Below are 72,089 nucleotides of genomic sequence, written 5' to 3'. Positions count from 1 at the left end.
CCTCCTGTGGATCTTTGCGCAGGTATGTTTCATATTTTCCCGAAATATTCTCTTAAAATTTTCAGGACGTTCCGAGAACTTTCATTTCTGCACAAAAACAACACCAAGGCAATTCTGGTGAAAACAGCGTCACTCCAGGTTAGCTCCATTCAAATCATGCAAATTAGAGTCCAAAACAAGGGCAAAAGAGTTTGGAAAAGTAGATACGATGGAGACGTATCAATCATCACCATGGTAGCTCTTCGTGTGCGTAGGAATTTTTTGTTTCCCATGCAACGTTCCCCAACAGTGGCATCATGAGCTAGGTTCATGCGTAAATGATATATCGAGTAGAACACAAAAGATTTTGTGGGCGTTGATGTTCAATTTGCTGCCCTCCTTAGTCTTTTCTTGATTTGGCGGTATTGTTGGATTGAAGCGGCCCGGACAAATCTTACTCGTACGCTTACGAGAGACCGGTTTCATCGACACACATGCAACTTGTTGCATAAAGATGACTGACGGCTATCTGTTTCTTCAACTTTAGTTGAATTGGATTTGACCGAGGCAGTCCTTGGAGAATGTTAAATAGCAATTTGCATATCACCGTTGTGGCTTTGCGTAAGTAAGATGCGATCATACTAGATACCCATAGCAGCCACGTAAAACTTGCAACAACAAATTAGAGGGTGTCTAACTTGTTTTCGCAGGGTATGCATGTGATGTGATATGGCCAATGACATGATATCATATATTGGATGTTGGTGACGAGTTGATGGATATACTTCTCGCCCCTCGTTGGTTACCCCAAGTGGAAGGTGGAGATGTAGTCAGTAGCAGATTTCCCTTACACGAGGACTGTAAGGTTTATCGAACCAGGAGGACTCCGAGGATCAACAAGTAGGTGCCCGCTGCTCTAGCGCTAGCAAAAGACGTGGACTTGCACACACAACAAATAACTTTGCTTCCAACGAGTACACAGAGGTTTTCAATCTCTTTGGCCTTGTAGTTGGCAAAGGATCAAAACACAAGCGGGGATAGTGATATTGATTGCAACGAAAAAGTAAATAAAAGCAGTAAATGATGGATTTGCAAGCAATGGTGGTAATATGGACCAGAGTCCCATGTTGTTCACTAGTGATGTCTCTCTCCCAAAAGATGATAAATAACTATGCATGGGTAAACAAATTACAGCTGGGCAATTGACAGAATTATAAGCGCACCGCAATGCTAATCATGCTACTAGAAAGTTAGAGGCTCAAAAGTAATGGGCAGCACGCCAAGACAAGTAGACCGTTTATTCATCAGCATCTACTTACTAATCATCCACCTTGAGATTCTATCCAGAACATCTCGCTGATATTAAGTTGCAAGCCCCACCCAAAGTGTAAACTCAAAGCAACGGACAACTACATTAACGAACTTTGTGTAAGGTAAACAGTACTTGCAACCGTGGTCACAAGCACCGTTGTTTTCTCCTTGCTGGCAACAACACATCCCTTAGTCTCATGTTTTTGTCACTCAAGCTAGACGTCAGGGGGCATGAACCCACAATCATGCATAACGCTCCCTCTTGGAATTACAATCTACTACTTGGCCAAAGCAATAAAAAGCAACTAAAAACATGCATGAATCACTAAAGAACATAATGTAAAAGAATAACCAAATATATAACTCATCACAATCTGAACATAATCTCATAATCCATCAGATCCCAGCAAACCAAGCATAGCAATAGCAGGAAAATTACATAGATGCTTTGATCATGTAGGGCAGCTCACAAGGGCTAAACATTGAATCACAAGATTGGAGAGAAGACATCACATAGCTACTGGTCATGGAACCATGGTCCAGGGAGGACTACTCACGCCACGTCCGGGAAGCGTCCATGATGGTGGAGAAGCTCCCGGAGGTCAATCCTCCCTCCGGCAGGGTGCCGGGAAGTGGTCTTCTGATGTTCCCGATCTCGGAAGCGCTGCAGCGGTGGAACGATGGAGAAATTCGCAATTCTGGATCTCGTGGAAGGGTTTCCTATTGGAGAGGTAAGTATAGGTCGAAGGAGGGCACCAGAGGAGGTGGGCCCCACCCAGGTGACCTGGTGGCGCGACTAGGGGGTAGGCCGCACAGGGAGGCCGCCTGGGCAGGCCCTGGTTCCCTCTGGTCCACCTTTGGTGCTCGGGAAGCTTCCGTCACGCTGATTTTTATATAGTTTTTCGGGATTTTTGGGAATGTGTAAATAGGGGTAAAAGTCTGTGCAAAAAGACATCAGCAGACAGAAACTAGCACTGGGTTTACTGAGTTAGTAGGTCAGCCCGTATGTGTAAAAAGATATGGAAGTGTAGCAAAACATATAACAATGTCACCCAAAAGATCATGGAACAAACAAAAATTATAGATACGTTTGGGACGTATCAGATGTATGAGATGATCATGTTGTAATAGTTAAATATCTACTTGCACGTCAATGCTACGGCAACCGGGAGGAGCCATAGGGTTGTCTTTAAACTAATGTTTGTGCTTGCAGATGCGTTTATTATATCGCTAGGTAGTAGCTTTAGTAGTAATAGCATAGATAGCACAACAACCTCGATGGCGGCACGATGATGGAGATCATGGTGTGACGCCGGTGACGATGGAGATCATGCCAGTGCTTTGGTGATGGAGATCAAGAAGCATAAGATCATGGCCATATCATGTCACTTTATGATTTGCATGTGATGTTAATCCTTTTATGCACCTTATTTTGCTTAGAACGACGGTAGCATTATAAAGTGATCCCTCACTAAAATTTCAAGATAAAATTGTGTTCTCCCCGACTGTGCACCATTGCGACATTTCGTCGTTTTGAGACACCACGTGATGATCAGGTGTGATAGACTCAACGTTCACATACAACGGGTGCAAAACAGTTGCACACACGGAACACTCGGGTTAAACTTGACGAGCCCAGCATGTACAGACATGGCCTCGTAACACAAGAGACCGAAAGGTTGAGCATGAATCATATAGTTGATATGATCACACTACACCACGACACTACATTTCCAAGAACCAGGTTGGTTGGAAATACAGCTTCCGCTGAGAAATAGTTGGTCGGGAAAGATTATTGCCAACTGATAGTGTCTGTTGGGAAAAGTCCAGACGGGAAAGCCCTTTCCCGACCAACATATCTTTCCTGACCGACTGTTCGATGGCTATGCAGTATCTTTCCCGACCAACAGTCTGTTGGGCCTGTCATGGGCTTTTCCCGACCAACAATCCGTTGGGGGTGCCATGGGCCTTTCCCGACCAACAATCTGTTGGGGTAGCCATGGATCTTTCCCGACCAACATTCAGTTGGGCTTTGCGTAAGCCTTTCCCGACCGACATTCATACGGCATTTGTATTGCCGACCAACAATCTGATGGGGTTTTCTTTGGCCGACCAACAAATCATCAACATTTTTAGCCAACCACAGTTGTAATTAATCACTGGTACTGATTGTTACATATATACAGTTCATGTGTTCTAATGATAATCATGAAGACATCATCCATCAGGTGCACCAAACATTTTTTATTCCATTAATTAATTGTCACATACACAGGCTTCAGTCTGTTCTAAGCATAACCACCAGGACACCATACATCAGGTTCACAAAAGGATAGCTAAAGATGCTAGTATGAGACATGAGTTGTACAAAATGAAAGCTAAATATCCAGGTGACACGGTTCGCTCGCTTCATGGTTCCTTGTGAGTGTTGTCCTTTTATTTGCTTCCTACAAAAGTTAAACAAGTCTCAATTATAATAATACAATGTCATAAACTGCAATCTCTTTGCTTGTTTTTATTTTACAAACATTTCATATGTGAGTAGTCTTTTTTTTGTCAAGTGAATCACATGATGATAGAAATGATACCATATCTCAAAACTATTTACATGTCAATCATATTTATTGCTTACACACTAGTCTTTAGAAATAATAGAAGCGCATACCTAGTTCATACCAAAGAGTGAAAAAAGATCACCTAAGGCATGCAATCAAAACATGTAACAATTAAATAACAATGTGAAAGCATGATATGTCGTTTTTTATTTACTTCCTACAGTTAAATAACATATAACAATTAAACAAGTAATTATTTACTCTTTTGTCCATATATATATGCTAGTAGGATATAGTACACAGGAGCAAAAAATCTATATTTGTTATAGTACTACATGCATATATAAAAGTCTCATGTTACACACAGGGCTAAAGATTCACAGGCATTGCCAAGGAGTAAAAATAAAAGGTATCCAGTAATTAGAAGCAAAAAAGTTTAAGAGATGACACATGCATATTTAAAAGTAATTAGGAGCAACAAGTTTAAGAAGTTAACTGGCTCAAGTGGGTTTTAGCAAGGCACAATAGAAGAATCTAGCTATGTTCTCTAAATAGACCAAAATAGAAGAACATTAAGAATTTACCATCGCTCTGAATACTATGCACCAAATATTTCTTACTGAGATGCAATTACATCAATCATTCATGCCATCGCTTCATCCTGCAATACAGTAGTTGTCAAGAAGTATTAAGTAGAAGTATTAAGTAAAAGTAAATAGAATGGCGCCTTTAGGTGTATTTGCAACACATAACAAGAAGTATTAAGTAGAAGTACTTGGTAACAAGTCTAAGCAGTTAAGAAATAATCCTAGAACATCTAGCGTGACATCCAACCTAACTCTGCTAATATAATTGTACTGCTACAGTGATTGCAGTAGTACCTAGCCGAACACAACCAGCACACACGCCTACACTTGTCTAACTAAAACCAGCATAAGTTTCAATTGCATAAGTTTTGATTACCTAACAGGTAAACTGTATCATTTAAAGTTCCACTGGTAGATCGTAAACCATCATATTGGTAACACTTACCTATCTGCATTTGTCCAACTTTTATCCAATACTAGTTGAAATCTTCTGAAAAATAAAGTCAAAATCAAAGCATTTATATGCCTCGCAATGGATCACAGGAAAAATGTAGTTTTTACATTTAAAATATGAACCAAACATATCTGAGAAATACTGGAAAATTCAATATCAAGGCCTGGATGATCTCTAGAAGATAAGCGCCTACTTTGTAGTCTTCTAAACAAAAATTCGTGTAAGAACCAAGGGCTAAACAAAATATTCAATTACTATTCACACACTACATTGGCTGGGAGATGCTAGGAATGCACTAGGATAACAAATTAGAAAAGCTTCAAGAAGCACTATTAAAAAAAAGATACATACTGTTATTTAGCTCTAATATATAAGCATCAAGATGAGGTCCATTAACTTCTATTCTACACTAACAACATACTTCAATTCTACTCAAATCATGAGGTTAGATCATTATGTCCACACTTGGAGGTTTTTAAGTTAGTAGCACTATGTTTGACTCTGTATTTCATTCCAATGTCTTCTGTTTCTAGAACATATTTCATGACATTGTCATGCCCCAATAAATTAGCATGTGATGTTTAATATATTTTTTCTTTACCCAAACCAACACTTAACTTATTCTTTTATTTTGACAAGTCCAATGTCGTGGATTTTGGAAAAAGAAAGTTCATTTCTATAGAAGGACTTACGACATTGAACACAGGTCGAATATGGAGGATAATTACTAGACCAAAATTAATTACTTTTCAACATAATCAATAGATTGTTTTTACTTCCACTTGATGTATGTGCATGTAAATTTCTAGAACCGTATTCATCTGACCAAAGGATCTTCGGTGCGGCTTGACGGGTCGGGGCCGCCTGGATCGAGTCGAACCGACAGTGGGGGACGTGGTACCGGTGGCGGAGGAGGGAAGCGCCGGCGGGGGAAGGGGGCGGCGGTGACGAGTGGAGGAGGAGAGGTAGAAGGGGGTCGGGGTCGAGCGGGCGAGCGGGAGAGCGAGTGAGGGTGCGCCGTCGGCGGAGGGAGGGAGTGAGAGGATAAGGTTTGGGGAATTTGGATCTGGGCGGGAGAAGATGCGTGGGAGGCAGAGGGATTAGGTTTTGGAGCAGCGAATGAAAAGGAAATGAGGGTGGCTTCGCGGGTTGGGGAGAAATGAGCGCCACTACGAAAATTTCACGCGCGTGCGTCGTTCGCAGGTCGGGACATTTACCTACTGCTGGTCGGTCGGTATTTTTTGCCGACCGACTATTCATTGTTGATAGAAGTATTCCCGACCCACAGTTGGATGGTACATATTCTAGCATTCCCGACCGATTATCAGTCGATTTGCATGAGTTTTCCCAACCAATAATTAGTTAGCAGTTTTACTAACCAACAATCGGTCGGCAATAGTTATTTTTCCCAACACACGTCCGTAGGGAATACGGTGTCGTGGTGTAGTGTCAGCATGGAGATGTTCACGACTGAAACTATACTCAACTCACGTGATGATCGGACTTAAGTTGGTGAATTTGGATCATGCAACACTCGAATGACTAGAGGGTGTCTATTTGAGTGGGAGTTTATTAGTAATATGATTAGCTAAACTCAATTGTCTTGAACATAGTCTAAGTAATCTTTACAAAATTTTATGTTGTAGATCAATAGCTCGCGCAGTAGCAACCCTGTATTTTAATACTTTCCTAGAGAAAGCTAAGCCGAAAGATGATGGAAGCAACTTTGTTGACTGCGCTCGCAATCTGAGGCTTATCCTCCAAGCTGGCCAAAAGCAATATGTGCTTGATGCAGCACTAGGCAATGCACTAGCCGCTACGGAAGACCAAGGTGTTTTGCACGCTTGGCAAGCACGTAAGGATGACTACTCACTAGTTCAATGTGAAGTTTTGTATGGCTTAGAACCGGGACTTCAAAGACGTTTTGAACGTCATGGAGCATATGAGATGTTCCAGGAGTTGAAGCTTATCTTTGAGAAGAATGCCCGGATCAAGAGGTATGAGACCTCCGATAATTTCTATGCTTGCAAAATGGAGGAGAATTCGTCTATCAGTGAACATGTGCTCAGAATGTCTGGGTACTCTTACCGTCTAGCTAAGCTAGGGATTGAACTCCCGCAAGAATCTATCACTGACACAATTCTCCAGTCACTGTCACCTAGCCATAAGAGCTTCGTGTTGAACTATAACATGCAAGGGATGAATAAGTCAGCCGACGAGTTATTTGCGATGCTGAAAGTCGCCGAGTCAGAAATCCAGAAAGAATATCAAGTGTTGATTGTCAATAAGACCACTAGTTTCAAGAACAACGGCAAAGGCAAGAAGGGTAACTCCAAGAAGAGTGGCAAGGTTGTTCCCCCTCCGACGAAGAAACCCAAGGATGGACCTAAGCCAGAAACTGAGTGCTATTATTGCAAGGGGACTGGTCATTGGAAGCGCAACTGCCCCAAGTATCTGGCCGATAAGAAGGCGGCCAACGCCAAACAAGGTATATATGAGATACATGTTATTGATGTCTACCTCACCAGCTCTCGTAGTAGTGCATGGGTATTTGATACCGGTTCTGTTTCTCACATTTGCAACTCAAAACAGGAACTGCGAAATAAACGAAGGCTGGCAAAGGATGAAGTGACGATGCGCGTGGGAAATGGTTCCAAGGTTGATGCGATCGCCGTCGGCACGGTATCACTTCAGTTACCATCAGCATTGGTGATGGACTTAAATAATTGTTATTTAGTGCCTACGTTGAGCATGAACATTATATCTAGATCTTGTTTATTGCAAGATGGTTACTCATTTAAGTCAAAGAATAATGGTTGTTATATTTATATCAGTACTATCTTTTATGGTCATGCACCCAATGTGAGGGGTTTGTTCATACTGAATATCGATTGTGATGACACTCATATCCATAACATTGAGACCAAAAGATGTAGAGTTAACAATGATCGCGCCACTTTCTTGTGGCACTGCTGCTTATGTCATATTGGTGTTAAGCGCATGAAGAAACTCCATGCTGGTGGACTTTTGGAGTCACTTGATTTTGAATCACTTGACACATGCGAACCATGTCTCATGGGTAAGATGAATAAGACTCCGTTCCCTGGAACAATGGAGTGTGCAAGTGACTTTTTGGAGATCATACATATTGATGTGTGCGGACCAATGAGCATAGAGGCGCGTAGTGGATATCGTTATTTTCTCACCTTCACTAACGATTTGAGTAGGTATGGCTATATCTACTTGATGAAGCACACGTGTGAAACGTTTGAAAAGTTCAAACAATTTCAGAGCGAAGTTGAAAATCATCATAGCAAGAAGATCAAGTTCCTACTATCTGATCGAGGAGGTGAATATCTGAGTTACGAGTTTGGTGCTCACTTAAGAAAATGTGGAATTGTTTCACAGTTAACACCGCCTGGAACACCACATCGTAATGGTGTGTCTGAATGTCTTAATCGTACTTTATTAGATATGGTGCGTTCTATGATGTCTCTTACCGATTTGCCATTATCATTTTGGGGCTATGCATTGGAGACAACTGCATTCACTTTAAATTGGGCACCATCGAAATCCGTTGAGACGGCACCATATGAGCTATGGTATGCCAAGAAGCCAAAGTTGTCATTTCTTAAAGTTTGGGGATGTGATGCTTATGTCAAAAAGCTTCAGCCAGAAAAGCTGGAACCCAAAGCGGAAAAGTGCATCTTCATAGGTTACCCAAAAGATACAATTGGGTATACCTTCTATCACAGACCTAAGGGCAAAGTGTTTGTCACTAAGAACGGAGCTTTTCTTGAGAAAGAATTTCTCTCGAAAGAATTGAGTGGGAGGACGATAGAACTTTATGAGGTTGTGGAACCTCTGCTTCAACAAGATGGTGGCGCAGGGCAGAAAGAAATTTCTGTCGAGGCAACACTAGTTGAAGAGGAAGCAAATAATGATGATCATGAAGCTTCAGATCAAGTTACTGTCGGACCTCGCAGGTCGACAAGAGCACGTACTGCTCCTGAGTGGTACGAGAATCCTGTCTTGTCAATCATGTTGTTGGACAACAATGAGCCTATGATTTATGGAGAAGCAATGGTGGGCCCAGATTCCAATAGATGGTTAGAAGCCATGAAATCCAAGATAGGATCTATGTATGAAAACAGAGTATGGACTTTGGAAGTATTACCTGAAGGTCGCAAGGCTATTTAGAACAAATGGATCTTTAAGAAGAAGACGGACGCAGACGGTAATGTGACCATTTATAAAGCTCGACTTGTGGCAAAGGGTTTTTCACAAGTTCAAGGAGTTGACTAAGATGATACATTCTCACCCGTAGCGATGCTTAAGTCCGTCCGAATGATGTTCGCAATAGCTGCATTTTTCGATTATGAAATCTGACACATGGATGTCATAATGGCGTTCCTTAACAGGTTTCTTAAGGAAGAGTTGTATATGATGCAACCCGAAGGTTTTGTCGATCCAGAGAATGCTGACAAGGTGTGCAAGCTCCAACGATCTATTTATGGTCTGGTGCAAGCATCTCGGAGTTGGAATAAGCGCTTTGATGAGGTGATCAAAGCATTTGGGTTTATACAAGTTTTTGGAGAAGCTTGTATTTACAAGAAAGTGAGTGGGAGCTCTATAGCGTTTCTAATATTATATGTGGATGACATATTGTTGATTGGAAACAATGTGGAGTTTTTGGAAAGCATAAAGGATTATTTGAATAAAAGTTTTTCAATGAAGGACCTAGGAGAAGCTGCTTACATATTGGGCATAAAGATCTATAGAGATAGGTCAAGGCGCCTAATAGCTCTTTCACAAAACACATACCTTGATAAAGTTTTGAAGAAGTTCAAAATGGAACAATCCAAGAAGGTGTTCTTGCTTGTCTTACAAGGTATAAAGTTGAGTAAGACTCAATGTCTAGTAACTGCAGAAGATAGAGAAAAGATGAGTGTCGCCCCCTATGCTTCACCCATAGGGTCTATCATGTATGCAATGTTGTGCACAAGACCGGATGTCAGCCTGGCCATAAGTATGGCAGGCAGGTTTCAAAGTGATCCAGGAGTGGAACACTGGCCGACCGTCAAGAATATTCTGAAGTACCTGAAAACGACTAAGGAAATGTTTCTCATTTATGGAGGTGATGAAGAGCTCGTCGTAAAGGGTTACGTCGATGCAAGCTTTGATACTGATCCGGATGACTCTAAGTCTCAAAACAGATACGTATTTATTCTTAACGGGGGTGCGGTAAGCTGGTGCAGTTCCAAGCAAAGTGTCCTAGCTGATTCTACATGCGAAGCAGAGTACACAACTGCCTCAAAGGTGGCTAAGGAGGGTGTCTGGATGAAGCAGTTCATGTCAGATCTTGGAGTACTGCCAAGTGCACTCGATCCAATCAATCTGTTCTATGACAACACTGGTGCCATTGCTCTAGCCAAAGAACCAAGGTTTCACAAGAGGACAAGACACATAAAGCGACACTTCCACGCCATCCGCGATTACATCAAAGAGGAGGACATAAATATTTGCAAAGTGCACAGGGATCTGAATGTTGCATATCCGCTCACTAAACCTCTTCCACGAGCAAAGCATGATCAACACCAGAACTGTATGGGTGTTAGATTCATTACATTGTAAATCACATAGAGATGTGAAGCTAGATTATTGACTCTAGTGCAAGTGGGAGACTATTAGAAATATGCCTTAGAGGCAATAATAAAATAGTTAGTATTATATTTCCTGTTTCAAGATAATCATTTATTATCCAAGCTATAATTGTATTGAATGGAAACATAAATGCATGTGTGGATATATAGACAAAACAATGTCCCTAGTGAGCCTCTAGTTGAGTAGCCTGTTGGTTAAGGATGGTTAAGGTTTCCTAGACATACACAAGTGTTGTGAGTTGATGACGGGATCACATAATTAGGAGGATGATGTGATGGACAAGACCCAAACTATAATGTAGCAAGTGATCGTGTCATTTTGTTGCTATTGTTTTCTGCATGTCAAGTATACATTCCTATGACCATGAGATCATGTAACTCACAAACACCAGAGGAATGCCTTGTGTGTATCAAACGTCGCAACGTTACTGGGTGACTATAAAGGTGCTCTACAGGTATCTCTGAAGGTCTCCGTTGAGTTAACATGGATCGAGACTGGGATTTGTCACTCCGTGTGACAGAGAGGTATCTTGGGGCCCACTAGGTAATACAACATCACAAACAAGCCTTGCAAGCAATGTGACTATAGAGTTAGCCACGGGATCTTGTATTACAGAATGAGTAAAGAGACTTGCCGGTAACGAGATTGAAATAGGTATGGCGATACCGACGATCGAATCTCGGGCAAGTAACATACCGAAGGACAAAGGGAATGATATACCAGATTGTGTGAATCCTTGACATAGAGGTTAAACCGATAAGATCTTCGTAGAATATGTAGGATCAAATATGGACGTCCAGGTCCCGTTATTGGATATTGGCCTGAGAGTGTCTCGGTCATGTCTACATAGTTCTCGAACTCGCAGGGTCTACACACTTAAGGTTCGGTGACGTTTTTGGTATAGTTGAATTATTGATTTTGGTAACCGAATGTTGTTTGGAGTCCTGGATGAGATCCCCGACATCATGAGTGTCTCCGGGATGGTCCGGAAACGAAGATTGGTATATAGGATTGTTGCATTTGGCTTCCGGAAACATTTCGGTGGTTACGGTAAAAAACCGGGAGTGACGAATGGGTTCCGGGGTTTTACCGGGAGGGGCCACCCACCCGGGAGAAGACCTAATAGGCCCATGGGTGGCGCACCAGCCCAATAAGCCTATTTCGGCCAAAGCAAAAATAAAGGAAAAAAGAAAATGAAAAAACAGAAGGAGGTGGACAAGAACGAAAGGACTCCTCCACCAAACCGAATTGGAGGAGGAGACCTTCCTCCTTGGCTCGGTCGAGCCCTCTTACTTGGAGTAGGAGGCAAGGCAGCCTCCCTCTTGTTCCTCCTATATATAGTGGAGGTTTGGGAGGGTTTTTGCACCTCAAGCCTTTGTGCAAACCTCTCTCCCTCCACTACTTCGTGACACATTGTAGCTAGATCGGTACGACACGATGAAGCCCTGCCGGAGTAGGTCCACCATCATCACCGCCACGCCGTCGTGCTGCCGGAGAACTCAGCTACCTCTTCGTCTCTCTTGCTGGATCAAGAAGGCGGAGATCGTCATCGAGCTATACGTGTGCTGAACATGGAGGTGCTATCCGTTCGGTGCTAGATCGGGACGGATCATGGGACGGTGGCGATTTGGATCACGATTCCACTACATCAACCGCGTTTCTTAATGCTTCCCGCTTAGGGATCTACAAGGGTATGTAGATCCAATCCCCCTCTCGTAGATGATCATCACCATGATAGGTCTTCGTGTGCGTTGGGAAATTATGGTTTCCCATGCAACGTTCCCCAACACAAATAACTCTCCGTAGTCCATGGATTAGCACACAAAGTGTAATAGAAAAATACTTACCATACCATGGATCACTTGACCCTTCTCGGTACATCTTGTATGCTTTGTGTGTTGATCAACTTGATCCATTCTTTCACTTAGTCTTGATCAACCTTGTATCTTATCGTCTTTCTTCATAAAGTTGATGCCTTGAAGGTAAACATGAATGCTCACACAATCTTCTTCTTCAAGACATGCTTGCAATAAGATCAACTCTCACATGACCAATTTTGGATAAAACCTTGAATACCACCTTGGTCACCGTATAAACTCCCTAAAACTAACAATGGACTTCAAGAAGTGGTCTATGAAAAAATTCTTCGAATATAACTCAAGGCAACCATTATTCCATAAGGACTGTCATCATTTAATGAAACCACGCATGAAGAAATATGCTCTAACATCCACCATGGATGCATGCACAGCACCGTCGCGTGCCGACATGGCACCACGACCGTTGCCTGTGTCACCGTGCGGCTCTGTAGCGTGCTTTCCAGCGATGAGATGTGGGAGGAGCTGACATTTTGTGTGACCCCATAGATCGATCAGGGTTGCATGCGATTATCCCCACGTCCACTATTAAAATTCAACTTGGGTGGGTTGAGGCCGAATACATGAAGGATAATCAGGTCATTAGGCCATGTTGGAGCGGGAAGGGAGAGAAATAGGAGCAGGTGGGCTGGCTCATCCATGGGGTAAGAGCGTATACAACCTGTATACATCTCTCTTTTCATATAGTACACGATACAAACTCTACCTATACATAATATTTTGCAAAAAATAATGGGTATTTAACTGAATACCCATGAACTGAACTGGGCCCACCCCTGGCCCTTCCCGATAAACACCATGGACTTGGAAGGGAAGAAAATGTTAATTCAGCTTAATATAGCCGAATCTGCTAATAAAGATAATGATGTTATTGGTGAACCTAGGAAAGGCGTGGAGGCAACCCGGTGAGAAAGAGGTATTGAATATCACCATAAAAAATCATGCATTTGGGGGCAACCGGAAGTACAAGGGGATACTCATGTTAAATTTATCAAGCCCTAGAATTCAGAAGTTGGCAAGCAGAAAAAGAGTGAAGCTAAGCACAAACGAATCAGGCCAACTTTTGATATGTTGTTATCGAAATATGACAATCAAGCGACTGGTACTAGCTCTAATCGGCCATCACATTTGAGGCATTCAAGATCACCTCCGAAGCAAGAATTTCAATGCTAGTAAGGCCATATGGGTCATGGCACCAACACTGTGGATGTCGCCACCCCCTATGCGCCATATTACATAGGAGACCTCAATGGAGTATGGGGGGCAGCCCCCAATGGCTCCTTATGCTTTTCATATGGAGTGGGCAGCACCTAGACGACCTACTTGCGAGAGGTTCTATTATCCCACACACGGCCGTTTGAGCTATGGTGCTAATCGGCCAACAAAAATTTCTCCAAGGAAGGTCAATAAAAAAGTGTGACGTGTTAAGTCATCTAATGCGGAAATTTTATAATACAACAAGCAAAAGGAGATCAGAGAGCCGATTGTTGGTAATCTAGCTAATTCTAATGGTGATATTGTTATTATTCAGTAGGGTCCCATGGCCAATAACTATGAGGCTAGCACAAGCAATGCCAAACCCAGGGATCCCAAATGTACTCAACCTAAGTGGTGGTGTCCTACCGGTTTAACTAATACCATGAGAAGGAGATTACAATGCATGAGGAATCAAGAGAAGGCAGAGCACAAAGAAGAGAAGCAAAGGGACGAATTGTTCAATAAAATTAGGCCCGTGTCATTCACAAAACAAGTATGGAGGCCTAAACAAAAACAAAATGTAGATGCTTCTACATTAGCTACAACCATACCTACACCACCAAAACGGGAGGATGTGACCTCTATTACATTGCCCACACCACCTAAGACATCCCCTTCAATTGAGGAGACTTCAAGTCCAATATACACATTGGTAGATGAAGATGAGATGGTGGATTACGAGTCTATGCCAGTTCGGGGAGGTGTGGATATTAATATGATGTATTACTTACGTGTCTAGTTTCGTGCTACAGGTGAAGAAGGGGAGGTGACCCGACTAGACTTTGGTCCCAAGAACGCTATCTTCGAGAAGCCGAAAGAACCTATGAAACACCCGAAGCCATTGTACCTCAAGGGTCATATTAATGGATCACTGGTTGCTAGGATGCTCGTTGATGGTGGTGTTGTGGTAAATCTTATGCCCTAATCGATCTTCAGGAAGCTAGGGTTACATGATGATGCATTGATCAAGACCAATATGGTACTTAACAGATTTGAGGGGAAAGAAAAGATAGAGGCCAAAGGTGTGATGTGCATGGAACTCACCATGGGAAGCAAAACTTTGGCCACGACATTCTTCATCACCGAGATGCAAGGTAACTATAATGTTATACTAGGCCGCACTTGGGTTCATGCTAACCACTGTGTGCCATATACCATGCAACAATTCTTAATACAATGGGTCGATGATGAAGTAAAATTCATTCCCGCGGATAATTCGGCTTGGGTTGCCTTGGCCGATGCATCTGTGGATTGGAATCATCCCGATGTTACTTTCTTAACAAGTCATGACCTCCCGGAGTTTGATTTCCTTAGTGCTACAAGGAACGGATTCATTCCCATCTCTTTAAAGCCGATTGGTGGTAGTCGATTTTGAGGTATGATTTAAAACAAAAATGTAGTGGGCGATATAGTATTATCGTCCTAAGATTAATCATGGTCGATATATGATTATTGTCCTTAGAAAATATAAATGGCCGATGGAGTGTTGACAGTGTCCTTAGAACAAGCTCCGTGCAAATTATTTTTCGGCACACAAGTTTTGCCAAAAAATAGAGGGACATGTGTTGACACCAGATTTTAGTATGGTCAAAAACTTAATTAATATGAACTCGGATGGAAACATACCCAACATGAGAAAGTTTTGTAGTGTAGACATGAAGATCTATGATGTTTGGGGCATCGCCGTCCGATCTCATCTCGAAGGCCAAAACTATGCTCAAAGTACTAAGATTTCATATTCAAAGTATTGTTCGGTCGATTAAGCCCCCAATACGACCTTATATGAGAAAATGTTCTACACGGATCTTCTTTATCTCGTCGAAACGACACATTTTGATATAAAAATCATCCCAATCCGAGATCATATGCAAAAGTTAGAGCCATCGAAGTGCGGTACTACCACCAACCAAAAAGTGACGCGCGCAATCACACACATGTCTGACAGGTAGCGCCCCGTTTGCTTGTTTTACACGAGCGTTTCGGGCCACAATACGGCCCAAATCGAAAAATGTTCAATACGAAAGTTGTTCATCATGTCAAAACAGTTAAATTTGTTCTTGGGCTCATCTTCATCCGAGGTCGTTTGAGGCGTGTGAGACCCAAAAACCTAACTGTTGTCTTGAACTTACCTTTATCCGAGTTCGATTAATTTTGGAAAGATTTGGATGGGATTTGAAGTCATTTTCTTTTATGGAAAGTCCAAACGCCTCATAAAAAGATGAGAGGTGACGTCCGATTGAACAACACACAATCGAACAAATTAATATACTACTTTTTATCCTAGTTTTTACATCTCTTCCATGTTCTTTCTCTCTCGTTGTTCGTTCATTCTTCGTGTTGGAGAGAAGAGATCCTCGAGGCTCACCTAGGGCAGACCATAGCCGTTGTGCGTCCAGACGGGGTCCCTTCTGGGCGCATGGGGTTTCGGGTGCCTTGCGCATGGCACTCTCTGCCCGGTCTCCTTCGACGTGAGCTACACTGCATCACCCCCGAGGTTGAGGATACACGTGACGTGTTCGTGTGTCAAAAGCATGCACGCATCAAATAGCATCCGTCCCAAATAGGCGCGGCGTAGTGACGTGCATTATCTCCTCCCGGGCTCAAATGCTTCGAGATGAACACTAAAATCGAGAAAACATGTAAAAGGATTAAAAGGATGAATTTTTTTGGTAAACTTTGACAAATATTTTGCATGCGGGTAAAACTTAAGCATAAAATGACACTCGTGTAAGTCATGGCAAAAGCAAAAAACAAAATTGATGCTATAACAATGCTATTTTGAAAATTTTGGAATGCTGATTTTTATTTCACGACTGCCATGAATGTCATTTTGTACTTAAATTGTGTACCTACAAAACATTTATCAAATTATACCAAAAATATCAAATATTTTTGATTATTTTTACTGTTCATCATGATGAATTTGAACTCGGGATTATAATGGGAGTTTTGCCTGCGTAGATACGGAGCCATCGCGCAAGGGCATTTTCTATTCGATGTCGGTTGCACTTGTTAACGTGTTAAATGCAAAGTGAAGTTCAGAGGTACTTCCGAGGCCCTGAAAAACTAGGAGCTCTCGCGAGAGGCGATTAGGTTTCCGGTGGAAAAAGGGCAGTGCTCGTCGGTATCTCGCCAGCAAGTCGCACGAGGCTAGGGTTGAGGATGACTACATCCATTGCTCCTAATACAGGAAATAGAGGGTGTGCATCGTCACGGGCGGCTACAAGCCAGAAGGAGGAGGCGATGGGCAGATTGGATCTCACAGAAGAGGAAGCCACCCCATTGGTGGTTGATGATCTACTCCGGGCCGGTACGCGAGATGGGAACGGAGTTTGGCCTTTCATTACAAGTCTGCATGCGCCAGAGTATAGGAAACCTACTGCCTCGGGAGATAGCTCATCAAAGGAGCCACAAAGTTCAAGCAACAACAAGAAAGATGCGGTTCTTGTAGAAGTTAATCATGTTGCTTATGTAGGATTAGAAAAGAAAGATAAACCGAGTCCTAGTAGTATTAGGATTCCTAGTCCTAGTCTATTTCTATAGTCCCTTGTGGATGTGTATAAAAGACACCCTAGGGGTGTTGCTTGTAACACCAGACCAGAAAAAACGAAAAGCAATACAAAGCAAAGGCTCGACACGGGCCTTTAGCCATCAAATCCATCGATAAGTTTTATTCGTGTCGCTAGTTACGCAAGTTCCGTCACGTAGCCGGCCGAAGCAAGAATCGCGTAGGCACGCTTGTACGGCTGCATACGCACGTTCAAAAACCAACAATTGGTATCTAGAACCTCGACGATCTACGATCCACGATGACGGACAGCGGCGCTGAGTCGGTCGAGTCCGGCAAGGGCGGTGCCAAGGCGAACAAGAACGGCGACAAGGTGAAGAAGGGCGTCAAGTCAGCAACCAGTGGTGGAGGAACGAGCGGCGCCAACATCCAGGCGCATCGCAACATCCCCATCCAGTACCCGATGCTCACCGACGCCAACTACGGCGTGTGGGCGGTGAAGATGAAGATTATTCTCCGAACCTTCGAGTGTGGCAGGCAATCACGGACGACGACGTCGATGACAAGTCCGACGAAGGTGCCATGGCCGCCATAGCCCAGTCTGTGCCGGATTCCGTACTAATGACATTGGCGGAGTTCGAGACGGCAAGAGAGGCGTGGAACGCACTCAAGGAGATGAGGATCGGAGAAGATCGCGTCACCAAGGCTCGGGCACAAGTGCTGAAGCGCCAATTTCACAAGTTGCAGATGGAGGAAACTGAATCGGTGAAAGACTATGCCATGCGTCTTACTGCTTTGATGGGAGAGATCCGCGCGCTTGGTGCAAAGCTCGATGAGACCGAGATTGTGGAGAATTTTTTCAGTTCGGTGAGTGATAAATTCACGTACATCATCGGCATGCTCGAGCAGCTTTACGACATCGACGACATGACCATAACGGAGGCGATCGGACGCCTGCGGACATGGGAAGAGAATGCTCATGGCTGTCGGAAAGGCAAAGGAGGAGGTAGTGACCAACTCATGTACTCGCGCGCAGATTGGGAGGCCCCAAGTAGCAAAGGAAGGCGTGATGGTGGCGAAGGCTCAAGCAACGTGAAGTGCGACGGACAAACCGGAAAAGGCGAAGGAAAAGGCAAGCCACAAGGTCGTGGTAAGGCGGACCAATCTAAAGGGCGGAAGCCACGGAACTTGGATTTATCCGAGGTTAAGTGCTATAACTGCAATAAGATGGGTCACTTTGCAAAGGATTGTCCGAAGCCTAACATGCCGGAGATCAAGGCAAATTTGGCAAAGCAGGAAGACGAAGGTCCAGCTCTTCTGATGGCCGAAGTTTGTGATCTCGCTGAAACGGTGGTTGTGAAACCAAGCCGGAAGGTGCTACTTCATGAGAAGAAAGTGACACCAAAGTTGTCCGGTAATCAGAACGTGTCGTGGTATCTCAACACGGGTGCCAGTAACCACATGACGGGGTGCAAGGAGAAATTCATCGAGCTGGAATACGATGTTGAAGGCTCGGTCAAGTTCGGTGATGGTTCAGCTATGGATATTTGCGGGCAAGGATCTGTCCTCTTCGAGGGTCTCACAGGCGAACATCGCATACTCACCGGAGTGTACTACATCCCACGGCTTTGCAACAACATCATCTCTATTGGAAAGCTTGACGAGAATGGATGCAAGGTGAATATCGAGAACGGAGTGATGACGATCTTCGACAACCTCTCAAACGTGCTAGCTCGTGTTAATCGCACACGGAATAGACTCTATATCCTCAACCTTGATCAATCTCAACTGGAGTGTAGGCTTGCCAAGAGTGATGATGATTCGTGGTTATGGCATGCTAGATATGGACATGTTAACTTCTACGCCTTGAAGAAGATGTCAAAGATGGAGATAGTATCAGGGATACCAGTTATCGACCATGTTGATCGAGTATGTGACGGGTGCGTGGTTGGAAAACATCGACGTAGGTCGTTCCCTGCTCAGTCTACCTATCGTGCAAGTGATGCACTCGAGCTGCTCCATGGTGATCTATGTGGCCCTATCACCCCGGCAACTCACGCGGGAAAGAAGTATTTATTCCTTGTGGTAGACGACTACTCGAGATATATGTGGGTCATTCTCCTATGATCTGAAGATGAGGCGTTTGAAGCGTTCAAGAAGCTGAAGGCTGCAACGGAGATGGAACACAAGCTGAAGGTTCGCGCTCTACGGACAGATCGTGGCGGAGAGTTTACGTCGAACAAGTTCAACGACTACTGCGAGAAGATTGTCATAAAAAGGTTCCTCACGGCACCTTACACGCCAGAGCAGAACGGGGTCGTTGAAAGGCGTAATCGAACCATCCTTGACATGGCAAGGAATTTACTCAAGAGCAAGAACCTCCCGGGGATTTTTTTTTGGGGAGAAGTTGTCTCGACGGCGGTGTATCTTCTCAATCGGGCTCCAACGAACACTAATAGGAAAAGGGATATAAATGATATAGACACTAATGGCGCACGAGACAAGTGGTGCGCCACTACTATATAGCAGTGGCGCACCATGTGCAGGTGTGCCATTAGTGTGATGGACACTAATGGCGCACCACACACTCGGTGCGCCACTACTATAATTTTTTTTTTGCAAAAGTACTAATGGCGCACCGGGACAGAGTGCACCATTACTAGTTTAACTAGTAATGGCACACCACTCATCTAGTGCGCCACTACTATAATTTTTTTTTGCAAAACTACTAATGGAGCACCACCAGCTGGTGCACCATTAGTAACTAGGGTTACTAATGGCGCATTTTGTAGGTGGTGCGCCAATACTATTTTTTTGGCAAAACTACTAATGGCGCACCACCAGCTGGTGCGCCATTAGTAACCAGGGTTACTAATGGTGCACCCCCTGGGATGCGCCATTGCTATCACCACCGCTAAAATCCCCATGCCAGTCCCCACGCGGCCCATGTGCCCGTATCGACCAAGTCGAGCTCGCTCTCCCCCGTATCCCTCCCCTTCTCCTGCTCCCCCTCCCAGCGGCGGCCGCCTCGTCGGCGACGAGCCTCGTCGGACGCGCTCCTCGACGGCGTCGAGGTCTCCGGAGCCCCACCGCCCCGCCGCCCCGTGCTACTGCAATAAAAGACCTTCCAACGGCGCCAGAAGTAAGCGTGCTGACGGGAGACTATTCTTGTCTTGATACTCCTCAGCAACGGCACCAGGAATCCTTCTGCTACGGCTACGCCTTTAGGGACTTCCTTGGAAAATATGCAAAGGATTCCCCCGTGGCCTTGGAGCCTTGCGTTGGTGTGCCCTTGAAGCAGAAAGGGTGATGTAGCACAGCGGCGGTAAGTATTTCCCTCAGTTTTGAGAACCAAGGTATCGATCCAGTGAAGGATTGTCACAAGTACCTGCACAAACACAAAGAGCTTGCACCCAACGCTATGAAGGGGTTGTCACTCCCTTATAGATTGTTTGCCAAGTGAGAACTGAAAGAAAAAAGAAACAAAGCAAAGTAAAAGCGAAAGTGGAAACGATAGGTGTGAATAGACCCGGGGGCCGTAGTGTTCACTAGTGGCTTCTCTCATGAAAGCAAGTAGACGGTGGGTGAACGAATTAGTGTCGAGCAATTGATAGAACCGCGCAAAGTCGTGACGTTATCTATGGCAATGATTATATCTATAGGCATCACGTCCAAAACAAGTAGACCGATACTTTACCGCTATCCAGCATGCATCTAGTGTATTAAGTTCATGAGAACAGAGTAACGCCTTAAGCAGGATGACATGATGTAGATGGACAATCTCATACCTACGATAAAAGCCCATCTTGTTACCCTTGATGGCAACAACACGATGTGTGCCCTGCTGCCCCTACTGTCACTGGGAAAGGTCACCACACGGTATGAACCCAAAACCAAGCACTTCTCCCATTGCAAGAATCATAGATCTAGTTGGCCAAACAAAACCCCAGACTCGGAGAGACTTACAAGGATATCAAATCATGAAAATAAGAAATGGGCAAAGACTCAAATATATATCATAGATAATTTGATCACAAATCCACAATTCATCGGATCTCGACAAACACACCGCCAAAGAGGATTACATCGGATAGATCTCCATGAAGATCATGGAGAACTTTGTATTTAAGATCCAAGAGAGAGAACAAGCCATCTAGCCACTAACTACGGACTAGTAGGTCTGAAGTGAACTACTCACGAGTCATTGGAGGGGCGATGATGTTGATGTAGAAGCCCTCCAACTCCAAAGTCCCCTCCGACAGGGCACCGGGAAGGGTCTTCACATGAGATCTCGCGGAAACGGAAGCTTGCGGCGGCGGAAAAGTGTTTCTGTGGATGCCCTGATTTTTTCTGGGATTTTAGGGAATTTATAGGCCAAAGATCTAGGGCAGGGGAGTGTTGGAAATATGCCCTAGAGGCAATAATAAATTAGTTATTATTATATTTCTTAGTTCATGATAATCGTTTATTATCCATGCTATAATTGTATTGATTGGAAACACAATACTTGTGTGGATACATAGACAAAACACTGTCCCTAGTAAGCCTCTAGTTGACTAGCTCGTTGATCAAAGATGGTCAAGGTTTCCTGGCCATAGGCAAGTGTTGTCACTTGATAACGGGATCACATCATTAGGAGAATCATGTGATGGACTAGACCCAAACTAATAGACGTAGCATGTTGATCGTGTCATTTTGTTGCTACTGTTTTCTGCGTGTCAAGTATTTGTTCCTATGACCATGAGATCATATAACTCACGAACACCGAAGGAATGCTTTGTGTGTATCAAACGTCGCAACGTAACTGGGTGACTATAAAGATGCTCTACAGGTATCTCCGAAGGTGTTCGTTGAGTTAGTATGGATCAAGACTGGGATTTGTCACTCCGTATGACGGGGAGGTATCTCGGGGCCCACTCGGTAATACAACATCACACACAAGCCTTGCAAGCAATGTAACTTAGTGTAAGTTGCGGGATCTTGTATTACGGAACGAGTAAAGAGACTTGCTGGTGAACGAGATTGAAATAGGTATGCGGATACTGACGATCGAATCTCGGGCAAGTAACATACCGAAGGACAAAGGGAATGACATACGGGATTACACGAATCCTTGACACTGAGGTTCAAACGATAAGATCTTCGTAGAATGTGTAGGATCCAATATGGGCATCCAGGTCCCGCTATTGGATATTGACCGAGGAGTCTCTCTGGTCATGTCTATATAGTTCTCGAACCCGCAGGGTCTGCACACTTAAGGTTCGACGTTGTTTTATGCGTATTTGAGTTATATGGTTGGTTACCGAATGATGTTCGGAGTCCCAGATGAGATCACGGAGGTCACGAGGGTTTCCGGAATGGTCCGGAAACGAAGATTGATATATAGGATGACCTCATTTGGTTACCGGAAGGTTTTCGTGCATTACCGGAAAAGTTTCGGGCTGATCGGTAGTGTACCGGGAGTGCCGGGAGGGGTGCCGGGGACCATCGGGAGGGGTGTCACGCCCCAAGGGGTCTCATGGGCTATGGGAAGAGATAAACCAGCCCCTAGTGGGCTGGAATAAGTTCCCACTAAGGCCCATAAGGTTTGAGAAGGAAAAAACACAAGGTGGAAAGAGTTTCCAAGTGGGAAGGTGGAATCCTACTCCAAGTAGGATTGGAGTAGGACTCCTCCACCTCCAATTTCGGCCAAACCTTTAGGTTTTGAGGCTGCCTCCTCCCCTCCCTCCCACCTATATATACGGAGGTTTTAGGGCTGATTTGAGACGACTTTCTCACGGCTGCCCGACCACATACCTCCATAGTTTTTCCTCTAGATCGTGTTTCTGCGGAGCTCGGGCGGAGCCCTGCTGAGACAAGATCATCACCAACCTCCGGAGCGCCGTCACGCTGCTGGAGAACTCTTCTACCTCTCCGTCTCTCTTGCTGGATCAAGAAGGCCGAGATCATCGTCGAGCTGTACGTGTGCTGAACGCGGAGGTGCCGTCCGTTCGGTACTAGATCGTGGGACTGATCGCGGGATTGTTCGCGGGGCGGATCGAGGGACGTGAGGACGTTCCACTACATCAACCGCGTTCACTAACGCTTCTGCTGTACGATCTACAAGGGTACGTAGATCACTCATCCCCTCTCGTAGATGGACATCACCATGATAGGTCTTCGTGCGCGTAGGAAAATTTTGTTTCCCATGCGACGTTCCCCAACAGTGGCATCATGAGCTAGGTTCATGCGTAGATGTCTTCTCGAGTAGAACACAAAAGGTTTTGTGGGCGGTGATGTGCATTTTGCTGCCCTCCTTAGTCTTTTCTTGATTCCGCGGTATTGTTGGATTGAAGCGGCTTGGACCGACATTACTCGTACGCTTACGAGAGACTGGTTTCTTCGCTACGAGTAACCCCGTTGCTCAAAGATGACTAGCAAGTGTCGGTTTCTCCAACTTTAGTTGAATCGGATTTGACCGAGGAGGTCCTTGGATGAGGTTAAATAGCAACTCATATATCTCCGTTGTGGTGTTTGCGTAAGTAAGATGCGATCCTACTAGATACCCTTGGTCACCACGTAAAACATGCAACAACAAAATTAGAGGACGTCTAACTTGTTTTTGCAGGGTATGATTGTGATGTGATATGGCCAATGATGTGATGTGATATATTGGATGTATGAGATGATCATGTTGTAATAGAAATATCGACTTGCACGTCGATGGTACGGCAACCGGCAGGAGCCATAGGGTTGTCTTTATACTAACATATGTGCTTGCAGATGCGTTTACTATTTTGCTAGGCTGTAGCTTTAGTAGTGATAGCATAAGTAGCACGACAACCACGATGGCAACACGTTGATGGATGATCATGGTGTGGCGCCGGTGACAAGAAGATCGTGCCGGTGCTTTGGTGATGGAGATCAAGAAGCACGTGATGATGGCCATATCATGTCACTTATGAATTGCATGTGATGTTAATCCTTTTATGCACCTTATTTTGCTTAGAACAACGGTAGCATTATGAGGTGATCTCTCACTAAAATTTCAAGACGAAATTGTGTTCTCCCCGACTGTGCACCGTTGCGACAGTTCTTCGTTTCGAGACACCACGTGATGATCGGGTGTGATAGACTCAACGTTCACATACAACGGGTGCAAAACAGTTGCACACGCGGAACACTCGGGTTAAGCTTGACGAGCCTAGCATGTGCAGACATGGCCTCGGAACACATGAGACCGAAAGGTCGAGCATGAATCGTATAGTTGATATGATTAGCATAGGGATGCTTACCACTGAAACTATTCTCGACTCACGTGATGATCGGACTTGAGATAGCGGATTTGGATCATGTACCACTCAAATGACTAGAGAGATGTACTTTTTGAGTGGGAGTTCTTAAGTAATATGATTAATTGAACTAATTGTCATGAACATAGTCTAATGGTCTTTCCGAATTACGATGTAGCTTGCGCTATAGCTCTACTGTTTTTATATGTTCCTAGAGAAAATTTAGTTGAAAATTGATAGTAGCAACCTTTGCAGACTGAGTCTGTAAAACCGAGGATTGTCCTCGTTACTACGCAGAAGGCTTATGTCCTTAATGCACCACTCGGTGTGCTGCACCTCGAGCGTCGTCTGTGGATGCTATGAACATCCGACATACACATTACTGATGACTACACGATAGTTCAGTGCAAGATACTTAATGGCTTAGAAGCAAGGCGCCGAAAACGTTGTAAAACGTCACGGAACATAAGTGATGTTCTAAAGAGATGAAATTGTGATTTCATGCTTGTGCCCTTGTTAAGAGGTACGAGACCTCCGACAAGATTCTTTGTCCACAAAGTAAAGGAGAAAGGCTCAATCGTTGAGCGTGTGCTCAGATTGTCTGAGTACAACAATCGCTTGAATCAAGTGGGAGTTAATCTTCCAGATGAGATAGTGATAGTTCTCCAAAAGTCACTGCCACCAAGCTTTGAGAGCTTCGTGATGAACTATGACATATCAAGGATAGATACAATGATCCTTGAGCGATTCGCGACGTTTGACACTGCGAAAGTAGAAATCAAGAAGGAGCATCAATAGTTGATGGTTTGGAAAACCACTAAGTTTCAAGAAAGGCGAGGGCTAGAAGGGATACTTCGTGAAACAGCAAAACAGTTGCTGCGCTAATGAAGAGACCCAATATTAAACCCAAACCCGAGACTAAGTGCTTCTGTAATAAGGGGAACAGTCACTGAGGCGGAGCAACTCTAGATACTTGGTAGATAAGAAGGCTGACAAAAGTCGAAAGAAGTATATTTGATATACATAATGTTGATGTGTACTTTACTAGTACTCCTAGTAGCATGAGGGTATTGGATACCGGTTCGGTTGCTAAGTGATTAGTAACGCGAAATGAAAGCTACGACATAAACGGAGACTAGCTAAAGGCAAGGTGACGATACGTGTTGGAAGTGTTTCCAAGGTTGATATGATCAAACGTCGCACGCTCCCTCTACCATCGGGATTGGTGTTGAACCTAAATAATTGTTATTTGGTGCTTGCGTTAGGCATGAACATGATTGGATCGTGTTTATTGCAATACGATTATTCATTCAAAGAGAATAATGGTTACTCTATTTGCTTGAATAATCACCTTCAATGGTTTATTGAATCTCGATTGTAGTGTTACACATTGGTGCCAAAAGATACGAGTTAAATGATGATAGTACCACTTACTTGTGGCACTGCCGCTTGAGTCATGTTAGTATGAATTGCATGAAGAGGCTCCATGCTGATGGATCTTTACTCACCTGATTTCGAATCACTAGTGACATGCAAATCATACCACATGAGCAAGGCCTTGTTTTCATTGAGATGAAACAAGATAGTAACTTGTTGGAAGTGATACATTTTGATGTATGCAGTCCAGTGAGTGCTGAGGCACGCAGTGGATATCATTATGTTCTTACTTCACTGACGACTTGAGTAGATACAGGAGTATTTACTTAATGAATCACAAGTCTGAAATATTGAAAAGTTCAATTCTGTTTCAGAGTGAAGTTTGTCGTAACAAGAGGATGAACTGTCTACGATATGATCATAGAAATGAATATCTGAGTTACGAGTTTTTGGTACACAGTTAAGACAATGTGGAAATTGTTTCACAGTTCATGCCACCTGGAACATCATGGTGTGATGATGTGTCTGAACGTCATACCACGCACTATTTAGTATGGTGCATGATGTGATGTATCTTATCGAATTACCACTATCGTTTATGGGTTATGCATTAGAGACAACCACATTCACTTTAAATAGGGCACCGCGTATTTCCGTTGAGATGACACAGTATAGACTAAGGTTTAGAGAAATCTAAACTGTCGTTTCTTGAAAGTTTGGGGCTTCGAAACTTATGTGAAAAAGGTTTTAGTCTGATAAGCTCGAACCCAAAGCGGATAAATGCATCTTCATAGGATATCCAAAACAGTTGGGTACATCTCCTATCTCAGATCCGAAAGCAAAGTGTTTGTTTCTAGAAAAGGATCCTTTCTCGAGAAAAGGTTTATCTCGAAAGAATTGAGTGGGAGGGTAGTAGAACTTGATGAGGTTATTGAACCATCACTTCAACCAGTGTGTAGCAGGGCGTAGGAAGTTGTTCCTGTGGCGCCTACACCAATTGAAGTGGAAGCTGATGATGGTGATCATTGAGCTTCGAATCAAGTTACTACAAACCTCGTAGGTCGACAAGGTCGCGTACTGCTGCAGAGTAGTACGGTAACCCTGTCTTGGAGGTCATGTTGTTGAGCAACAGTGAACCTACGAGTTATGGAGAAAGCGATGGTGGGCCCAGATTCCGACAAATGGCTGGAAGCCATGAAATCCGAGAGAGGATCCATGTGTGAAACCAAAGTGTAGACTTTGGTAGAACTACTTGATGGTCATGGGACTATTGGGTAAAATGGATCTTTAAAAGAAGACAGACGATGATGGTGATAAGTCACTATTAAGAAAAGCTCGACTTGTCACAAAGATGTTTTCGACAAGATCAAACAGTTGACTATGATGAGACTTTCTCACTCGTAGCGATGCTAAAGGTCTGTTAGAATTATGTTAGTTGTTGATGCATTATTTATGAAATATTGCACGTAGGATGTCAAAACATTGTTTTCTCGACGGTTTCCTTGAGCAAACATTGTATGTGATACAACGAGAAGGTTTTGTCGATCCTAAAGATACTAGCAAGTATGCAAGCTCCAGTGATCCTTCAATGGACTGGTGCAAGCATCTCGGAGTTGGAATATACACTTTGATGAGATGATCAAAGATTTTGGGTTTGTACAAGGTTTATGAGAAACTTGTATTTCCAAAGAAGTGAGTGGGAGCACTATAGAATTTCTGATAGGTATATGTGGTTGACATATTGTGGATCAGAAGTAATGTAGAATTTCTGTAAAGCATACAAGGTTGTTTGAAAGAAGTTTTCAAAGGAGTACCTGGATTACGCTACTTGAACGTTGAGCATCAAAGATCTATGGAGATAGATCGAAAGCGCTTAATAGAAGTTTCAACAAGATGCATGCCTTGACAAGTTTTTGAAAGAGTTCAAAATAGACCAGCAAAGAAGGAGTTCTTGGTTGCGTTGTGAGGTGTGAATTTGAGTAAGACTCAAAACCCGACCACGGCAGAATAAAGAGAATAGACGAAGGTCGTCTTCTATGCCTTAGCCGTAGAATCTAAAGTATGCCATGCTGTGTACCGCACCTGAAGTGTGCCTTGACTCAAAGTATGTTGAGAGGTACAGAGAGTGATCCATGATTGAATCACTAGCAGCGGTCGAAATTTATCCTTAGTAACTAATGGACTAAGGAATTTTTCTCGATTATGGAGGTGGTTAAAGAGTTTGTCGTAAAGGGTTACGTCAATGCAAGCTTTGACACTAATCCGGATAACTATGAGTAGTGAAACGGATTCGTATAGTAGAGTAGATATTTGGAGCATTTCCGAATAGCACGTAGTAGCAGCATCTATAAGATGACATAAAGATTTGGAAAGAACACACGAATCTGAAAGTTTCAGAACCGTTGACTAAAACCTCTCTCACGAGCAAGACGTGATCAGACCCCATAACTATATGGGTGTTGGATTCGTTGGAATCACATGGTGATGTGAACTAGATTATTGACTCTAGTGCAAGTGGGAGACTGTTGGAAATATGCCCTAGAGGCAATAATAAATTAGTTATTATTATATTTCTTAGTTCATGATAATCGTTTATTATCCATGCTATAATTGTATTGATTGGAAACACAATACTTGTGTGGATACATAGACAAAACACTGTCCCTAGTAAGCCTCTAGTTGACTAGCTCGTTGATCAAAGATGGTCAAGGTTTCCTGGCCATAGGCAAGTGTTGTCACTTGATAACGGGATCACATCATTAGGAGAATCATGTGATGGACTAGACCCAAACTAATAGACATAGCATGTTGATCGTGTCATTTTGTTGCTACTGTTTTCTGCGTGTCAAGTATTTGTTCCTATGACCATGAGATCATATAACTCACGAACACCGAAGGAATGCTTTGTGTGTATCAAACGTCGCAACGTAACTGGGTGACTATAAAGATGCTCTACAGGTATCTCCGAAGGTGTTCGTTGAGTTAGTATGGATCAAGACTGGGATTTGTCACTCCGTATGACGGGGAGGTATCTCGGGGCCCACTCGGTAATACAACATCACACACAAGCCTTGCAAGCAATGTAACTTAGTGTAAGTTGCGGGATCTTGTATTACGGAACGAGTAAAGAGACTTGCCGGTGAACGAGATTGAAATAGGTATGCGGATACTGACGATCGAATCTCGGGCAAGTAACATACCGAAGGACAAAGGGAATGACATACGGGATTACACGAATCCTTGACACTGAGGTTCAAACGATAAGATCTTCGTAGAATGTGTAGGATCCAATATGGGCATCCAGGTCCCGCTATTGGATAGTGACCGAGGAGTCTCTCTAGTCATGTCTACATAGTTCTCGAACCCGCAGGGTCTGCACACTTAAGGTTCGACGTTGTTTTATGCGTATTTGAGTTATATGGTTGGTTACCGAATGTTGTTCGGAGTCTCGGATGAGATCACGGACGTCACGAGGGTTTCCGGAATGGTCCGGAAATGAAGATTGATATATAGGATGACCTCATTTGGTTACCGGAAGGTTTTCGTGCATTACCGGAAAAGTTTCGGGCTCATCGGTAGTGTACCGGGAGTGCCGGGAGGGGTGCCGGGGACATCGGGAGGGGTGTCACGCCCCAAGGGGTCTCATGGGCTATGGGAAGAGATAAACCAGCCCCTAGTGGGCTGGAATAAGTTCCCACTAAGGCCCATAAGGTTTGAGAAGGAAAAAACACAAGGTGGAAAGAGTTTCCAAGTGGGAAGGTGGAATCCTACTCCAAGTAGGATTGGAGTAGGACTCCTCCACCTCCAATTTCGGCCAAACCTTTAGGTTTTGAGGCTGCCTCCTCCCCTCCCTCCCACCTATATATACGGAGGTTTTAGGGCTGATTTGAGACGACTTTCTCACGGCTGCCCGACCACATACCTCCATAGTTTTTCCTCTAGATCGTGTTTCTGCGGAGCTCGGGCGGAGCCCTGCTGAGACAAGATCATCACCAACCTCCGGAGCGCCGTCACGCTGCTGGAGAACTCTTCTACCTCTCCGTCTCTCTTGCTGGATCAAGAAGGCCGAGATCATCGTCGAGCTGTACGTGTGGTGAACGCGGAGGTGCCATCCGTTCGGTACTAGATCGTGGGACTGATCGCGGGATTGTTCGCGGGGCGGATCGAGGGACGTGAGGACGTTCCACTACATCAACCGCGTTCACTAACGCTTCTGCTGTACGATCTACAAGGGTACGTAGATCACTCATCCCCTCTCGTAGATGGACATCACCATGATAGGTCTTCGTGCGCGTAGGAAAATTTTGTTTCCCATGCGACGTTCCCCAACAGGGAGCGCCAGGGAGGCCACAAGCCTGGTAGCCCCCCCCCCGGTGGCGGCTATAGGGCTTGTGGGCCCCCTGTGGCTCTCCTGCCTTGGCCCTCAAGTCCCCTGATCTTCTTCCGTTCTGAAAAAATTTATTTCGGGGATTTTATTCCGTTTGGACTCCGTTCCAAAATCAGATCTGAAAAGAGTCAAAAACACAGAAAAAACAGGAACTGGCACTTGGCACTGAATTAATAAGTTGGTCCCAAAAAAGACAAAAAAGGTACATAAAACATCCAAAGTTGACAAGATAACGGCATGAAACCATCAAAAATTATAGATACGTTTGAGACGTATCAAGCATCCCCAAGCTTAACTCCTGCTCGTCCTTGAGTAGGGAAGTGATAAAGAATGAATTTTTGATGCTTTCATGCTACCTAGCATAGATGTCCTTTGTAACTCCTCTTATGTGACGTGAGTGTTCAGATCCATTAGAATCAAGACAATAGTTTTCTATTGGCGTGGAAACAATAATACTTCAAGCAAACTAGCAAGGTAATCATGAACTTTCAAAATAACAAGGCCAAAAGAAAGTTATCCCTACAAAAGCATATAGTCTGGCTATGCTCTATCATCATTGCACAACGAATTTAAATCATGCGCAACCCCGGTATTGGCCAAGTAATTGTTTTCACACCTTTACTTTCTCAAACCTTTTCAACTCTCACGCAATACATGAGCGTGAGCCACGGTTTTAGCACTATAAGTGGTGTGGAGTGTGGTGGAGGTTGCAAGACAAACAAGGAGAAGTTGGTCACATTAACTAGGCATATCAATGAGCTGTGGAGATGCTCATTAATAGATATCAATGTGAATGAGTAAGGATTGCCATAAAAATGATGCACTAGAGCTAAGAGTATGTGAAAGCTCTTAAAGAAAACTAGTGGGTGTGCATCCAACTTGCTTGCTCACGAAGACCTAAGGCAAATTTGAGGAACCCTATCATTGGAATATACAAGCCAAGTTATATAATGAAAATTTCCCACTAGCTATATGGTGGTGACAAAACGAGAGACTCTCAATCATGAAGATCATGGTGCTTAATAAGCACAAGTGTGGAAGGATAGTAGCATTGTCCCTTCTCTCTTTTTCTCTCTTTTTTTTGGTGGGCTCTTTGGCCTCTCTTTTTTTTGTGGGCATCTTTGGCCTCTTTTTGTATATGGGCTTCGCTGGCCTCTTTTTTTCCTCTCCTGGGACAATGCTCCATCAATGATGATCATCACACTTTCAACTCAAAACTTAGAACAATGATGACTCTATATGGAATGCCTTCGGTAGTGTACCGTGGCAATGATCTAGCATGGCATAGACATTAATGGAAACATCATGCTAGCTATCTTACGATCATGCAATGGCAATGTAGACGTGGTGGCACATGTCATGGTGGTAGTTTCATGGCAATATATCTCGGAATGACTTTGAAAAAGCCATAGTAGGTAGGTATGGAGGCTGTTTTGAGGGAGGCTAATGGTGGGTTTTGTGCACCGGCGAAAGTTGCACGGCACTAAGAAGATAGTGATGGTGGAAGGTGAAAGTGCATCTAAACCATGGACTCAATATTAGTCATGAAGAACTCATATACTTGTTGCAAAAGTTTTAGTAGTAATCGAAACAAAGCATTCAACGCATACTCCTAGGGGAAGGGTTGGTAGGTATAAACCATCGTGCGATCCCGACCGCCACACAAAGGATGAAAATCAATAGACTAATCATGCTCAGACTTCATCACATAGTGGTTCACCATACGTGCATGCTACGGGAATCACTAACTTAAACACAAGTATTTCTAGATCCACAACACCTTACTAGCATAACTTCAATATTACCACAACCACAACTCAAAACTAATTGAGATGAATCAAACTTCTCTAACTATTCAATGCACATGAAGGTGGAAGTTTTCATATCCTTTTGGATAACTACCCCTTTTGAGACTACTTTCAAAGCATATATCAACTACCAAGCCACGCACCGCCGTGCTCTAAAAGATATAAGTGAAGCACATAGAGCAAAATCAACTAGCTCAAAAGATATAAGCGAAGCACATGTGAGCTGAATTGTCTACCAAAGGATATAAGTGAAGCTCGACAAAATCATGGTGAGTGCATGTCTATCTCTCTAGGTGTGCAGCAAGGATGATTGTGACACAACAAAAATAAAATACTCCTACGATACAAGACGCTCCAAGCAAAACACATAACATGTGGTGAATAAAAATATAGCCCCAAGTAACGTTACCGATGGATTGAAGACGAAAAAGGGGATGCCTTCCCGGGGCATCCCCAAGCTTAGGCTTTTACGACATCCTTGAATCATCTTGGGGTGCCTTGGGCATCCCCAAGCTTGAGCTCTTGCCACTCTTTATCTTTTTGTCCATAAGAACTTCACCCAAAACTTGAAAACTTCACAACACGAAACTTAAACAGAAACTCGTGATAACATTAGTATAAGAAAGCAAACCACCACTTCCTTAGGTACTGTAGCAAACTTAAATTCTACTTATTTTGATGTTGGGTTACTGTATTTTCAATCTTCCATGGCTAATACCCCCTAATACTATCCATAGTTTCATCAAAATAAGCAACCAACTCAACAAAAACATAATATGTTAACAGCAGACCAGTCTGTAGCAGTCTGTATACTTCGTATACTTCTGGTACTTCAAAAATTCTGAAAAATTACGACAGCCTGAAGAATTTGCGTAGCAATCATCATAAAAAATAATCAACTCAAAATCTCTTACAGAAATAAAACTAAATTCTTTTCGTGAGCAGAAAGTTTTTGTCTTTTCCAGCATGACCAAACGATCATCCCCAAGACTAATCATAACGGTTTTGCTTGGCACAAACGCAAAAAGAAACACAAAAAACACAATCATAACAGAATTATGAAAGTGTGGAAAACACAAAACAGAAAGAAAAAGGATAGATTCGTTGGGTTGCCTCCCAACAAGCTCTATTATTTAACGACCTTAGCTAGGCAAAAGGTGATGGAATCACGTATAGTCATCTTTGGTGCTCAAACCATAATAGCCCTCATCATAGATTCATAAGGCAATCTTATTTTCTTCCTTGGAAAGTGCTCCATGCCCTTCTTTAGAGGAAATTGAAATATAATATTCCCTTCCTTCATATCGATGATAGCACCAATAGTCCTTAGGAAAGGTCTACCAAGAATAATGGGACATGAAGGATTGCAATCTATGTCAAGTACAATGAAATCCACGGGTACATAGTTCTTATTTGCAACAATAAGAACATCATCGATCCTTCCCATGGGTTTCTTGATAGTAGAATCCGCAAGATGCAAATTAAGAGAACACTCTTCAATCTCATGAAAACCAAGAATAACACATAAAGACTTTGGAATCGCGGAAACACTAGCACCCAAATCACACAAAGCATTGCACTCATAGTTTTTTATCTTGATTTTGATAGTAGGTTCCCACTCATCATGAAGTTTTCTAGGTATAGAGACTTCTAGTTCGAGCTTCTCTTCAAGAGATTTCATCATAGCATCTACGATATGCGCGGTAAAGGCTTTGCTTTGGCTATAAGCATGTGGAGAATTTGCAATGGATTGCATCAAAGAAATTCATTCAAACAAGGAGCAACTATCATAATTGAATTCCTTGAAATCCAAAATTTTGATTTCTTCTACTCCACTCTCCACACCTTTATCATCAAGATAGGTGGACTCCGAATCATTGGGGCGTTTTTCAACAAAAGTGGATTCATATCCAGCCCCTTCAACAATAGGTTTGACACGCAAGAACAAATATTCAAGAGGAGTCACACCAAGCACTTTAAGATCTTCATGATTTACATCACTAGAACGCACCCTTTTAAACCATTCATGCCTAGCGCGAATTTGGGTGGTTCCTTCTTTGCTCTCATTCATGGAGACACGCATAGCTTTTAAAGTTTCATCCAAGTTGACATTGGGAGGAGCACATCTAACTTTCAAAGCATCAATATCACAAGACATCCTATCAACGCTCTTAGCCAAATCGTCAATTTTGAGTAGTTTTTCCTCTATGGACGCATTGAAAATCTTTTGAGAGTTGATGAACTCTTTGATATTACTCTCTAAATCATAGGGTAATTTGTTGTGATTTCCATAAGTGTTGTTGTAGGAATTGCCATAATTGTTAGAGGAGTTACTAGGAAAAGGCCTAGGAACATAGTTTCCTCTAAAAGCATTGTTGTTGCCAAAATTGTTCCTACCAACAAAATTAACTTCCAAACTAGCGTTTCTACTCTCAATCAAGGAAGATAGTGGCATGTCGTTAGGATCTAAAGGAGCATTTCTACTAGCAACCAAATTCATCAACTCATCCATCTTAGCACTAAGGGAGTTAATTTCTTCTATAGCGTGTACCTTTTTGCTAGCACGTGACCTTTCAGTGTGCCACTGAGAGTAGTTGGTCATGATATTGTCTAGGAGTTTTGTAGCGTCTTCTAACGTGATTTCCATGAACGTTCCACCTGAGGCGGAGTCCAAGATATTGTGAGAGGAAAAATTCAAGCCAGCGTAAAAGATTTGTATAATCATCCACAAACTCAAGCCATGAGCTGGACAATTTCTAATCATTAACTTCATCCTCTCCCAAGATTGTGCAACGTGTTCATGATCAAGTTGCTTGAAATTCATGATATCGTTACGTAAGGAGATAATATTAGCCGGCGGAAAATACTTGGATATGTAAGCATCTTTGCACTTATCCCAAGAATCGATACTATTTTTAGGCAAAGAAGAAAACCAAGTTTTTGCGCGATCTCGCAACGAGAAAGGAAAAAGCTTCAACTTAATCACGTCATTATCCACATCTCTTTTCTTTTGAATTTTGCAAAGCTCAATGAAGGTATTGAGATGGGATGTGGCATCTTAACTAGGAAGGCCAGAGAATTGCTCTTTCATAATAAGATTCATCAAAGCTGCGTTGATTTCATACGATTCCGCACTAGGGGCGGGAGCAATCGGAGTACTAATAAAATCATTATTATTGGTACTCGAGAAGCTGTGTTTTCAGCCATGATGACTTCAACAAACAAACAAGCACACAAGCAAGCAAGAAAATCGGCAAAGGAAAACGGCAAAAGGCAAAAGGCAAAAGAAAACGGCAAAGGAGAAAGGCAAATGAAAACGGCAAATGTGAAGTGGGGGAGAGGAAAACGAGAGGCAACTCGCAAAAAAGGTAAATGCAAGAGATGAGTTTGTGAGACCTACTTGGATAGATCTCTCCTTCCCCGGCAACGGCGCCAGAAATAATTCTGCTACTGCAACAAAAGACCTTCTAACGACGCCAGAAACAAGCGTGCTGACTGGAGTCTATTCTTGTCTTGATACTCCTCAGCAAAGGCACCAGGAATCCTTCTGCTACGGCTACGCCTTTAGGGACTTCCTTGGAAAATATGCAAAGGATTCCCCCGTGGCCTTGGAGCCTTGTGTTGGTGTTCCCTCAAAGCGGAAAGGGTGATGTAGCACAGCGGCGGTAAGTATTTCCCTCAGTTTTGAGAACCAAGGTATCGATCCAGTGAAGGATTGTCACAAGTACCTGCACAAACACAAAGAGCTTGCACTCAATGCTATGAAGGGGTTGTAAATCTCTTATAGATTGTTTGCCAAGTGAGAACTGAAAGCAAAAAAGAAACAAAGCAAAGTAAAAGCGAAAGTGGAAACGATAGGTGTGAATAGACCCGGGGCCATAGTTTTCACTAGTGGCTTCTCTCATGAAAGCAAGTAGACGGTGGGTGAACGAATTACTGTCGAGCAATTGATAGAACCGCGCAAAGTCGTGACGTTATCTATGGCAATGATTATATCTATAGGCATCACGTCCAAAACAAGTAGACCGATACTTTCTGCATCTACTACTATTACTCCACACGTCGACCGCTATCCAGCATGCATCTAGTGTATTAAGTTCATGAGAACAGAGTAACGCCTTAAGCAGGATGACATGATGTAGATGGACAATCTCATATCTACGATAAAAGCCCATCTTGTTACCCTTGATGGCAACAACACGATACGTGCCTTGCTGCCCATTCTGTCACTGGGAAAGGTCACCACACGGTATGAACCCAAAACCAAGCACTTCTCCCATTGCAAGAATCATAGATCTAGTTGGCCAAATAAAACCCAAGACTCAGAGAGACTTACATGGATATCAAATCATGAAAATAAGAAATCAACAAAGACTCAAATATATATCATAGATAATATGATCACAAATCCACAATTCATCGGATCTCGACAAACACACCGCCAAAGAGGATTACATCGGATAGATCTCCATGAAGATCATGGAGAACTTTGTATTGAAGATCCAAGAGAGAGAAGAAGCCATCTAGCTACTAACTACGGACCCGTAGGTCTGAAGTGAACTACTCACGAGTCATTGGAGGGGCGATGATGTTGATGTAGAAGCCCTCCAACTCCAAATTCCCCTCCGGCAGGGCACCGGGAAGGGTCCCCAGATGAGATCTCGCGGAAACGGAAGCTTGCGGCGGCGGAAAAGTGTTTTCGTGGATTCCCCTATTTTTTCTGTATTTTAGGGAATATATAGGCGAAGGAGCTAGGTCATGGGGCGCCAGGGAGGCCACAAGCCTGGTAGCCGCCGCCCCCCTGGTGGCGGCTACAGGTCTTGTGGGCCCCATGTGGCTCTCCTGCCTTGGCCCTCAATGTTGGGGAACGTCGCATGGGAAACAAAAAATTTCCTACGCGCACGAAGACCTATCATGGTGATGTCCATCTACGAGAGGGGATGAGTGATCTACGTACCCTTGTAGACCGTACAGCAGAAGCGTTAGAGAACGCGGTTGATGTAGTGGAACGTCCTCACGTCCCTCGATCCGCCCCGCGAACAATCCCGCGATCAGTCCCACGATCTAGTACCGAACGGACGGCACCTCCGCGTTCAGCACACGTACAGCTCGACGATGATCTCGGCCTTCTTGATCCAGCAAGAGAGACGGAGAGGTAGAAGAGTTCTCCAGCAGCGTGACGGTGCTCCGGAGGTTGGTGATGATCTCGTCTCAGCAGGGCTCCGCCCGAGCTCCGCAGAAACGCGATCTAGAGGAAAAACTATGGAGGTATGTGGTCGGGCAGCCGTGAGAAAGTCGTCTCAAATCTGCCCTAAAAGCCCCATATATATAGGAGGAGGGAGGGGGACCTTGCCTTGGGGTCCAAGGGACTCCCAAGGGGTCGGCTGAGCCAAGGGGGGGAGGACCCCCCCCCCCCCAAACCGAGTTGGACTTGGTTTGGTGGGAGGAGTCCCCCTCCCTTCCCACTTCTTCCCTCCTTTTTTTTTCTTTCCTTTGATTTTCTTCTCTTGGCGCATAGGCCCCTTTGGGGCTGTCCCACCAGCCCACTAAGGGCTGGTGTGTCTCCCCAAAGCCTATGGGCTTCCCCGGGGTGGGTTGCCCCCCCCCCGGTGAACTCCCGGAACCCATTCGTCATTCCCGGTACATTCCCGGTAACTCCGAAAACCTTCCGGTAATCAAATGAGGTCATCCTATATATCAATCTTCGTTTCCGGACCATTCCGGAAACCCTCGTGACGTCCGTGATCTCATCCGGGACTCCGAACAACATCCGGTAACCAACCATATAACTCAAATACGCATAAAACAACGTCGAACCTTAAGTGTGCAGACCCTGCGGGTTCGAGAACTATGTAGACATGACCCGAGAGACTCCTCGGTCAATATCCAATAGCGGGACCTGGATGCCCATATTGGATCCTACATATTCTACGAAGATCTTATCGTTTGAACCTCAGTGTCAAGGATTCGTATAATCCCGTATGTCATTCCCTTTGTCCTTCGGTATGTTACTTGCCCGAGATTCGATCGTCAGTATCCGCATACCTATTTCAATCTCGTTTACCGGCAAGTCTCTTTACTCGTTTCGTAATACAAGATCCCGCAACTTACACTAAGTTACATTGCTTGCAAGGCTTATGTGTGATGCTGTATTACCGAGTGGGCCCCGAGATACCTCTCCGTCACACGGAGTGACAAATCCCAGTCTTGATCCATACTAACTCAACTAACACCTTCGGAGATACCTGTAGAGCATCTTTATAGTCACCCAGTTACGTTGCGACGTTTGATACACACAAAGCATTCCTCCGGTGTCAGTGAGTTATATGATCTCATGGTCATAGGAATAAATACTTGACACGCAGAAAACAGTAGCAACAAAATGACACGATCAACATGCTACGTCTATTAGTTTGGGTCTAGTCCATCACGTGATTCTCCCAATGACGTGATCCAGTTATCAAGCAACAACACCTTGTTTATAATCAGAAGACACTGACTATCATCGATCAACTGGCTAGCCAACTAGAGGCATGCTAGGGACGGTGTTTTGTCTATGTATCCACACATGTAAATGAGTCTTCATTCAATACAATTATAGCATGGATAATAAACTATTATCTTGATACAGAAATTAAAATAATAACTATACATTTATTATTGCCTCTAGGGCATAATTCCAACACTCAAGTCCCCTGATCTTCTTCCGTTCTGTAAAATTTATTTCGGGGATTTTATTCCGTTTGGACTCCGTTCCAAAATCAGATCTGAAAAGAGTCAAAAACACAGAAAAAACAGGAACTGGCACTTGGTACTGAACTAATAAGTTAGTCCCAAAAAAGATAAAAAAAGGTACATAAAACATCCAAAGTTGACAAGATAACGGCATGAAACCATCAAAAATTATAGATACGTTTGAGACGTATCACCCCGCCGCAGGTATGCATACTGCCCCATCTCATCCCCCCCCCCCCCGCGAGGGCTCGTCGCCTCCCTTCCTCCCTCCCTTCTCTGTTGTAACCGTGCGCTTGTACTGCCGGATCGGGATGGACGGGCGGACCCGCGGCTGCTGGCGCTCGCGCGTTGCTAGCTCGGTCCGGCCCGCAGGCCCGCGACCTAGATCTACGGGATCCGGGGAGCGATCCACCGGGATCCGTCGCCCCGGCCAGATTCCGCGTGCCCCACAACTTCCGAGAGCTGGGCTCGCAGCTTAAGGGAGAACCAGCAACGGTGATGAGCCGAGGTGCCCGATTGAAGATCAAATAACAAGCCCTGGTGGTTTCCGCCAGGTAAACTGAAAGGATAAATATCATCTACGATATAGAAGAACTGCATGTTCACTGTACGACGGTGGCGGCGGGTCTCCGGGGACGATCGCCGCCATCGGCATCTCCCTCGGCGAGGGCCCCGCGACCGTCAGCGTTGTCCGGCTGTCCGGCACTGATGCCATCGCCGTCGCCGCCCGCGTGTTCCGATCGGCCCGGAAGTCCCCGGCGCCCTGGAGGCCCCGAAGCCACTCCGTGGAGTACGGGCTCGTGCTGGACGGAGACGGGGGCGTCATCGACGAGGTGCTGCTCTGCTTTCTCTGTGATTCGAACCAGTGCGGCGAGTACTCAATTTGTTTTGCCGAATTCTGAAGGTGCTGGTGGTGCCCATGCTGGCTCCGAGGTCCTACACTCGGGAGGATGTGGTGGAGCTCCAGTGCCATGGGGACGACCTTTGCTTGCGCCGCGTGCTCAGCGCCTGCTTGGAGGCCGGTGCTCGGCTCGCCGACCCTGGTTGGTTGCTTGCTTGCTCACTCACCTCCTACTGGTCCAGATTATTTATGTGTGTAAATAAATAGTGTTTCCGCTATGATTATAGTTCAGGAGAAACAGTTCTGTTTGCTATGGCTCTGGTTATAGTTATAGGGAAACCGTTTGTTTTTGTGAGGTAGGCACACTTTTTGTTTGAAGAATGGTGAATGTAGGTGTCTTGTCTTGAGCAAAGTCCTAGCTCAGTGTTCATGTTTGCTTTTCAGGTGAATTCACCCTTCGCGCGTCCCTAAATGGGAGATTGGACTTGGCTCAAGCGGAGAACGTCTCGAGGCTTATTTCAGCCAAGTGCGTAGCTGCGGCAGATTCAGCCTTGGCTGGCATCCAGGCATGTCGCAAAACTACGCTGTTGGTAAATCAAATCATGTTAGCCTGTTTTAGGTAGGCCCTAAGAAACGATGTACATGGCGACCATGTTAGAGAGGTTTTTTGTGTTTAAGCCTCGAAATACCAGAGACCAGTTGTTTCCATGTCAGGAGTAGCTGAAACAACTCTTTATGGAGGGTAGTAACCAGGGGCGGTGTGGTGGCAGGGGTTGCTCCTGTTACAGGCAACCCCCAAAAATATGAAAAAGTAGATATCAATTGGAGTGTGAGAGTGATTAGTGAAATGGGAAAAGGAAATTGAATATAGTTGTTCTTATCACTAAAATGTGGAGAGGAAATTTGCATCTATTGTGCACGACTTGTTTTTTCTCCCCCTTGTACACGCCGATAACAAGTTCGTGACGCAGCCACTACTTGAAACCCTTTTGCATTGTGAAGTTTAACTTCATCAACTCCAGTTTCTTTGGGTATCACAATATAGATGTTTTTTGAATAATAAGTAGATTCTCCAATCTGAATTATATGTATCCTCTACTATAGGGAGGCTTTTCTACTCTAGTGAAATCTTTGAGATCAATGTGCATAGAATTGATCACTGAAATTGAGGCTTGTTTAGATTTTGAAGACGAGATGCCTCCATTGGACCCTATGATGCTGCTCAGCAAAATTAACAGCATGAGGCAAGAGGTTCAAGATGCTCTTGATACTGCAAAGTATGATAAGTTGTTGCTGTCTAGTCTACAGGTACTTTATTCTATGCATTATACTGAATTGTTAAAGGAAAACTAATTAAGAATGAAAATGTGCTTACAATTTTGCACAGATAGCAATTATTGGCCGCCCAAATGTTGGAAAGTCAAGCCTCCTGAATGCCTGGAGTAAGGTATAATCATGGATATCTCTCTGTCATTATTTCTGTTGAATATTGGTCCAACATATCTTTGTTAGTGTTCTATTTCGTTATTACCATGCTTGTTAATCTTTTTTTTTCTATTTTTATATCTGAAGTTACATGAGCTATATCTTATTGTTATGGGTTCAAGGCTACTTAAGGCATGGGGTCATTAACCAACACACAAGGCAGCATGACGGCAGCTCTCTTAAAAATAGATTAATTAGGATTGCATCCCAAAGATATATAATGGGTCAACTGTCTCAAAATGTAAGATGTTTTTTGACATTGAGATTAATTAAGCAAGAAAACATGAGGGATACCATCCACTTTTCATACTCCCGTCCACAGCATGGGCCCATCTTTCTCTCCGCAAACCTAGACCCGTAGAACTTTTATGATACTACCATTCTGCTGTGACTTCAAATGAACTGTACCAAAACTCCGGTAGATGTCTAGTGCCATGTGATTTAAGAGGATTTTGCTCAACATACTGTATCCTGCTTCTCTGTTGTGTGTCATGCCCTAAGTTTATACATCGAACGGTATCGCAGTATAATCTTCTTATATGAATACTGATTGTAATCTATAATTCTACATACTTCATATGAATCACATATCCAATTGGATAGTTTGATTTATTTGGTGTTGCAACCATAATAGTTGATACTGGAGCTTAAATGCTTAGCTTGCTGAGTGAAAGAGCTATTGTTACTGAAATAGCTGGAACTACAAGGGACATAGTTGAACCAAATGTCTCGATTTGTGGAATCCCCGTTACCCTTCTCGACACTGCTCGCATAAGAGAAACCGATGACATTATGGAAAAAATTGGTGAGTATTATTGTTCTCATAAATATATACTACCTGACGTTGGGCGGTATAGAACTATTAAAGCAAGATGATAAAGATGTGAATCTCAAAGTGTGAACTGACGTTGGGCGGTATAGACCATCAGGGACAGGAACATATTTCCCAACATATATTTAATTTTGTATATTGAATAATGGTGATGGTGTTATTAGTCTTGATGCTTATCTTCTGTTTTGCTCTAAACCAGGTGTAGAACGATCAGAGACTGCTGCACTGGGAGCTGATATGGTTATTATGACAATAAGTGAAGTTGATGGGTGGACTCAAGATGACACTAAACTTATCAAACGTGTCATGATTGATAAGGTACCATCAGTTTCATTTTCTCAACAATTTTGTTGATGATTCTGGTTGCCTGGTTGTTGGTTTGCATGCCTTCTGTTTGAAGTCCTCGCTGTCCCTTCTCGTCGTATGTAAATAAATTAGAGAGTGACTATTCTTTTTTTGTCTCTTTATTATGACCAAGAATGCTCAGGTTCTGCAGTGCCAACGGATCTGCGCCAAAGGGCAACTTTTCTTGCTCACGCCGATAACGGCCACTGGCTGCTCCACAACAGCGACAAGCACGACGGCCTTGACGAAGTTGTCCGCCGCCGACACCGAAGAGCAAGCCCGCCTTCTCTAGACTTGCATGACGGGAGGGGAGGGGGCGGCCACTGCCTCCTTCACACAACAAGCCGCCGACACCGAAGAGCAAGCCCGCCTTCTCCAGAGTTTGCAAAGGAGCTTTACGTTCAGGACATGGTTGTTTGCAGAGAGTGGCGGACACTACTTTGATCCTTTGACAGCTAGTTCTTCATAATGTGATAGTGTATATGCCTTCTTCCAGGGGACCTACTGCTCAACTACTGCACTCCTTGGCTGCTACCGACCAAAAATTTTATAAATCTGTCTACATGTTTTGTTTCTATATATTTAGAAATATCCTATCAATCCATTTCTAAAATGGATGGGCGCGGCAAAGCGCGCCTTTCATGATCTAGTATGTTTTGTAACCTGTGCAAATATCAGAAAAAACCTAATATTCATACTAGTGGCGCACCACTCAACACTTTAGTGGCGCACTGCAAAAAGCACACTAGTGGCGCATCGTCAACTAGTGCGCCATTAGTAAGCCACAGCACATGGGTAAATATGGCCCCTGGGAGGCATACTAATGGCGCACCATGAGCTATAATAATGGCGCACTGCCTGGTGCGCCATTAGTATACCAGATACTGATGGCGCATCATGAGCTATACTAATGGCGCACTACCTGGTGCGCCATTAGTATACCAGATACTAATGGTGCACCTGTGGTGCGCCATTAGTAAAAAAATTAATGGCGTGATGCTACTGGCGCACCTGTAGTGCGCCATTAGTAGCCAAAATAGGTGCGCCACTAGCAGGCCTTTTCCTAGTAGTGTCGAAGGCGGTGATCGGCAAGACTCCGTATGAAGCAATTTATGGACGTAAGCCGAATATGTCTCATCTACGGACGCTCGGGTGCGTGGCACATGTGAAGACGGCGGAGCCACATCTCTCAAAGCTTGACGATCGTAGCACCAAGATGGTGTTCATTGGACACGAGAGGAGTTCTGGCACCAAGGCATACCGCTTCTATGATCCACAAACCAAGCGTCTACGGATTTCACGCGACGTCGTGTTTGAAGAAAACCAAGCGTGGAATTGGAGCGCCGCAGCTGACGATGCTCCAAATGGTAACATTTTCACGATTGAATTTCCAACTGATGATGACATAGGGGAGGATGTCCAAGTGGTTGGCAAGACAACCAACCAAGGTGACCACAATGGTAGTGATCATCATGGTGCCGACACCGACGACAACGCGCATAGGTCGCAAGGAGATAGCGACAACGATGCGCACGGTACGGGCAGAGATCTCCACGACAACATCGACAACGAGGCGCATAGTGACAACGACAATCGAGATGATGGTCACGGTCACGATGACTATGCCGACGACACGGATGTCGATGACACGCCCGGGTCTCAGCCATCTTCCTCAAGTGCATCAACACCGACACAATTTGTGTCGCCTCCTTCGCAAGCCACAATGGATTCCTCAGGGCCTCGTCGCTACAAGACCCTCAAGAAAGTCTACAAGTACACAAAGCCAGTTACGCTCGAGTACTTCAGACTATGTATTTTCGGAGTTGAGGAGCCGGCGAACTTCGTAGAGGCGAGCAAAAGTCCTAGCTCGACGCACGCCATGGATGAGGAGATGAACGCGATTGAGAGAAATGGCACGTGGACTTTGGTAACCCAACCTTCGATTCAAAAGGCGATTAGTTTGAAGTGGGTTTACAAGTTAAAGAAGGACACGGAAGGTGCCATTGTGAAGTACAAGGCAAGACTCGTTGCAAAGGGCTACGTACAACGTCAAGGAGTTGACTATGATGAGGTGTTTGCACCAGTTGCTCGACTCGAGACAGTGAGAGTGCTCCTAGCTTTGGCAGCACAAGAGGATTGGAAGGTTCATCATATGGATGTTAAATCTTCTTTCCTCAATGGTGATCTCACAGAAGAAGTGTACGTGGAACAACCCCTCGACTATGAGAAGAAAGGCAAAGAAGGGAAAGTTTACAAGCTCAAGAAAGCACTTTACGGGTTGAAGCAAGCGCCAAGAGCTTGGAACTCAAAGTTAGATCAAAGTTTGGTCTCGCTCGGGTTCAAGAGATGTCCCCTCGAGCATGCAGTCTATACAAATAACTCCAAAGGCTCAAACCTGCTAGTTGGAGTTTATGTCGACGATCTGATTATCACCGAAGATAGCGTACAAGAAATTGAACATTTCAAGGCGCAAAGGAAGAACAAGTTTAGCATGAGAGATCTGGGATTACTCAGTGATTACTTGGGCATCCAAGTGAAGCAAAGCTCCGGAGATATTTCCCTACGTCAATCGGCTTATGCGGTCAAGTTATTGGAAAAGTGTGGCATGTGATATTGCTACGAGACACAAGTTCCAATGGACCAACGTCACAAGTTGAGCAAGCGTAGCTCAAATTCGCCGGTGGACACCATAATGTATCGAAGCGTTGTGGGCAGCCTAAGATATTTGGTGCATACCCGACCTGACTTGGCTTATTCAGTCGGGATCGTGAGTCGTTTCATGGAGAATCCGACAACCGAGCACATGAGCACGGTCAATCAAATCTTGCGCTATGTGAAAGGCACCATTAATCTTGGTTGCATGTACAGAAAGGGAAAGGAAGGATTGATCCTTCGTGGATATTCAGATAGTGACATGGCAGGTGATGTTGATGACCGAAAGAGCACAACGGGCATGGTTTTCTACCTTGGCCCGATTCCGATTAGCTGGAATTCTCAGAAGCAAAAGGTGGTGGCACTGTCTTCATGCGAGGCGGAATACATAGCGGCAAGCACGGCGGCTTGTCAAGCAGTTTGGCTGAGAAGACTCCTAGCTATTCTTACAAAGCGGGAGGTGCAGAAGGTGTCATTGAAGATTGACAACCAAGCTGCAATTTCGTTGTGCAAAAATCCGGTTCATCACGAAAGGAGCAAGCACATAGATACCCGGTTCCATCATATCCGGGAGTGCATTGAAGAAGGGTTGATCGAGGTTCAACATGTGAACATGAAAGACCAACTTGCCGATATTTTCACCAAGTCCCTCGGTCAACAGAAGTTCATCGAGATGAGGAAGAAAGTTGGAGTGCAAGAAGTGAAGTCAATTAACAAGATTAAGGAGGTGAACGTAGAAGTTAATCATGTTGCTCATGTAGGATTAGGAAAGAAAGGCAAACCGAGTCCTAGTAGTATTAGGATTCCTAGTCCTAGTCTATTTCCATAGTCCCTGGTGGATGTGTATGCAAGACACCCTAGGGGTGTTGCTTGTAACACCAGAGCAGAAAAACGAAAAGCAATACAAAGCAAAGGCTCGACACGGGCCTTTAGCCATCAAATCCATCGATCAGTTTTATTCATGTCGCTAGTTACGCAAGTTCCGTCAAGTAGCCAGCCGAAGCAAGAATCATGTAGGCACGCCTGTACGGCTGCATACGCATGTTCAAAAGCCAACAGTTCCTCCGAACAGAAAGGCGGGTGGAACCACAGATGACAACTCCCCAGTTAATAACAAGGAAAATCCGTATAAGAGGAAAGGAGGACCGCAGCAGAATCAAGTGTATCATAGAGTGGAAACACCGGAATTGCCAAGCTCTGAAGGTGTTACATCTGTGGGTGCGGCTACTACTACTGATATGGTGGTGTTTAATGCCTTAGGGAAAGGACACTCAAGTGGAGCAGAGGGGGAGGGTGTGTTGGAATTATGCCCTAGAGGCAATAATAAATGTATAGTTATTATTATAATTCCTGTATCAAGATAATAGTTTATTATCCATGCTATAATTGTATTGAATGAAGACTCATTTACATGTGTGGATACATAGACAAAACACCATCCCTAGCATGCCTCTAGTTGGCTAGCCAGTTGATCGATGATAGTCAGTGTCTTCTGATTATGAACAAGGTGTTGTTGCTTGATAACTGGATCACGTCATTGGGAGAATCACGTGATGGACTAGACCCAAACTAATAGACGTAGCATGTTGATCGTGTCATTTTGTTGCTACTGTTTTCTGCGTGTCAAGTATTTATTCCTATGACCATGAGATCATATAACTCACTGACACCGGAGGAATGCTTTGTGTGTATCAAACGTCGCAACGTAACTGGGTGACTATAAAGATGCTCTACAGGTATCTCCGAAGGTGTTAGTTGAGTTAGTATGGATCAAGACTGGGATTTGTCACTCCGTGTGACGGAGAGGTATCTCGGGGCCCACTCGGTAATACAACATCACACACAAGCCTTGCAAGCAATGTAACTTAGTGTAAGTTGCGGGATCTTGTATTACGGAACGAGTAAAGAGACTTGCCGGTAAACGAGATTGAAATAGGTATGCGGATACTGACGATCGAATCTCGGGCAAGTAACATACCGAAGGACAAAGGGAATGACATACGGGATTATACGAATCCTTGGCACTGAGGTTCAAACGATAAGATCTTCGTAGAATATGTAGGATCCAATATGGGCATCCAGGTCCCGCTATTGGATATTGACCGAGGAGTCTCTCGGGTCATGTCTACATAGTTCTCGAACCCGCAGGGTCTGCACACTTAAGGTTCGACGTTGTTTTATGCGTATTTGAGTTATATGGTTGGTTACCGAATGTTGTTCGGAGTCCCGGATGAGATGACGGACGTCACGAGGGTTTCCGGAATGGTCCAGAAACGAAGATTGATATATAGGATGACCCCATTTGGTTACCGGAAGGTTTTCGTGCATTACCGGAAAAGTTTCGGGCTCATCGGTAGTGTACCGGGAGTGCCGGGAGGGGTGCCGGGGACCATCGGGAGGGGTGTCACGCCCCAAGGGGTCTCATGGGCTATGGGAAGAGATAAACCAGCCCCTAGTGGGCTGGAATAAGTTCCCACTAAGGCCCATAAGGTTTGAGAAGGAAAAAACACAAGGTGGAAAGAGTTTCCAAGTGGGAAGGTGGAATCCTACTCCAAGTAGGATTGGAGTAGGACTCCTCCACCTCCAATTTCGGCCAAACCTTGAGGGTTTGAGGCTGCCTCTTCCCTCCCCCTCCCTCCTATATATACTAAGGTATTAGGGCTGATTTGAGACAACTTTTGCCACGGCAGCCCGACCACATACCTCCATAGTTTCGCCTCTAGATCGCGTTTCTGCGGAGCTCGGGCGGAGCCCTGCTGAGACGAGATCATCACCAACCTCCGGAGCGCCGTCACGCTGCCGGAGAACTCTTCTACCTCTCCGTCTCTCTTGCTAGATCAAGAAGGCCGAGATCATCGTCGAGCTGTACGTGTGCTGAACGCGGAGGTGCCGTCCGTTCGGTACTAGATCGTGGGACTGATCGCGGGATTGTTCGCGGGGCGGATCGAGGGACGTGAGGACGTTCCACTACATCAACCGCGTTCTCTAACGCTTCTGCTGTACGATCTACAAGGGTATGTAGATCACTCATCCCCTCTCGTAGATGGACATCACCATGATAGGTCTTCGTGCGCGTAGGAAAATTTTTGTTTCCCATGCGACGTTCCCCAACAGTGGTATCAGAGCTAGGTTCATGCGTAGATGTCTTCTCGAGTAGAACACAAAAGGTTTTGTGGGCGGTGATGTGCGTTTTGCTGCCCTCCTTAGTCTTTTCTTGATTCCGCGGCATTGTTGGATTGAAGCGGCTTGGACCGACATTACTTGTACGCTTACGAGAGACTGGTTTCATCGTTATGAGTAACCCCCTTTGCTCAAAGATGACTGGCAAGTGACGGTTTCTCCAACTTTAGTTGAATCAGATTTGACCGAGGAGGTCCTTGGATGAGGTTAAATAGCAACTCATACATCTCCGTTGTGGTGTTTGCGTAAGTAAGATGCGATCCTACTAGATACCCTTGGTCACCACGTAAAACTTGCAACAACAAAATTAGAGGACGTCTAACTTGTTTTTGCAGGGTATGATTGTGATGTGATATGGCCAATGATGTGATGTGATATATTGGATGTATGAGATGATCATGTTGTAATAGAAATATCGACTTGCACGTCGATGGTACGGCAACCGGCAGGAGCCATAGGGTTGTCTTTATACTAACATATGTGCTTGCAGATGCGTTTACTATTTTGCTAGGATGTAGCTTTAGTAGTGATAGCATAAGTAGCACGACAACCCCGATGGCGACACGTTGATGGATGATCATGGTGTGGCGCCGGTGACAAGAAGATCGTGCCGGTGCTTTGGTGATGGAGATCAAGAAGCACGTGATGATGGCCATATCATGTCACTTATGAATTGCATGTGATGTTAATCCTTTTATGCACCTTATTTTGCTTAGAACGACGGTAGCATTATGAGGTGATCTCTCACTAAAATTTCAAGACGAAATTGTGTTCTCCCCGACTGTGCACCGTTGCTACAGTTCGTCGTTTCGAGACACCACGTGATGATCGGGTGTGATAGACTCAACGTTCACATACAACGGGTGCAAAACAGTTGCGCACGCGGAACACTCGGGTTAAGCTTGACGAGCCTAGCATGTGCAGACATGGCCTCGGAACACATGAGACCGAAAGGTCGATCATGAATCATATAGATGATATGATTAGCATAGGGATGCTTACCACTGAAACTACTCCCGACTCACATGATGATCGGACTTGGGATAGTGTAGGTGGATCATGAACCACTCAAATGACTAGAGAGATGTACTTTTTGAGTGGGAGTTTAGCATCTAATTTGATTAAGTTGAACTCTAATTATCTTGAACATAGTCTAAGTCCACTTTGAATATATTTGTGTTGTAGATCATGGCTCACGCAAGTGTCATCCTCAATTTTAATACGTTCCTAGAGAAAGCTAAGTTGAAAGATGATGGAAGCAACTTTGTAGACTGGGCTCGTAATCTTAAGCTAATCTTACAAGCTGGAAAGAAGGATTATGTCCTTAATGCTGCGCTAGGAGATGAACCACCCGCTACGGCTGATCAGGATGTTAAGAACGCTTGGTTAGCGCGTAAGGAGGACTACTCAATAGTTCAATGTGCAGTCTTGTATGGCTTAGAACCGGGACTTCAACGTCGTTTTGAGCGTCATGGAGCATTTGAGATGTTCCAGGAGTTGAAGTTCATCTTTCAGAAGAACGCCCGGATCGAGAGGTATGAGACCTCCGATAAATTCTATGCTTGCAAGATGGAGGAAAACTCGTCTGTCAGTGAACATGTGCTCAAAATGTCTGGGTACTCAAACCGTCTAGCTGAACTGGGGATTGAACTCCCGCAAGAAGCTATCACTGACAGAATCCTTCAATCACTGCCGCCAAGCTATAAAGGCTTTGTGTTGAACTACAACATGCAAGGGATGAACAAGTCTCCCGGCGAGTTGTTTGCGATGCTGAAAGTCGCAGAGTCTGAACTCCGTAAAGAACATCAAGTGTTGATGGTGAGCAAGACCACTAGTTTCAAGAGAAACGGCAAAGGCAAGAAGGGCAATTCGAAGAAGAGCGGCAAGCCTGTTGCCAATCCGCCGAAGAAACCCAAGGCTGGACCTAAGCCTGAAACAGAGTGCTTCTATTGCAAGGGTATGGGTCACTGGAAGCGCAATTGCCCCAAGTATCTGGCAGATAAGAAGGCGGGCAAAGAAAAATCAGGTATATTTGATATACATGTTATTGATGTGTACTTAACCAGCTCTCGTAGTAGTGCCTGGGTATTCGATACCGGTTTTGTTGCTCACATTTGCAACTCGAAGCAGGAACTGCGGAATAGACGAAGGCTGGCGAAAGACGAAGTGACGATGCGCGTAGGAAACGGTTCCAAGGTTGATGCAATCGCCGTCGGCACAGTGTCACTTCAACTACCATCGGGATTAGTGATGAACTTAAATCATTGTTATTTAGTGCCTGCGTTGAGCATGAACATTATATCTGGATCTTGTTTATTGCGAGACGGTTACTCTTTTAAGTCTGAGAATAATGGTTGTTCTATTACTATGAGTAACATCTTTTATGGTCATGCACCGAATGTGAGAGGATTGTTCACATTGAATCTTGATAGAGATACGCATATACATAACATTGAGACCAAAAGAGTTAGAGTAAACAATGATAGCGCCATATTTTTGTGGCACTGCCGCTTGGGTCATATTGGTGTAAAGCGCATGAAGAAACTCCATGCTGATGGATTTTTGGAGTCACTTGACTTTGATTCACTTGACACGTGCGAACCATTCCTCATGGGCAAGATGACTAAGACTCCGTTCTCCAGAACAATGGAGCGTGCAAGTGACTTGTTGGAAATCATACATACCGATGTGTGTGGTCCAATGAGCGTGGAGGCACGCGGCGGATATCGTTATTTTCTCACCTTCACTGACGATCTAAGTAGATATGGTTATGTCTACTTGATGAAGCACAAGTCTGAAACATTTGAAAAGTTCAAGCAATTTCAGAGTGAAGTGGAAAATCATCGTAACAAGAAGATCAAGTTCCTACGGTCTGATCGTGGGGGTGAATATCTGAGTTTCGAGTTTGGTACTCACTTAAGACAATGTGGAATTGTTTCGCAGTTAACACCGCCCGGAACACCACAGCGTAATGGTGTGTCCGAACGTCGTAATCGTACTTTATTAGAAATGGTGCGATCGATGATGTCTCTTACTGATTTGCCGTTATCATTTTGGGGTTATGCATTAGAAACAGCTGCATTCACTTTAAATAGGGCACCATCGAAATCCGTTGAGACGACGCCATACGAACTGTGGTATGGCAAAAGGCCAAAGTTGTCGTTTCTTAAAGTTTGGGGATGTGATGCTTATGTCAAAAAGCTTCAGCCTGAAAAGCTGGAACCCAAAGCGGAAAAGTGCGTCTTCATAGGTTACCCAAAAGAGACAGTTGGGTACACCTTCTATCTCAAATCCGAGGGCAAAGTGTTTGTTGCTAAGAACGGAACTTTTCTCGAGAAGGAGTTTCTCTCGAGAGAATTGAGTGGGAGGAAGATAGAACTTGACGAGGTTGTCGAACCTCTCATCCCTCTGGATGGTGGCGCAGGGCAAGGGGAAACCTCTGTCATTGCGACGCCGGTTGAGGAGGAAGTTAATGATGATGATCATGAAACTCCAGTTCAAGTTTCTGTTGAACCACGCACGTCGACGAGATCACGCGCTGCTCCAAAGTGGTACGGTAATCCCGTCTTATCAATCATGTTGTTAGACAACAATGAACCTGCAAATTATGAAGAAGCGATGGTGGGCCCAGATTCCAACAAATGGCTAGAAGCCATGAAATCCGAGATAGGATCCATGTATGAGAACAAAGTATGGACTTTGGAGATACTGCCTGAGGGCCGCAAGGCTATTCAGAACAAATGGATCTTTAAGAAGAAGACGGACGCTGACGGTAATGTGACCGTTTATAAAGCTCGACTTGTGGCAAAGGGTTTTTCACAAGTTCCAGGAATTGACTACGATGAGACTTTCTCTCCTGTAGCGATGCTTAAGTCCGTCAGAATCATGTTAGCAATAGCTGCATTTTTCGATTATGAAATCTGGCAGATGGATGTCAAAACGGCGTTCCTTAACGGTTTCCTTAAGGAAGAGTTGTATATGATGCAACCCGAAGGTTTTCTCGATCCTAAAAATGCTGACAAAGTGTGCAAACTCCAGCGATCCATTTATGGACTGGTGCAAGCATCTCGGAGTTGGAACAAACGCTTTGATGAGGTGATCAAAGCATTTGGGTTTATACAAGTGGTTGGAGAATCTTGTATTTACAAGAAAGTGAGTGGGAGCTCTATGGCGTTTCTGATATTATATGTGGATGACATATTACTGATTGGAAACAACGTAGAGCTTTTGGAGAGCATAAAAGGTTACTTGAATAAAAGTTTCTCTATGAAGGACCTAGGAGAAGCTGCTTACATTCTAGGCATTAAGATCTATAGGGATAGATCAAAACGCGTGATAGGACTTTCACAAAGCACATACCTTGATAAAGTTTTGAAGAGGTTCAAAATGGAACAGTCCAAGAAAGGGTTCTTGCCGGTGTTACAAGGTACGAGATTGAGTAAGACTCAGTGCCCAGCAACTGATGAAGATAGAGAGCATATGCGCTCCGTCCCCTATGCTTCAGCCATAGGTTCTATCATGTATGCGATGCTGTGCACCAGACCGGATGTTAGCCTGGCCATAAGTATGGCAGGCAGGTTCCAGAGTAATCCAGGAGTGGATCACTGGACGGCGGTCAAGAATATCCTGAAGTACCTGAAAAGGACTAAGGAGATGTTTCTCGTGTATGGAGGTGACGAAGAGCTCGCCGTAAAAGGTTACGTCGATGCAAGCTTTGACACAGATCCGGACGACTCTAAGTCACAAACCGGATACGTATTTATTCTTAATGGGGGTGCAGTAAGCTGGTGCAGTTCCAAGCAAAGCGTCGTAGCAGATTCTACATGTGAAGCAGAGTACATGGCTGCCTCGGAGGCGGCTAAGGAAGGTGTCTGGATGAAGCAGTTCATGACGGATCTTGGAGTGGTGCCAAGTGCACTGGATCCAATAACCTTGTTCTGTGACAACACTGGTGCCATTGCCTTAGCAAAGGAACCAAGGTTTCACAAGAAGACCAGACACATCAAACGACGCTTCAACCTCATCCGCGACTACGTCGAGGAGGAGGACGTAAATATATGCAAGGTGCACACGGATCTGAATGTAGCAGACCCGCTGACTAAACCTCTTCCACGGCCAAAACATGATCGACACCAGAACTGTATGGGTGTTAGATTTATTACAATGTAATTCACATGGTGATGTGAGGGCTAGATTATTGACTCTAGTGCAAGTGGGAGACTGTTGGAATTATACCCTAGAGGCAATAATAAATGTATAGTTATTATTATAATTCCTGTATCAAGATAATAGTTTATTATCCATGCTATAATTGTATTGAATGAAGACTCATTTACATGTGTGGATACATAGACAAAACACCATCCCTAGCATGCCTCTAGTTGGCTAGCCAGTTGATCGATGATAGTCAGTGTCTTCTGATTATGAACAAGGTGTTGTTGCTTGATAACTGGATCACGTCATTGGGAGAATCACGTGATGGACTAGACCCAAACTAATAGACGTAGCATGTTGATCGTGTCATTTTGTTGCTACTGTTTTCTGCGTGTCAAGTATTTATTCCTATGACCATGAGATCATATAACTCACTGACACCGGAGGAATGCTTTGTGTGTATCAAACGTCGCAACGTAACTGGGTGACTATAAAGATGCTCTACAGGTATCTCCGAAGGTGTTAGTTGAGTTAGTATGGATCAAGACTGGGATTTGTCACTCCGTGTGACGGAGAGGTATCTCGGGGCCCACTCGGTAATACAACATCACACACAAGCCTTGCAAGCAATGTAACTTAGTGTAAGTTGCGGGATCTTGTATTACGGAACGAGTAAAGAGACTTGCCGGTAAACGAGATTGAAATAGGTATGCGGATACTGACGATCGAATCTCGGGCAAGTAACATACCGAAGGACAAAGGGAATGACATACGGGATTATACGAATCCTTGGCACTGAGGTTCAAACGATAAGATCTTCGTAGAATATGTAGGATCCAATATGGGCATCCAGGTCCCGCTATTGGATATTGACCGAGGAGTCTCTCGGGTCATGTCTACATAGTTCTCGAACCCGCAGGGTCTGCACACTTAAGGTTCGACGTTGTTTTATGCGTATTTGAGTTATATGGTTGGTTACCGAATGTTGTTCGGAGTCCCGGATGAGATCACGGACGTCACGAGGGTTTCCGGAATGGTCCGGAAACGAAGATTGATATATAGGATGACCCCATTTGGTTACCGGAAGGTTTTCGTGCATTACCGGAAAAGTTTCGGGCTCATCGGTAGTGTACCGGGAGTGCCGGGAGGGGTGCCGGGGACCATCGGGAGGGGTTTCACGCCCCAAAGGGTCTCATGGGCTATGGGAAGAGATAAACCAGCCCCTAGTGGGCTGGAATAAGTTCCCACTAAGGCCCATAAGGTTTGAGAAGGAAAAAACACAAGGTGGAAAGAGTTTCCAAGTGGGAAGGTGGAATCCTACTCCAAGTAGGATTGGAGTAGGACTCCTCCACCTCCAATTTCGGCCAAACCTTGAGGGTTTGAGGCTGCCTCTTCCCTCCCCCTCCCTCCTATATATACTAAGGTATTAGGGCTGATTTGAGACAACTTTTGCCACGGCAGCCCGACCACATACCTCCATAGTTTTTCCTCTAGATCGCGTTTCTACGGAGCTCGGGCGGAGCCCTGCTGAGACGAGATCATCACCAACCTCCGGAGCGTCGTCATGCTGCCGGAGAAGTCTTCTACCTCTCCGTCTCTCTTGCTGGATCAAGAAGGCCGAGATCATCGTCGAGCTGTACGTGTGCTGAACGCGGAGGTGCCGTCCGTTCGGTACTAGATCGTGGGACTGATCGTGGGATTGTTCGCGGGGCGGATCGAGGGACGTGAGGACGTTCCACTACATCAACCGCGTTAACTAACGCTTCTGCTGTACGATCTACAAGGGTATGTAGATCACTCATCCCCTCTCGTAGATGGACATCACCATGATAGGTCTTCGTGCGCGTAGGAAAATTTTTGTTTCCCATGCGACGTTCCCCAACAGGGTGAAGCAGATTCTATTGAACCTAATCCAAATAAGAAGAAACCAACACCCTCGGCGTCTAAAGATTCGGTAATGGCTGCTTGTCAGCCGTGCCATGGCCAATGAGTTGTCTAAGTTGGAACTGCTCGGGGCTTGGGAACCCCGAGGCAGTTCGAGAGCTTCGCCAGATTATGAAGTAAGAAGGGTATGCCTTAGTTTTTGTTATGGAAACAAAGATTGGGGCGAAGAGGGTGGAAAGTCTAGAACATACTCTTGGGTTAGCGCGATGTTTTGCAGTGGATAGTGCTCGTCTCTGTGGTAGAATTAGACTCTTTTGGTCTAAGGACGTTCTTGTTCACCTAAAAGATTTAAGTTCGGGACATATGGTTGTCATGGTCCAGAAGGTTGATCAAAATTCTTCTGAATGGAGATGCACGAGGTTCTATGGAGCCCCAAGGAGTGAGGACAGACACCATAGTTGGTGATAGCTTTGTACATTCCATGCCGTCCCGCATCAGGCATGGCTGTGTCTGGGGGATTTTAGTGAAACGCTGCATGGAACCGAGCATTTTAGTCGATCACCTAGACCGGAGTGGCAAATGCGAGCATTTCGTGAAGGAGTAAAAGGTGCTGGCGGTCTGAGAACTTGTCTTGCTGGTGCATGATACGCCTCCGTCATATCTATAATTTTTGATTGTTTCATGCCAATATTCTACAACTTTCATATACTTTTGGCAACTTTTTATACTATTTTTGGGACTAATATATTGATCCAGTGCCCAGTGCCAGTTCCTGTTTGTTGCATCTTTTTTGTTTCACAGAATATCCATACCAAATGAAGCCAAACGTAATAAAAACTTACGGGGATTTGTTTTTGGAATATTTATGATTTTTGGGAAGAAGAATCAACGCGAGGCGATGCACGGAGTGCCCACAAGCCCTATCGCCGCGGCCAGGGGGTGGGCCCGCGGTAGGCAGGCTTGTGGCCCCTCCTTATGGCGGTTGGAGCCCTTCTTTCACCGCAAGAAAGATAATATCCGGAAGAAAATCGTGTTAAAATTTCAGCCCAATCGAAGTTACGGATCTTCGGGAATTTAAGAAACGGTGAAACGCAGAATCTGGAAGGACAGAAACAGAAGGATACAGAGAGAGAGATCCAATCTCGGAGGGGCTCTCGCCCCTCTGCCGCCATGGAGACCATGGACCAGAGGGGAAACCCTTCTCCCATCTAGGGAGGAGGTCAAGGAAGAAGAAGAAGGAGGGGGCTCTCTCCCCCTCTCTCTCCCGACGGCGCCGGAACGCCGCCCGGGACATCATCGTGTGACGGCGATCTACACCAACACCTCCGTCATCTTCACCAACATCTCCATCATCTTCCCCCATCTATATTCAGCGGTTCACTCTCCCGCAACCCGCTGTACCCTCTACTTGAACATGGTGCGTTATGCTACATATTATTATCCAATGATGTGTTGCTATCCTATGATGTCTGAGTAGATTATCGTTGTCCTATCGGTGATTGATGAATTGCTATGATTGGTTTAATTTGCTTGTGGTTATGTTGCTGTCCTTTGGTGCCCATCATATGATCGCGCGCGTGGATCACACCATAGGGTTAGTTGTATGTTGATAGGACTATGTAATTGCAGGCTAGAGTGACAGAAGCTTCAAACCTAGCATAGAAATTGATGCATATGGGATTGAAGGGGGACCAATATATATTATTGCTATGGTTGGGTTTTAACTTAATGAACGTTAGTAGTTGCGGACGCTTGCTAATAGCTCCAATCATAAGTGCATAGAATTCCAAGTAAGGGATGGCATGCTAGCAGAGGCCTCTCCCACATGATACTTGCTATCGATCTAGTAACGTAGTCAATTGCTTAGGGACAATTCCGCAACTCCTACCACCACTTTTCCACACTCGTTAGACACTCGTAGTTGTTTCTTTATCTAACCAGCCCCTAGTTTTATTTATGTGTTCTTTACTTTCTTGCAAGCCTATCATATCACTCCTACAAACTACTTCTAGTTTCATACCTGTTCTAGGTAAAGCGAACGTAAAGTGTGCGTAGAGTTGTATCGGTGGTCGATAGAACTTGAGGGAATATTTGTCCTACCTTTAGCTCCTCGTTGGGTTCGACACTCTTACTTATCGAGAAAGGCTACAATTGATCCCCTATACTTGTGGGTTATCAAGACCTTTTTCTGGCGCCGTTGCCGGGGAGCAATAGCGTGGGTTGAATATTCTCGTGTGTGCTTGTTTGCTTTATCACTAAGTAGATTTATTTGCTGTTCTAAGTTGTTCTTTATCTTTAGTCATGGATATGGAACACGAAATACCAAAAAAATTAGGTGTACTTGCTACTCATGGAGATGGGGAACCTCCTAAAACCCTCGAGGCTCGTTATGTGGAAAATATTATGCACTTCTTTAATAATCCTGAGAAAGCCCCATTCAATTATATAATGGGATACACGTTGGATCAACGTGAATACTTTAGGGATTATCGCTTGACTCAAAAAGGGAAACTTTTATGGGATCAAATCCATTTGTTGAAATGGTATGCTTGGGAACTATGCAAGAGATATGGTGTTACTTGTTGCTCTAGGATGAAGGCTCCACACCTTCCCTTTTCTTGTGAATTTGATGATCATAGAACCTTGGCTTCTTATGCTAATGGTATATATGATTACTATGATGAGGATCAAATAGAAGAGTTTGTTGCTTTTATGGGTGCTTATGAAATTGAGGCTCCGTTTAAAAGGTGTGATGATAATGATGATGCTCGTTACCGATCTGAAAATTCGGCTATGCTTCGTTATTGTTATACTAATTATGAATATAATGCCCATATTGAACGATTTAAGGAGAAATCCTATGCTGCCCAAGAAGAGACTATTATTTTGCAGGAAACTATGGAAGAAGAAAATGCTGAAATTGTGAGCTTATTAGATGAAAAAGATGAAGAGGAGAGCGAAGAACAAAAGGAGGAAGAGCGGACTAGCTACCCGTGTCCACATTCTAATGAGAGTAACTCTTCTAATCATACATTATTTAATTTCCCTTCGTTCTTATTGAAGGATGCATGCTATGATCCCTTGGATTCGTTTGAAATATCCCTTTTTGATGAACTTGATGCTTGCTATGCTTGTGGCCATGATGCCAATATGAATGATGCTTATGAAGATGAGCTAGCTATAGTTCTTTATGTTACACATGATGATTTTGATGAATATAATATGCATGTGCTTGCTGCTCCTACTTGCAGTTATTATGAGAGAGGAACTACATCTACACCTCTCTATGTTTCCAATACGATAAAATTGCAAGAAACTGCTTATGCTATGTATTGGCCTTTACTTGGTGTGCATGACTTGTTCTTTTATGACATGCCAATGCATAGGAAGAGAGTTAGACTTCGTCATTGCTTGATATATGTTACCTTGTGCTCACTACTAAATTTCAAATCATTGCTAATTAAAATTGGCTTTGATATACCTTGGGATCCGGGTGGATCCATTACTTGAGCACTTTATGCCTAGCTTAATGGCTTTAAAGAAAGCGCTGCCTGGGAGACAACACGGACGTTTTAGAGATTCATTTATTTCTGTTGAGTGCTTTTATTCAGTTTAAAAAAATAGAGGGGAACTTAAAACTTTTTCAAAAAGAGAAGCGATTGAAAGGTGATGCATTGCGGAAGTGAGGGTCGACCTTGAACACTTGTGTTTATGCTCATGGAAACAATGTAGAATTTTTCATGGAAGTTTCTCACAAAAATAATTATCCCCTTGTACAATTCCTTTGTGTTTTTAAGAATAATGTGCCAAGTAAAGCCTTTACGGTTAGTTTTGGTGATAGTTGCTTGATCACGCTGAGAAAAGACAGAAACTTTCTGCTCACGAAATTAATTTTCATTTTTATTATGGAAGAGCTTTTGTGTTGATTCTTTTTTGTGCTGATTGATAGGCAAATTTTCCACACGTTCGTAATTGTTTAGATTTTTTGAGATATCAGAAGTATACAGAATATACAGATTGCTACAGACTGTTCTGTTTTGACAGATTCTGTTTTCTATGCATTGTTCTCTTATTTTGATGAATCTATGGGTAGTATCAGGGGTATGAACCATGGTGAAGTTGGATTACAGTATATATAATGCTAATATGAATTTAGAATGAGTTCACAACAATACTTGAAGTGGTGATTTATTTTATTATACTAACGGATCTCACGAAGTTTTGTTGAGTTTTGTGTGATTGAAGTTTTCAAGTTTTGGGTGAGAGCACGATGGATGAAGGAATAAGGAGAGGCAAGAGCCTAAGCTTGGGGATGCCCGAGGCACCCCAAGGTAATATTAAAGGAATATTAAGGCAGGCAGGCTTATGGCCACTCCATAAGGCGGTTGGAGCCCTTCTTTCGCCGAAAGAGAGATAATATCCAGAAGAAAATTGTCTTAAAATTTCAGCCCAATCGGAGTTACGGATCTCCGGCAATTTAAGAAACGGTGAAACGCAAAATCTGGGAGGGCAGAAATAGAAGGACACAGAGAGAGAGAGATCCAATCTCGGAGGGGATCTCGCCCCTCCGCCGCCATGGAGACCATGGACCAGAGGGGAAACCCTTCTCCCATCTAGGGAGGAGTTCAAGGAAGAAGAAGAAGGAGGGGGCTCTCTCCCCCTCTCTCCCGACGGTGCCGGAACGCCGCCCGGGACATAATCGTGTGACGGCGATCTACACCAACACCTCCGTCATCTTCACCAACATCTCCATCATCTTCCCCCATCTATATTCAGCGGTTCACTCTCCCGCAACCCGCTGTACCCTCTACCTAAACATGGTGCTTTATGCTACATATTATTATCCAATGATGTGTTGCTATCCTATGATGTCTGAGTAGATTATCGTTGTCCTATCGGTGATTGATGAATTGCTATGATTGGTTTAATTTGCTTGTGGTTATGTTGTTGTCCTTTGGTGCCCATCATATGATCGCGCGCGTGGATCACACCATAGGGTTAGTTGTATGTTGATAGGACTATGTACTGGCAGGCTAGAGTGACAGAAGCTTCAAACCTAGCATAGAAATTGATGCATATGGGATTGAAGGGGAACCAATATATCTTATTGCTATGGTTGGGTTTTATCTTAATGAACGTTAGTAGTTGCGGATTCTTGCTAATAGTTCCAATTAAGTGCATAGAATTCCAAGTAAGGGATGACATGCTAGCAGAGGCCTCTCCCACATGATACTTGCTATCGATCTAGTAACGTAGTCAATTGCTTAGGCACAATTCCGCAACTCCTACCACCACTTTTCCACACTCGTTAGACACTCGTAGTTGTTTCTTTATCTAACCAGTCCCTAGTTTTATTTACGTGTTCTTTACTTTCTTGCAAGCCTATCCTATCACTCCTACAAAGTACTTCTAGTTTCATACTTGTTCTAGGTAAAGCGAACGTAAAGTGTGCGTAGAGTTGTATCGGTGGTCGATAGAACTTGAGGGAATATTTGTCCTACCTTTAGATCCTCGTTGGGTTCGACACTCTTACTTATCGAGAAAGGCTACAATTGATCCCCTATACTTGTGGGTTATCAGTGCACTTAATTCACACTACTTGCAAACCGGAAAACCCCGTCACAGAACTTGTGTTCGGGCTCATCTAGATCACAACCACCATTTGAACCGGTTGGCTGCCCGGTTTTCTCCGTTCGCGGTCACGCGAGGCGCACGTGTGGGGTTAGTTTTGCACAAAAGACTCTGGTCCCTGTGCTAATAACATTGGGACTCCCTGCCTTAGTTGACCTATTTCTCGATGTGGGAGGCGACTGGCGGCGGCGGTGCGGGTACGTCGAGCTCATTGACGGCAAGTGTATCGATGGAGGTGATGGAGATGTTGTCGAAGCTGAAGACAGAAGAGGGGGCTGACCGATCTATGGTTAGTTCCCGTTCTCCTCCCCCTCCCCTCCCGTACGGTTAGTTCTCCTCCCCCTCATCGGCCGATTTAGGGTTAATTTATCATGATTTTTGCAATGTAGGTTCTAATTCAGTAAAGTTCAGTATACATATGCATCATGGTGGGTTTTTCATTGGAAAAGGAATTAATTTGGCATATTAGGATGAAAAAGTATCATGGTTTGCTAACCTTGGTTGGAATACTTTCTGCAATGATATGATTGACTAGATGTTGGGTCAGTTGAATTATCCACCTGGTGATTTGGATATTGTTTTCTGGTGCCCACCTCGTAAAACAATTTCAGAAACGGTGGCAATTGGTTTTGAAGTGGATTGTTTGAAGATGGCAGAAGCTTCTGTTATTTCAAAGATCCTTGTTTTGTTTGTGAAGCATGTGAAAACAACAGAGATGAAAAAAATTGGAGGAGGAGGAAGATGACATTGCTTATAGGGTTGTGCCTGAATTGCCTGCAGTAATACTTAGCCCTATTAGCAAGGAGAAAATGAGGCATATGAAATCAAATAGCAACAAAGCTAGTGCAGAGAGTGCGGAAAATTCTGAAATACCAGATGCATGTAATGTGCAGGATGCACAGAGTTCACACAAGTCATCAGATGCAGAAGAGGAATGGGAATGTGATTCAGAGACTAATCCAACATGGTATGATAGTGATTATGCAGTGGAGGAAGATGATGAGTTGTATGATAAAATGTAGATGATGTTATGCAGGATGCATTGGTTGACAAGGGGAAGAAAGTAGGAGCTGAGTACAAACATGTTCCAGGCACAGATGATGTCACTGAAGAGGAACTACAGCTACGAGAAGAAGATGATTTTGAGAAGATGCACAAGAGTGACTCAGATGATGAGGAGTACAATAAGAAGAAAAGGAAAGAGAAACCCATATACAGGTTCAAAACATTTAACCTACTAGTGGAGATGGAAAATCCTCATTTCAAACTAGGTATGGTTTTTGATTCAGTGGAGTTATTGAGAAAGGCAGTAGCACATTATGCAGTTAAGAACAGAGTGCAGATCAAGAAAAAATGAAATAACAAACAGAGGTTTGAGGCAGTATGTATGGATGGTTACCCTTGGAAACTTGTAGTTGTGGCAGATAACAGGACCCAATCTTTCCTTGTAAAAACATTTGATGGAGAGCATAGTTGTGACAAAGTATGGGATGTGAAAGAACTTACATCCCCTTTTTGGCCAAAAAATATGTGGAGATGTTCAGGGACAATGACAAGATGTCTTTGTCTGCATTTGCAAGGAAAGTGAGGAAGAAATACAACATGGAAGTAAGCAGGCATAAACTTGGGAGAGCTAGGAAAGCAGCATTGACTGTGGTGCATGGGGATGAGGTGAAGCAATACACACTTCTTTGGAAGTATGCACAGGAATTGAAAACAAGCAACCCAGGATCTTCTTTCTATCTAAGCCTGGAAAATGGATTGTTTAGCACATGTTACTTCCATCTTGCAGCATGCAAGATAGGGTGCAATATGCAAGATAGGATGGTTAAAGGGCTGCAGGCCCATTATATGTCTTGATGGTACTTTTATAAAGACAAAATATGGTGGGCAACTACTTACTGCAGTAGGTATAGATGGGAATGATTCTATATATACAATTGCAATGGCACTGGTGGAGACATAGTGCTATGCATCATGGTCTTGGTTCCTGTCTACATTAAAGCAAGATATGAATATTATGAACACCAGCACATTCACTATTATGAGTGATAAGCAGAAGGGCCTCGTCAAAGTTGTGCAAGAGCATTTTCATGACTTTGAGCATAGGTTATGTGTCAGACACTTGTATGAAAACCTCCATGCAGTCCACAATTGAGAAACTATCAGGCAACAACTCTAGATTTGTGCAAAATCCACCACACCTACTGTATTTGGCAGAATATGGAGAAGTTGAGGCGAGACAATGCACAGGCATATGCATGGTTGGAGGAAAAGCCACCAAACCAACGGTCTAGAGCATTTTTTAATGAATTTCCTAAATGTGACATTCTTTTGAACAATACTTGTTAAGTCTTCAATAGGTATATGTAATTTGCATGTAGTCCAAATTTTCTCTCATGAACTGCAACTTAGTTATTGTAACTGATTTTTTTTGCAACTTTCTAGGTACATACTAGAAGCTAGAGAGCTACCTGTGTTGTTTATGTATGAGAGAATAAGATCTCAGTTAATGCATAGGCACATGTCAAAACAAAAAGAAGCTCTTCAAAAATGGACAGGAAATATTGCTCCCAAAGTTAGGGACAAACTAAGGAAGAATGTTGAGTTGTCAGCCAACTGCCACCCAGAAGAATCAGGCATGGGTGTTTTTGGAGTTTTGTCAAATGAGGAAACCTACATTGTTGAGCTGAACATGCATGCATGTACTTGCAGAAGGTGGCAGCTTACTGGAATCCCATGTAGCCATGCATGTACTTGCTGCAGACATGAAAGAATTAGGCCAGAGACCATGGTTTCTTCCTGTTATTCACTGCACACATATTTGTGTGCTTATGGAGTTCAGATATATCCAACTAGAGACAAAGATGAGTGGGCCCCAGTTAATGCAACACATGTACTGCCACCACACTATGAGAAAAAAGTTGGGAGGAGGAGGAAGAATAGAAGGAAGCAACCAGAGGAGAATGAAGATGGCACTAAACTAAGCAGGCATGGAGCAATTATGCATTGCGGGTACTGTAAGCTAGCTGGGCATAACAGAAGTGGATGCTCACAATTGAAATGTGCTATATTAAGAGAAACTGAAGATGAGGTACATGAGGAGCAAGAAAATGTGGAAGAGGAGCATGCTGCCACTGATGATCCTTCTGATCAGAACACAAAAACAGAGCAACCTACACCACAAACTAAAAGGGGCAGGAAGAGAAAGCCTACTGACAAGATGATGCAACAGATAGAAGAAATGATGGAGAAGGCAAATAAAAAGAAGTCCAAAATGGTTCTTGATGAATTTGGAGTTGTGGACTTCCCAGTGATCCTAACAGTAAGTATTAGCACATCAATTTTGTAGATGTTGCAAATAATTATAGTGATGCTCACAACATTGTTGTTTGTTTGTTTATTAGCACATCAAACATAAAACTATAAGGCCACAAATGTACCCAACACAAGTTAAAGAAAGCATAGTGCACATATTGTCACATGAGGTAAATGAATTACAACTAAATTTAAATTTATCTTTGAGAAGAGCACACTAAGTGTTCCTATTAACTCCTCTTATAGGGACCTGCAAAAGGAGTTCCTACTAACAGGGCTCACTGAATACCAGAAGAAAGTGCATTTGTAGCAGAGAACAAAACCAACATATCTGTGGCCACTGGTGGTGCACATCCAGCAACAACATCAACATCTACGGGAGTAAGAGGAGGTGCACAAGCTGGCAGCGGCAGAGGCAGAGGTAGAAGAGCAGGTGGAGGAACAAGAGGAGGAAGGTCAAGGAGAACTACAGCTACAACAAGGGGGCTGGAAAGAGCAAAGAAACCAACAAAGACAAGGGGTTTGCAGTGGCTACTATTTGGTGAAGGAACAAGCTCACAAACAGAATTCCCGTCTACACAAGGAGCTCCAGGAGATGAAGAGTGAAATTAAAATGTGGAACTGTTGTTTGTTGAGTACTCATCTTTATTGAGTACTAAGTTGTTATCTGTCAAATGTGGAACTAAGTTGAGTATTGGAACTGTTGTTTATTGAGTACTGGAACTAAGTTATATGTGAGTGCTAAGTTGAGTACTGGAACTGTTCTCATCTTTATTGAGTCAAATGTGGAACTAAGTTGAGTACTGGAACTGTTCTCATCTTTATTGAGTACTAAGTTGTTATCTGTCAAATGAAGAGTGAAATTAAAATGTCCAACTGCTGTTTATTGAGTACTGGAACTAAGTTGTTACCTGTCAAACTCTTTATTGAGTACTCATCTTTATTTGTTGCAACAGATCATGAACAAATAGGACATTTCAGAACATGATATAGCACATAATATGATGCAACAGACATTTATTAACATAACTTAAACTAACAAGGTCTGCCCGCAAACACATAAGATAGCTATTACAATACCAGCTCTTACAATCACAACCTCACAACATATTAAAACTAGTACTGATAGAACAACCAAACCACAACTAGTACTGATATTAAAACTAGGCACTCTCCAGCTCCTGCATTTCTTTGCTCTCCTCTTAAGCTTTGCCATTTGGCCTAGGAGCAGTGCCATCTATCTTGCCTCACTAGGTTGGAAATGTGTGCTTGCGTGTTAGATCAACGCCTTCATCGGGGAGGAATTCATCAGCCAACCCTTCGGTTAGCAATGGCCCACGGTCAATGACCTCCTTCACATGCATGATCACCGTTAAATCAATGCATCCACGATCAGTTGGAGAGAGCGGACGCGGCGGTGAATGAGCATTCTCGTCATCGGAGTCTGGCATCCAAGGTTGCACAGGAGGTGCCGGCACAAACATAGTAAGCACCTTCGGCACTGCACTAGGATTGCGTAGCCACACCATGCAATGAAGCAACCACTTGTCTATAGCAGGGAGCATGTCGATGAGCTCGCCGTCGACACCGGCGAGCACCAGGTTTACGGTGTCTTGATCCCACGCCTCTTCCGATAGCCCCTCCAAACTAAGCGTCGTCTTGTACGGAAGCTTCGACGGCTTGCCACGCGACCACCTTGACCACCACTGAAAACCAATTCCGCTGCCGCCGCAACGCAGCTGTTCCGATGCGTGCACCACACGAGTGCAATCCTCCAGTGAGTGGAACCGCACAAAAAAATGGAATGGTGGGCCGGTTACCTCCACTTTCATCTCTGATGACAGGATGCCACATTCAAACTCTAGCGCTGCGGCGAGTGCCTCCGACGTCACCTTGCTCCGTGGTTGCCCAATGATGACGGCATACAATGCACGCCCGAGGAACGCCCGCTCGAGCGCCGCCATGCGAGTAGTGCGAGCGATGAGAACGCGGCCGTGATCGGGCCGCATCTCTGGCTCACCGCGTTGCCACACCTCTTGGGGGAAGATCCGTGAGTCCGGGATGCGAGACGCAGACGAACTCCCTGAAGTGGCAGCGCCACCTCCACCTCCAACAATGGTGGGGACTTGGATGCTGTCCTCGCTGACGCCGTCGCTCGCCACACTGCCCGCCACATCGACGGCGGCACGGCTACTCCCAACGGGAGAGCTAGCAGTGCTCCAAATAGAAGGGACGCCACCAAAGCTCGAGGTCTCACTGCCACCCATGCCGCCTCCCATCTCGCCGGCGACGATTCCTACTAATTTGGGAACTAGCGATTTCGGATCTGGAAGGAGAATAGAGGAAGGAAGGGATTGATTTTATCCAAAGTAAAATGTGCAATATGCCCCTCATAGTTAATCACCAGGGTCTTTTATGCAAAAATAACCCCCCATGTGCGCCTCGTGTGACCGCGAATGGAGAAAACCGGGCAGCCGACCGGTCCAAATGGCGGTGGTGACCTAGATAAGCCCGCAACACAAGTTCTGTGACGGATTTTTCCGATTTGCAAGTAGTGTAACTTAAATGCACCCGCAAGACAAGTTCTCAGACCGCCAGCGCCTTTTTCCTCTTCGTGAAGTGGGTTATTGTGACAGCCCGATGCCGAAGTCCCAGAAGATTCCCTTTCCTTTCCGTTTTCGTCGTGTGTCTGTTTTATTTTGTCGCATCATCATTGCATCACTCGCATCATCTGCATTGCATCGGCATCTCCGTTGCTGCCAGTTTTCAAACGTTGCATCCGTTGTTAGTTGCCGGTTAACGTCGTTGTCCGTTCCGAGCCTGGCCGCACACGCAGGCGCCCGCGACATCGTCGAAATCTTGTTTTTCAAAAGTGTGTTTAAAACTTTCTCTGATTGGGTTGGAACTTGGCGTGCGTTCGTAATTAGTTGTAGCTAGGCTGCCTGTCAAGTTTCGTCGCAATCGGAGTCCGTCTGGTACCCGAACGGTCGACCGTAGCGGCACCGTATTCGGTCTATCGTCGGACGTTTTCCGGTATTTTAAATCTCATTGCCGGGCTGCCCATTTTCCCTCTCGTCTCCGCCTAGACTCTCTGCACAGTGCACCGACCCACACGCAACCTAGTCCGAAAACCTCCCGGTACCTGAAACACACGGTCGGAACCGTTGGGTCCGCATCAACCCCGTTTTACCGCAAACTATCATCGGTTTGTCCATTGGACCCCTAACCTCTACCACGTGATATATATATATAAGAGACCCAACCCTAAAAACTAGGGGACCTTGTCCATCCATCCCCTCAACGCCGCCACCCGCTGTCTACCTTCCTCGGGATCCTCCCGGATCCCCTCCCCAATCCCCTTTCAGCTACCAGATCCACAACCCAACGAAGAGAGACCTCCTGATCCATCCCATCGCTTGTGCCCGAGCGCACGCAGCCATCCACCGCGAAGCTTGGCTCCCTGGTCTTCCTCGTTGCTGTCCGTCCAGCACGGTGAACCTTGCCGGAGCTCCTCCATGCCGTGGTAGGATCTCCAGAGTCCGTCATCTTTCCCTGCTTCCCTTCCCCTAATTGTTTACCTCTCTGAATTTTTCTCTTGTCTCTCTTTCTTCAGGCAACGGCATCTGAGGCCTCACGCCCGAGCCCTCTCGCTCTCCTCGTATAGGACCAGCAGCCGGCGGCAACCGAACCAGCTGGCCAGGACCTCGCGTCCCTCCGGTCCCCTTCACCTTATTTCCCTCTCCCCCTGTTGTCCCGTCTCAGAGCTCTCTCTCTCTCTCTCTGAATTTTTGCAGCTACAGGAGTGCAACGGGGCATGGCCAGGCCAGGCCGCGTTTTCGCCGGAGCCCCGTGTCACCAGTGCCTAGCACGTCGTCCTCCCTCCCCATCTTCCATTACCTTCCTTCTGCTCCTTCCCTCTCCTTACAATTGTCTGAATTCCTTTCTCTCTCTCTTTTCGTTTTTTTTTCATTCTCTGTCAGGCACAACAGAGCTTGCAGCCGCAGAGGACCTGCCATGGCCGGCCCTCCAGTGCCTTGGATCGGGAGGTCCGACCGCCGCTCGCCGTCGTTCTTCACCGGATCCGGACCCTAGCGTCGTTCCCCACCGTTCCCGCGGCTCGGATCTCCGGTGTGATCCTCGTCGCCATGTCTGTCTGCTGCCTCTCATGGTGAGTTCCCCGTACTTTTGTGGGAGACTAAGCCACGACCTGGTATTAGTTCAACTGTACAGCGTCCGGAGTAGGACACAAACACCTCCGTAGCATGGTGGCTAGCGCCTCTGGTTTGCATCCAAGTGGTCTCGGGTTCGAATCCCAGAATTCCCTTTGCTAATTTTTGCACAGCCATGTCTAGCCCCGTTCACTGTTTGTTTCACGTGCACAACACATTTTGTTTCACTGTTTTCTTTTTATTTTGCATTCACATCTGCACTACGTCTCTTAGCTAGTTCTTGTAAACTGACTGATTTATTTTGTTAGTAACACATGTGGTAGCCCAACTGGTCTGTTTGCTTGCTTACCACCTAGAGGTTGTGGGTTCGATTCCCAGGCTATACCAAATTTCTTTGTCATTTTATTTTTTTCCTTTTGTTAGGCACATACACACACTCAACCCCTCGGGTTTGATTTAATTCTGGGCGCTTCACTATGTTGCAATTCAGCCCATGCATATTCATGTCATTTTGTTTTTCCTGTTGTGATTTTTTTCGAGGCATGCTTTGTTGTATGTCTTGCGAGTTGTTCATTTCTTAGATGCCATGATAGTTGCACATTGTCCCTTTTTTCCCGTGCCTGACACATGGAAACTCGTTAACCAAGATCACCCCATCATTCTTGGCATGACACGCGCACGCTCTCAATTCGTTGGCATTGATACCTCATTGAGTTATCGGGACCGAAACATTGTCGTGGCATTGTTTCCGCTTGCCGCCATAGTTCCCCTCTCGTTCGCCATGGCGACACCTGCTTCATATCCTTCTTGCCAGCGTTTTCATTATTGCATGCATGTTGCATTCATGGCATATAATCTTGTGTTGCATGTTCTTGTGCCGTAGCTCCGTTCTAAGTCCGACGTGCTGTCGACTAGGTTGTCATGTAGGTTCATCGCACACCCCTTGCCATGTTAACAACATTTAATATTGTCGTGTAAATAATCGGGAGTGAATTAAATAATTGATCGTGGAGTTTCGTCGATATGCAACCCATTGCATATCGAGCTTCACTTAATAGAGTTGTGTGAGGTGAATTGCCATGCCATCCCTTGCATCTTGATCTGATCATGCATCATATTAGGGTTTGCATCATGTCTTGCTTTTGTCGTGGTGAATATTTGTGTTGATGTTTGTTTCCGGTTTGCCCGTCTCCATAGAGTTCCGCAAGCGTGTCGGAATGTGAGAACCCGTTCGACTACGTTGGTTCGCCGACTTCTCCGAGTTGTTCTTCTTCCAAGCGGGATCTCAGGCAAGATGATCATTTCCCCAGATACCATTACTATCATTGCCATGCTAGTTATTTCGATGCTATCGATTATGTCTCGTTGCCTACCACATGTTAAATATCAGCCTCTCAACAATGCCATGATTACCTTCAACCTGTACGACCTAGTAAACCACTGATTGGCTATGTTACTGCTTGCTTAACCCTGTTGTTAGCGTTGCTAGTTGCAGGTGCAGATGCTTCCATGTGATATCATGGGTCCCTTGTCATATCACCATATATTAATGCTATTTAATTTAATGCACCTATATACTTGGTAAAAGGTGGAAGGCTCGGCCTTTCTAGCCTGGTGTTTTGTTCCACCTTTGCCCCCTTAGTTTCGGCTACCAGTGTTATGTTCCATAAACGAGCACTCCTAACACGATCGGGGTTGTTATGGGGACCCCCTTCATAATTCGTTTTAGATTAAAGCTGGTCTAGCAAGGCCCAACTTTGGTACTACATTTGCCTAATAACTAATGAACTGCATAGGGAGTAATTAACCCAAGCATACTTTAATCAACCCCCGGGCCAGTGCTCCTCATGAGTGTTGGTCCAAAACAGAGCAGCTTATTAACGCTACCCGGGGCAACTCGGCATTTGGCGTGGTAACCATCGCTCATCCGTCGTGTCCTGAGAATGAGGTACGCGACTCCTATCGGGATCGTCGACACGTCGGGCGGCCTTGCTGGATTAGTTTTACCTTTGACGATATATCTTGTGCATCGGGATTCCGGTGATGCTTTGGGTAATCTCAGAGTTGAGGTTTTCCACTAGGGAATCCGACGAGATCGCGAGCTTCGTGATTGAGGATTTCTATGCGGCTTGTGGTAATTTGTGATGGACTAGTTGGAGCACCCCTGCAGGGTTAAATCTTTCGGAAAGCCGTGCCCACGGTTATGTGGCAACGTGGAAACTTTGTTTAACACTGGTTCTAGATAACGTAAAGTTAACTTAATTAAAATATGCCAACTGTGTGCGTAACCATGATTGTCTCTTTCGTGAGTTCCTTCTCCGATCGAGGACACGATGGGGTTATGTCTGACGTAGGTAGGTGTTCAGGATCATTCATTTGATCATCAGTAGTTCACGTCCGTTATGCGTAGATCTTCCCCCTGTTATTTCTTGTACTCGTAAGTTAGCCACCATATATATGCTTAGCCGCTGCTGCAACCTTACCACTTAACCTTACCTCACCCATTAAGCTTTGCTAGTCTTGATACCTTTGGAAATGAGATTGCTGAGTCCCCTGTGGCTCACAGATTACTACAACACCAGTTGCAGGTGCATGTAAAGTTTATTTGACGCGAGCGCGTTGATTTTTCATTTGGAGTTGCTTCTTCTTCTTCTTCTTCATCGATCTAGGATGGGTTCCAGGCCGGCAGCCTCGGATTGCAAGGATGGACGTCGTTCTTCTTTTGTCGTTTGTTTTCGTCCGTAGTCGGACCCTGCTCTTAATCTTGATGATTATGTAATGTACTGATGTGACTCTGATGTAGCTTGTGGCGAGTGTAAGCCAACTCTTTATATATCTCTTCTTTTCAGTACATGTACTTGTAACGATATCCATTCTTGCGACACGACGAGATGTGCTTCTATCCCTGACGAGGCCCTCGTGCCAAATTGAGGATAGGGTCGCATCTTGGGCGTGACAAGTTGGTACCAGAGTAGTACCGACCTAGGAGCCCCCTTGATTGATCGAACTTGGCCAAGTCGAGTCTAGTGAAAAAAACTACTTTGAGTCTAGTTATATATCGGAGAGTAGGATTCTTTTTTCTCCTCTTCCATGCTCTGGTGAGGAATCTTGACGTAATAATTTAATTCTACTCCTCTTCTCACTCAAAAAAAAATTAGGTTCACGCGGATATTTTTGGAATCTATGTGATGCCGATGTGACGGAGTTCTATCTTGGTGCCTCCTATCTGCTCTAAGTCTCAGGGGAGTTGAGCTCCAGGGGATTCTCGAGCACATCGTTATCATTCATATTTCTTAGTATCTCAGAACGAAGGATGTTCGTAATTGCTTCAATACTAGTAGTGGCGACATAACCCCGATGTCCCCAGTACTGGTGCAGATTGTTCGGGAGTACTGCCATACTTTGTATCGTTGTTATCACGAGGGTCTGTTGTAGATGAAGGTCCGAGATTCTGGTCATGTGTTGACGGATGTGATACAAGTGACGGGTTAGTATAGGAGTTGTGTGATTATTACTCCTTGTATCCGTGTACCAGATTGCATGACCAGATATTTCGGGAATTCATAGGTGGGAATTCAAGTAGTTGCTTATAGGACAATCTTCCAACAAATACATGATGTTAGGTTGGGATTCGACATCTAGTGGATTCGTTTGTTCACGGTCGACTTACAGCGGTACACGTTGTGTCTTAAAGAGTCCTTGTAGCTTGCTACGACTCGGGGACACTTCGTGTGTCGGGTGCACTGCCTTGCACTTGATGGCTACTGTAAAATCGAGCCCGTGCGATCCTGTCCACGAAAATATCGAACGTAATCTTTCTCATGAGTT

The 72,089-nt window shown here is 44.5% G+C and overlaps 1 protein-coding gene across 1 annotated transcript; it reads left to right on the top strand.

Moving 5' to 3' along the window:
* Positions 1 to 13,225: 13,225 nt before the first annotated feature.
* LOC123441928 (tRNA modification GTPase MnmE-like) lies at positions 13,226 to 62,131 on the top strand. The gene is made up of 10 exons (XM_045118095.1): positions 13,226 to 13,332; positions 39,360 to 39,603; positions 39,675 to 39,813; positions 40,056 to 40,177; positions 40,716 to 40,919; positions 40,999 to 41,057; positions 41,762 to 41,901; positions 42,128 to 42,246; positions 61,668 to 61,760; positions 61,811 to 62,131. Exons 1-10 carry the CDS (start codon positions 13,226 to 13,228, stop codon positions 62,129 to 62,131), a joined length of 1,548 nt encoding a protein of 515 aa, XP_044974030.1.
* Positions 62,132 to 72,089: the final 9,958 nt, after the last annotated feature.

The sequence above is a fragment of the Hordeum vulgare genome, chromosome 3H (genome assembly GCF_904849725.1).
Source record: "Hordeum vulgare subsp. vulgare chromosome 3H, MorexV3_pseudomolecules_assembly, whole genome shotgun sequence".
Lineage (NCBI taxonomy): Eukaryota > Viridiplantae > Streptophyta > Magnoliopsida > Poales > Poaceae > Hordeum > Hordeum vulgare.
This window is presented reverse-complemented; position numbering and strand designations above follow the sequence as displayed.

Coding starts and splice junctions, on each gene's coding strand:
- LOC123441928 (XM_045118095.1), top strand. CDS start 13,226: ATGGACTTGGAAGGGAAGAAAATGTTAATTCAGCTTAATATAGCCGAA. Junction 39,814..40,055: donor TGCTCGGCTCGCCGACCCTG/GTTGGTTGCTTG, acceptor TTTGCTTTTCAG/GTGAATTCACCCTTCGCGCG. Junction 41,058..41,761: donor CTCCTGAATGCCTGGAGTAA/GGTATAATCATG, acceptor GCTTAGCTTGCT/GAGTGAAAGAGCTATTGTTA.